This window comes from Vombatus ursinus, unplaced genomic scaffold (genome assembly GCF_900497805.2).
Source record: "Vombatus ursinus unplaced genomic scaffold, bare-nosed wombat genome assembly UNPS02014768.1, whole genome shotgun sequence".
In the NCBI taxonomy this organism is placed as follows: Eukaryota; Metazoa; Chordata; class Mammalia; order Diprotodontia; family Vombatidae; genus Vombatus; species Vombatus ursinus.
The window spans coordinates 26,784,681-26,854,029 of record NW_020954546.1 but is presented as its reverse complement, the minus strand read 5'-3'; the positions used below and the strand labels follow the sequence as shown (position 1 = coordinate 26,854,029).

The window sequence follows — 69,349 nt, the reverse complement described above, 5'->3', positions numbered from 1 at the left end:
CTCTCCCAGAGGGTGCTGGCCGCAGTGATTGTTGCCTCCGTGGTGGGTCTGGCTGAGCTCTACATCATGGTCCGGGCCATGGAAGGAGAACTTGGAGAGCTTTAACAAGTGCTCTGCCCCCACCCGAATCAAGTGTTTCCAGGAGTCCTGGGGTGGGGGGCTTTGCTCTCTCTTTTTTTCTTCCACCATACCTTGGCCCTCCGTGTCAGCAGACACTCCTCTGCACGTGGGCTTATATTAAGGTCCAGGGAAGAGGGCTGGGGCTGCTGCCTCATCCCTGCCCACGTCCCCAAGTCAGACACTGTCTTCGCCCTTAATACAAACCCAGCCACCTGCATCAGAACATCACAGGGCTGAGGTAACTGCCCACCCCAAAGTGGTGCCCATTTGGACTGAAAGAGGAACAGCAGAGAATACTGAAGCAGAAAAACCTTCGCATCCAGCCTCTAGCCAGGCTCTTGGAAAATAATTGCCTTTTGTCGATTTTAGTTTCTGCCTTTATGTTGACCTCAAGATTTCTTCTAGCTCTTCCTCTCCTTCATCTTTGTGTGTTTGTATATATGTTTCCCTCCCTTCAATGTCTGAGGCTTCCTGCCTTCAAAGCACTGTGTCCTCTGATTCCAAGAATGGGGAGAAAGGGGCGGTAAAACCTGTATGTTTATTGTTAACCACATAAATCCCTCCTCTGGCTCCTCTTGTGTCCAGGGAAAATGGCTTCTGTGAATCTTCTCTAGTCTGAAAAGAACATAGAGTCAGTTCTTCTATCATGCTTGTTTTGAAAAATGCGAATTTATTCCACTGGGATTGATATATTTGGGAACAATTTGAGCATAACACAAATTTTGTGTTTGCTTATGCACCATTTCATCTGACAGAAAACCGCGCCTCTTCACATAACTCGAGCGTCCACTGTTCCAGCACCCACTTCCACAAGCAAACTTCAGGTCTTTTTCAAGGTGAAGTGCCCTATATCTTACGGTGCATTGGGAGCTGTGGGCTGATGAGGGCTGGTCTGCATCTACCTTTTCCCCACCTTCCTCTGTGGGCAAGACCCACCCCCAGCCCCAGAGTAGGCATCCACTGAAACTACCCTCCCCCTAGGAGCAACTGGAGTTTGCCAGCCCAGGCCCCCAGAGCCTCAGCCTGAGGCTGCAGGCACCACTGCTATTTATTGTGTACTATTTATGTATTTCTCAACCATTTAATATGTGTAAAACTGTTACCATCTTTATTAGGTGCCCATCTCTTTTTAATGGGTCACCGGTGAAGTTTTTGAGTTTTATCCTCCTAACCTCATTTTCCCATAAGCTCTGGTTTTGATTGCAAAATTTTTGTATTGCACTGTGGTTTTTAGGCACACGTGTCAAAGAGAAAATCTTCAGATTTTATGTATACTGTATCTAATGTAGCCTATGTGGTAGCTTAATGGATAAGAAAAGGTATGTGTGTATATACAGACAGACTTAGGCACGTGTATACAAAGGGTGTTTCTGTATATAGAGGATTTGCATAAAGTTCTCAAAGAATTCTTTTTCAGACCCTGTCACCCAAAAAGCCTCCCCTCAAGAGGAAGGCACTTAAACTGTTCTGCTGCTCACAGAGTTGAGCTTGAAGAAAGAATTTCTGTCCTTAAATGCTGTTTTCAGTTTGTTTTGTCATGTGCCGATAGGATTTATACAACTATTAAAGTTTAAACATTTAAATAAAAATGCCCAGAAGACTTGATTGCATCCACAGATGTTTGGGCATTTAGCTAATCTGAACACCCATGCTGTCCTGGGGTCCTACAGGATGCCACAGGGTGTTCTGAGGTCCTCCAGCCTTTGTTCCTGTTCTGTGGGACCTTGTCCTTTGGGTATCTAATGATGTCTTTTGTTGCAGACTTCCGTTTCCGAATATATCCTTCTTGCCTCCCATCCCCAGCAAGGCTTCTCTAAACAACTCTTCCCTGGTTTTGTCCCCACCATCTGCCACCTCTTGGAGAGGGGGGGAGGTTCTTATTTTCACTGGAAGAGTGCCTCATCCCAAGGGGGGAAATCAAGGAGAGAAGGGAGGTCTGTCGGCCTGACTTAGGAAGGTCACATCATGAGGGCTAGTCCTCCTTCTCCTGGACTCTTGCTAGGTAGCCAGTTGGCCCATGTTTCACCATCCCAATCCAAGATCCCCATGGGAAAGAGATCAGAGGAATGTACTTCCTTTGGCTTAAGCTGAAGGTAGCCAAGGCAGTTTTTATGTGCCCACACTGTGGGGTGTACCTGGGGCTCACAGGGAATAGGGGAGGTTATTATGGGAAAAGAAGCCCCTATTTTTTCTTAGTGTCCATCAACCTGAGCCCTGGCCTCTCTGATTAAACATCCTCCTAAGTCCCTTCTGATATTAGGGGATCTGTGTTGTAACCTGGTCCTATTAAGGGATTTGGCAATGGAGATGAACTCCCAGGAGGCCCCATCTCCACCACCACACCACCCCCCAGCCACTCATTTACAAAACAGCTCCAGATTAAGGTAGAGGGGTTTGGTTTTATTTGGGAGATTAGTTGGTATTACAGCTGATGGATGGGCAGAAACACACTGCCCTCCCTTTCCCACACCCCATTATGTACAGGATCCTCCGGCTGGTGCAGGTGGGCCTTGGAACTCGGGGTCAGAGCAGTTCTAAATCAAATCCAGATAAGCTCAGAGCCCTGAATTTCTCGTTATTACTTTAATAATATTCCGTCTGCAGGAAAAATGATATTTCTCCCTCTGGTCACAGAGGTGCCATGGTCCAGATTAATTTGTCCATTGGGGAGAGGGGGTGGGGATGTGGGAAGGGAAGGTTAACCCTCTGTGAACTGGGCCACAGCATCCATGGACCAGCTGCTATCTCCACCAGCTGGAAGGCAGAGAGATGGGGAGAGCATTCTAATTGCCCAGCTCTCTCTGCTTTACATTTGGATTTTAATTAAGTAATGTTGGGGAGGGGGTGAGAGGGAAGTGGACATCTGCCTTCAGAGAGAGGAAATGTGACTGGATGGGGATGGGGGGTCACCAGCAAGGGTTAGCCTGGCTGGAGAGTTGAGGAAATTGGGAATTACAAAGGACCACCTACTCACCCAATCCGTCCCAAAGGGATCTCTCAACCATGGTCATCCAGCTGCAGGGGACAATAGTCATGAGATATAGTGTGTGATATGTAGTATGTGATACTGGGGATTCCTAGGTTGTACTAGTTGGCTGCTAGATCCCTGGGTGATTCTGATGAAGCGCAGTGTCACTGACGTCTATGCTCCCAGGTCCAGGACGGTGCATTGAGAAGTCTTGGCCTCCTAGGGATAGGCCTGGCCTGTTTGCAAAAGACCATTCCATCCTTAAGGGATTAGCCCTGGGCCTACGCATGCAGGCGCCTTTAGCTGATTCCAGGCCCTTGGACTTCCCCATATATATTCTCCGCCCAGCTCTCCTTACTGGGTCTTGGAAATGATCGGAAAAGGAGAAAGGAAACCCAAGTCAGACTTTTCTCCCTCAAGTAACTCTTATCTAAGGAAGTGGCCTGAGCCAGGAATTGGCAACTGATGTGGAGGGTTTCCAGAGTCAAGGAAAAAAGAGTTCATCCTAGGATGAGAAGAGGGAAGATCTCCATGTCCGAGATTAGGGGTCATCCAAGTTGGTGACGATGGCCGCATTATAGATAAGGTCAGAGAGGCTTCCCAGAGAGGTCTGGGTGGCACCACGTTCCCATCGGTGGAGTGGCCCTGGAGACTTGGACACCGCCCCAGGTGGACCTACCCCCCCAGGGCCCAATACCTTGACCCTCATACCACTGTGCCCCGGGGCCAGGCCAGGAGTGGGACAGAAGGGCAGCTGGCCTGAGTTGGGGTCACTGTCATGTGGTGAGGAGTGTCCCCAGCTCTCAGGGTCCTGGGGATGCAGAGGGTTATTGGCCGGAGGAAGGGTTCCCCTAGGGTCTTTGGTCCAGGCACTCAACCCTTCTGGCTTCCTGCTCTTGATTCTTCGGGCCCGGCGGTTCTGAAACCAAACCTGGGAATGAGGAAGGAGAATCAATTCCAGCTTCTAACTCCATTTCCAGAAAGAAAGAGAAAAAAACCTCATAAAACAGAGTCTGAGGTTAGGGTGGCCCAGACACAGAGAAAGGGAGTCCTGCTTCCCAGCTCTTTGAAGGAGACCAGAGGAGGGCAGGAAGAAAGGGCAGGGCAGGCAGTTTCACCTGGATCTTGGCCTCAGGAAGACGGGTGAGCCGTGCCAACCGCTCTCGGGTGCCAATATCTGGGTAAGGCCGGGCTGCAAACACCCTCTCCAGCTCGAGCAGCTGCCCCCGGCTGAATGTGGTGCGTTTCCGACGTCTGGTCCTTGGCACAGGGGCGCAACCTGCAAAGGGAATGGCCTACAGGTAAGGTCAGGACTGCTGTAGACATTCACCTCTACACTGGCCCCCGGCCAGCACCCCTCCCTCTTGTCCATGTCCCTTCTTTTCTCTCTTTTCCCTTCCCCCAACTTTCCTTTTAATGTCAAAAGCCTCCCCTAAAGTTCTCCCAATTTTCCCTCTAGCTTTCTCCCCATCGTTCCTCTCCAGCCACCCAAACTCTCACCCCGTCTTTCAATACCCAATCTCCCTTAACCTTTCCCCTTTGATCCCCTCCCAGTCCCAGTACCTCAACCCTCATTTCCAACCTCACACTCTCCCTGCCATCCTCCTGTGCATTCTTCAAATGTCTCCCCATCCCTCCCCTTCAAGCCCCATCTCCCGTCCGTCCTCTCTATTCAGCCTGTTGATCTCTCCCCATCTTCTCTTCAACCAATTCCCCCTTTCTCACTGAACTCAACAGCCGCTCCATCCTTTCCTAAATCTCCAAAATTCCTCACCATCCCTCCTCCCAACTCTATGTTCCCTGACTCTCTCCTTAATTTATCCACAAAAGCTTTTTTATCTCTGCCTTCCTCCCTTCTTCATGGGGTTACCCCCTTCTTATTCCTCACACACTCCAACCTCCATCAACCTCCCTCTTCTCTCTGATCCCCTTCAGCCCCACCTGCGTCTGAGGCATCCATCGGAGGATGGGAGATTGATTCCCCTCCTGGGGAGTCGAGCATTGAGTGGAGGAGTCGGGCCATGACTAGGGTCTGCCTTGAGCTCCTTTCGGGGCCCTATCTTCCCCTGGCCCAGCAGAGCTCCCAGAAGTTCTCCTCCTCCTCTACTCTCCCTTAGCCCTGGACAACTGAGCTACCTCCTCCCCCCACCTTGCCTTTTATCCTGCTCAGCCTAACCCTGCCCCGCCTCTGGAATGAGAAGAGTGGCAATGCCTGGGATCCTCTGTAGATCCGGCCCCTTTCTGGGAGGGAGGCAGAGATCTCCAATGGGTGGGAGGCCCCAGGGTTCTGAATCCAAAAGACTGGAGAGCAGAAGAGAGGAAGGAGACTGGGGTAGGGGGAGGGATAGAGGTGATGAAGGAGCTTAGAGGGAAGGGGGACTCCTCCCTCTTCTGCCTTGCACCCCAACCTTCTACATGATCTCTGCCTAATTGCTTCACTACCCCCTCTCTCTTCAATAATAATAATTAGCATTGATGTAGCACGCTAAGGTTTGCAAGCACTTTACAGATATTATCCTATTGAATCCTCGCAACAACCCTGTGAGGAGGTGCTGCTTTTATCCTCATTCTGCAGATGGGGTCCCCAGGGTCACCCAGCTAAGGAGGTAACAGAAGCAGGTCCTAACTCGTTTTTCTGACTCCTAGCCCAACAGTCAATATATCTCCCCTCTGCACTACCTAGCTGCCTAATAGCTAACACTCATAATAGCACTTTGAAGTTTGCAAAGCAGCATGTGTGTGTGTGTGTGTGTAGTGTCTCATCTGATCTTCACAATAACTCAGTGAGGTAAGTGCTATTATGATCCCTCTTTTAGAGGTAAATGTTCATTGACTGACTCACTGATATAAGAACTCAACACCCCCACCAGCTACAAGCTGGCTTCAATTGGTGCCACTCTACTGAAGCTGCCCTTTCTCAGCTCCCCAGGGACCACTCGATCCCCATCTCATCTTCTTTGATCTTGGAGCATTCTACACTGTTGCCCACCCACTCCTCCCTTGGTTTCTGTGCGACTGCTCTCTTCTGGCTCTTCCTATTTCTCTGATGGCCCCTCCTTTCTTCTTCCATGTCTCCTTTTCCTTCTTTTTTTTTTTGGTTGGGCAATGGGGGTTAAGTGACTTGCCCAGGGTCACACAGTTAGTAAGTGTTATGTGTCTGAGGCCGGATTTGAACTCAGGTCCTCCTGAATCCAGGGCCAGTGCTCTATCCGCTGCGCCACCTAGCTGCCTCCCATGTCTCCTTTTCCTACTGACCCCTAGATTACTAGGAGTTCTGTTGGGTTAGTTCTGTTCTTTCCTTTCTTCTCTTCTCTTACCACCTGCTCATCCTCTTTGGTCTCGTGAAGTCCCATAACTTTGATTATCATCCCTGATTATTGTCCCTGCTCTTCCCAGTGCTCCCAAATCTACATTGACCCAACCAATATTTATGGAGGCCCTATCCTCTCTAGAGAGCTCCAATCCCTCCTCGTCAATTGCCTGCACTACCAATGACCTCCTCCTGGCGGTGCCCTCTTCATCCCAAATTCAGCACGCCCGAAGTAGAACTCGTGGTTTTCCCCTCAAAAAACCTGCTTGATTCTAAACTTCCCTATTTCCATCCATGACAATACCATCCGCTCTGCCACCCAGCTCAAACCCTGGTTGTCCTCTCTGACTCCTTCCTCTTCTTTACTTCCCATATCTATTTGAAGAGTGGTCAAGTGACTTGCTCATGACCACACAAATAATGTAAGCCAGATGGAGGTTTGAACTCTGATTTAATGTACAGCACTCTTTCCATTGTGTTTTTCTATTTTCCACTTTTTCCTTGATCAATAGTACACAGTAAGAGCTTAATAAGTGTTTGTTGACTATAGCAGTAGTTACTCATTGTGATGCGGCTTAGGGGTTCAGAGGTCCTGGAACCCCAAGATCGTGATATGTGGGTCCTGCCCAAAAGAATTCGACCCAAGCCTTCTTTCAACCAAAGACAAGGTCTATTAGAACATCCATCATATTGGGCAGCCTCTTAAGGAGTGCGAACATGAGTAAGCAGTGGCTAGATTCTAAGAATCTAAGCATCTTTAATGGAGACAAGGTGGACCTTACATACAGAAAACCTGTGGGAGGGACCTAGGAGTGGCCAGTAAGCTGGGGTGAACAGAACTCCTGGGACCTGGACCTTGTGGCCAAGGCAGAATGGAGCCTAGCTGGGATTAAGGGTGGGAAATGGCCGGGGGCCATACATAGCAAGGTAAGACAAAGGAAGGCCAGGCTGGGTTAACAGAATTGGGAGAGTGGGTGTAGTAGCCACAAGGAAAGGCCAATTGATGGGATTATAGCCTCAGGCTAATGCCAGAGATTTGGCCATGTGGGAAAGTCGAGGGTTTTTCCTTTGGGGGCCCAAATCTCAACCCCATCAATTGGTCTCCTTAGACATATAGATTTATGACTGGAAAGGACCTTAGAAGTCAACTAATCCAACCAACTCATTTTTTAAATAAACATTTATTTATTTATTTATTTTGCTAGGCAATGGGGTTATGTGACTTGCCCAGGGTCACACAGCTAGTAAGTGTTATGTGTCTGAGGCTGGATTTGTACTCAGGTCCTCCTGACTCCAGGGCCTGTGCTCTATCCACTGCACCACCTAGCTGCCCCCAACCAACTCATTGTACAGAGGAGGAAGTTGAGGCCCTGGGGGGGGGGGAAGCCCTAGACCACAAAGTTGCCTGGGGGTACTGAGAAGTTGAGGAACTTGTCCAGGGTAACACAGCCAGGTTGGGTCATCTAGAACCCAGGTCTTTCTAGCTTCAAGGGGCAGTCTTTATCCCATATGCCATACTCCATGTCCTTTCCTTATGGCATTATTTTTGCTTAATGGAGCAGCTAGAGATGCTCAGCATCATTTTTAGTGGTGGGGAGCAGATGAATTTGGGGTTCCTGCCCCTGCCCATTTCCCAGAGATAGATGCCTCAGCCTAGGAATAGAAAGGATAGAATCTGACCAAGACCAAAGGAATAGACTAGGTCAGCTCATGAAAGGTTATCTCCCTAGAGAATGGAAGTACCAAGAGATTAAAGTTATTAGGGGGCTGGGGAGAAGGGGACCAGGGATCAGAGGATGACCTCAGGTAGGGGATGCCCACATTCCCTAAGCTCTGCCAGGCACAGACCTCTATACTCCTCTCTCCCTCTATTCATACAGCCACACTGACAAGGATTCCAGATAGATGAGGAACATTGCCATAGTCAGTGCATTTACACGCTCCCATAACCGCCACATACCATGGTCACCGATCCTAGTACCCCTCATGGATATCCCCAGATGCCTTTACCGAGACAGATCCGTCACCTTCACATAATTCATAAAATCCCAGGTCTGGAAGGAACTTCAAAGTCCATCTTGTCCAAACTATGGCCAAACAAAAAATCCCTCTATTGTATTCTCAGTAAGTGGTCTTCCAACCTCTACGTGAAGATCTCAGATGAGACAAGTGGATCCCACTGCTTGCTGACACCACCCATCCCACTCTGGTACAGCTCTCTTTGTTAGGACTTGATATACCTCAGCCACTTAGACCCCTTCATTCTCTCTGGGTTCAAAAGTGAACAGATCAGGATTCCTCTCATTCATGGCATAATCATCATCATCATAGCTAACATTTATATAGCACCTCCTATGTGCCAGTCACTGTGCTAAGAGCTTTACAATTATTTGATCCTCCCAGCATTATTATTATCCCCATTTTACAGGTGAGGAAGCTGAGACAGACAGAAGTGAAGTGAAGCCCAGGGTCACACAGCTAAATGCCTGAGGCTAGATTTGAACTTAAGTCTTCCTGACTCCTACCCCACCTCTCTCTCTACTGTATTACCTAACTAACCCATCACAGTATTTTGAATGCTTTAAAACAGGTACTGTGTCTCCCTAAGTCTCCTCTAAAGGAAACAAACATCCCCAGTTCCTTCCAGGCATGGTCTCAAAGCCCCTCCCCATCCCCGGTATAGGCACTCCACTAAATGTTCTCTAACTTGGCAGATTCTTCATAAAATGTCCCACCCAGGTTTAAAGACAATGTTCCTAATACCTTTCTTCCCATCCTTCTCACCCCTTCTCCTCTACCACCAGGACAGAGGTTACCTCAGAATATAGATGCTAACCCCAAGAAGAAAAGAGAAAATGGGTCTCCCTCCCTGCTTTGTTGATGTGGGGGGGGTTATGGGTATGGAATGTTGCATATACTGTCAGACTCAGTTGAGGTTTTGATCAGTTTGAACTGGTGTTCCCTTGCCTCCTCTTTCTTTTGTATTCTTTACTAAACAAGGGAAAACTTTTTGGGGAGTGTCAGTGGGATGGATATATGTGAGGGTGATTGTAAAACTAAGATAGGAAGGGCATGATAGTACACATCTGTGATCCCTGTTACATCGAAGGCTGAAGCTGACAGATTGCTTGAATTTCTGAATTCTGAGCTACATTGGGCTAAGGTGATCTTGGGGTCCCTGGGCTAAGCCGATTCTGGGGTCCCCGGTGTGTTCAGTATTGGGATAGTGAAGATACCAGGATGAAGGTTTTGTCTAAGGAGGAGTGAACTGACCCAGGACAGAAACAGAGCAGATCAAAGCTCCCATACTGATCAGACTGGGACTGGCCCGTGAGTAGTAGCCCCTGCACTTCCTGTATGAGCATATGTATTAGCTTAACATAAAAAACCCCAAAAACTAAGATCATGGCAACTGGTCCCATCACTTCCTGGCAAATAGAAGGAAAAGAAATGGAAGCAGTGTCAGATTTTATATTCTTGGGCTCAAAGATCACTGCGGCCATGAAATTAAAAGTTGCTTGCTTCTTGGAAGGAAAGCTATGGCAAATCTGGACAGCTACTAAAAAACAGAGACACCATCTTGCTGACAAAGGTCTGTAGAGTCAAAGCTATGGTTTTTCCAGTAGCAATGTATGGTGGTGAGTTGGACTTTAAGGAAAGCTGAGTGTGCAGAATCATCTCTTTTGAATTGTGGTGTTGGAGAAAAGTTTTGAGAATTCCTTGGACAGTAAGGAGATCAAATCAGTCAATACTTAGAGAAATTCATTCAGACTATGAGCTGGAATGACAAATATTGAAGCTGAAGCTTTAATACTTTGGCCACATAACGAGAAAAGGCTCTGATGTCGGGAAAGATTGAAAGCAAAAGGAGAAGGGGATGGTAGAGGAAGAGATGAATGGATAGTGTCATAGAAGCAACAAACACGAGCTTGGATAGACTTTGGGAGATAGCACGACCAGGGACATAGGGCCTGGTGTGCTATGTCCATAAGGTCATGAAGAGTCAGACATGACTAAACAACTGAACAATAACACACACATGCATATATACATACATGTGTATGTGTATGTGCATGTGTAACCCCTGTCCCAAAGCCCACTGACATATGACTCTTCTTATCTGTGGAGGCCAATGCCCTGTCCTGCAGAAGGGGTAAGGCCAAGTAGCTGAGAGAGCTTCAGTTCTCAGCCAGTCCCCTCTGAGTCTCTTTTGGGGCTCTTCTGGGTAAGTCTTTTTTGGGGGACTCATCAAATTTAAATCTTTGGGACTCTTCAAGTGTCCAATTGCTCTGGGAGCTTCTGGCTCCCAGCTTCGAGAGAAAAGACGGAAGAGGCTGACCGGTTGCTGAAGGAAATGACTGAGAAACATGAGGGGAGCTGGCCGTCTCCATCACGTCCCTATTCCCAGCTTGCTACTCTAGAGACGTCGGGGAATTTCCCCTGGGGTGAGAACCAGGACCCTTTCTCAGCTAAGCTGAGTTATCTTATTTCCAATGGGTGAGCTCCTTCACTCTGTATTGTCTGGTAGATACTCTCCTATATATACCTTCTGCGATTTCTGTTTTGCTGTGATTTGGGTAAATGGGTTTATTTGCTATGTCTATTCATTGAGAAACTGCTATTTGATGGGAAAGCAGTCAAGCCTTAGATATAGAATTTGGGATCCCTCTTCCACCTAGAAATGACAAAGTGATCAAGTGTTAGCTCAAACCCTATCATATCCCCTAGACTAATAATATTTAAGGGCACAGATAGATATACTTCTAGCTCAGTACCCCCTCTCTCTGAGGAGAGCAGAAAGCAGCCTCTGGCCCCAACTTTTGGGCAGGAATGAAAGGATCCCTTGGAGAAGGATGGGGGGGAGAAGAGGCTAGAGATGTCTATGCTGCCCCCTTTGGAACCACATGACAGGCCTAACCACATGTGGGTCCCTATCTACACATGCGGTCCTCCCTCTCTTTCATATTCACATATACAGTGAGGTATAATAACAGCATTTCTGTAAGTGTTTTACATGTTATCACATTTGATGATCTCAAAGACCTAGTAAACACTATTATCACCATTTTATAGATAAGAAAACTGAGACTGAAAGAGGTTTGTTATGTGACTTGCCCAAGGTCACACACATAAATTGATGTCTGAGGCAGGATTTGAACATGTGTCCACCTGACTCCAAGTTCAGTATCCCATCCACTAGCAACTGTATGGTTCAGGGACTAGAGTACTGGCCTCAGAGCCAAAAAGTCCTGAGTTCAAATCTTGCTTCAGACAGACACTTATTAGTTGTGTAACTCTAGGCAAATCACTTAACCTCTTAGTGCCTCATGTTCCTCATCTGCAAAATGGGCAGAGGGAGCCAGACTCAGTGGCCCCCAAGGTTTCCTTTCAGCTCTGAATTGATGATCAATAACAATTTTAGAAAGTACTACATAGGCCAAAAGGACTTTATTAAAAGCACACACAATGATGGGGACCATTTTTCTTTTGGTCTTCATATGCCTCGCACAGTTCCCTGGACATAGTATATATCCTTAATCTATCTTTGCTAGATTGGATCGGGTCTGAGGGGCCCCCCAGAGGTGCTTGGGCTGTGGCAGTTCAGTTCATTTCTCAAAAGCACTCGGAGCTGGACAGCCCAGCCAGTACCGAGCAATGGAGCGTGGGTACGGAGGAGTCACATCGTCCACCCTCTTGGTTCGAAGGTTAACCCGGTAATACTTGTCTGAAAGAGAGAACGGGGTGTTTGTGTAGTGAGGCTTTGATTCCTGTCTGCAGCCCAGACCCTTCCTGGCCCCAGCTCGCCTCCAGAGCCCTCTCCCACCCCTTCTCCAAGGGAGAAGGCTGTTCTTCCCTGGGAGGGGAGAGGGATTTGGAGGGAGAGGGGCAGGCCAGAGCTCCCGCACCCTTGGCCCCATGGTCATGCCTCCTTCGGAATGAGATGGTTACTGGGAGTAGGATGCAGACTGGGCTCTGGGATTGGGGGAGGGAGAGAAAGAGAGGAAAGGATGGAGGGGAAAGGAAGAAAAGGGGAAGGGAAAGGAAGAAGGGGAGGGAGGGAAAGAGAGGAAGGGAGGGAGGGGGAAGGAAGAGAAGGGGAAGGGAGAAGGGAGAAGGAGGGGAAAGACAGAAAGCCTAGAAAGGGAGAGGGGAGAGGGGAGAGGGGAGCGCACCTCCTACGAAGAAATAGATGCTCTGGATGGGTTCACACTGGGATGGTTGGAACCATTCAAGGTTGAAGTCCAGGTCATAGTCTGCCCCATATTCTTCTGAAGATGGCCAACCCCAGATGTCCCGGGAGCGGCGGGAGTGGCGACTCCGTGACCCGTAGCGTTTACGCTTACGAAGGCGCTTGGCCTTAGCCTTGGCCTTGGCCTTGGCCTTGGCCTTGCGCTTCCGAACCAAATCAGAGTGAGTAGAAGTTGTGGAGGAGAAGTAAATGCGGCCCGCCATGGCAGCATCTACCCTACTGGGCATCCCGTGCCAGTGCTCACTGATGAGCCAAGGGCCACTTGTTCCTTCTGGGGGGGCCAAGCAAAGAATGGGTCATTGTGAAACATAGCCCACAGAACTCTCTACACACAGCCCCAGTTCCAACTCTGACACTCTTGTACCCACTTCCCTGATGCCCAAGGAGAAACACGCTCAGAACCATCTAGACCAACCCTCTCATTTTACAGAGAGTGACCGAGGTCCAGAAAAGGGAAGTGACTTTCCTATGTTCATACAACTGGTAACTGGATCATAGGAGCACATATCTAGAGCTGGAAAGGACCTTATAATCCAACCCCTTTGATTTACAGATGAGGAAACTGAGGCCCAGAGGGTTAAATGTCTTTCCCAAAGTCACACAGGTAGTAAGTGGCAGAGCTGAGATTTGAGCCTAGTTCTTCTGGCTCAAAATCCAGTATTCTTTTCCAGCATACCATGAGTTGGTACAGACCCCAGCCCTCCTGCCTTCCGCCACACCAGACACTCTACTGCTTTTTGCCCCATCCTCCAGAAGATCACCTCTGGGGAAACCCTTTGCTTGTCCCCCAACCTTGGGGTTTGGAGGAAGGGACTCTCCCTATTCCAATCCTCTGAGCCCCCCCCCCCCCTCTTTCCCCGCCCAGAACTCCCCCCCCCCCCCCCCCAGACTATGCCTCCTGGACCACGCCAGACAAAGTCCGAAGTGTGGGGTCTGAGCTGAGCCAAGTTGGGCTTGGGTCAATAGCAGCAAAGTCTAGGGCTAAGCAAATAGAAATCGTAAGGTCATAAACTCTGTGGGCTCCCACTGGGGCCTCCTCCCACTCTCAAGTCCTCCTATACCCTATCAGCATCCCAGCCACCACCTACACCGAATGGGAACGGGGAAAAGAAGGGAGGGGTTAACCATGCCCAGGGCTGACGACTCAGGTGAAGGAGGTGGAGGGAACACCGGAGGCCCTGCTGCTCCCCTGTTGGGTTGCAAGGTCCTCGAGGTCAGGCATTGTCTTTTGTTTCTTGATTAATTCCTCAGCGCTTAGGACAGTGCCTGGCCCACGTGACTATCCTGGAAGCAGAGAGGGCGTAGGATACCTGATTCACCATCCCAGAAGAGGACTGCAAAGATGGTCCGCCAGCTATCTCGCTGCAGGACGGCAAAGTGTTCGAACGCTGTGGACACTGTGCTCCCTTCACACTCCTCCTGGCTGGGCTGCTGTTGGAACTCATATTCCCAGAACTGATTTCCTAAGAGATGGGGAAGGGCAAACACGAAATGGAAGTGACTATCTGACCTTTACCCTTAACCAGGTCACTCCCCCTCCCTAGGCGGTGGGTCCCTCATCTGTATAGTAAGAGCATTGATCTAGATAATCGTTAAGATCTCCCAATTCTACTTCTACAATCCTATAAAGAGCAGGATTAAGGGTTAGAAATAGACAACTACCAATAGTCTTATTCATTTAACTAGGTGGCACAGGGAACAGAGTGCTGGGCCTGGAGTCAGGAAGACCTGAGTTCAAATCCAGCCTCAGACACTTTCTAGTGACCCTAGGCAAGTCATTTACCAATGTCTGCCTCAATTTCCTCACCTGTAAAAGGGGGTCATAATAGCACCTGCCTCCCAGCTAGGGAGGTTAGAGTTATTGTGAGGATCAAATGACACTATTTGGAAATGGCCTAGCACAGTACCTGGCACATTTATTCAGTCATTCAGACATTTCTGACTCTTCACAACCTCATCAACCATAACATGCCAAAGCTGTCTACGGGATTTTCTTGGCACGGATACTGAAGTGATTTGCCATTTCCTTCTCCAGTGAATTAAGGCAAACAGAGGTTAAGCGACCTGCCCAGGGTCCCACAGCTAGTGTCTGAGGTTGTATTTGGACTCAGGTCTTCCTGACTCTAGGTCCAGTGCTCTATCTACCAAGCCACCTAGCTGCCTGGCACACAGCAGGGGCTTAATTAATTCATGTTCCCTTTCCTCAACCTGAAAAGCCTTGGGGCACATGGGCTTCTTCCTGACTCCAGAACCACCCTAGAGATGGAGTGCAAAGGACACTGGTCTGGGACTCCGGGCAGATTCTAGACCCATTTTTCTAAGTCACTTCAGCTAGCCCAGCCTGTTTTCTCCTCTGTGGAAAATGAGGGGATTGGATCAGATGGTCTTAGGGTCCTTGATAACAATTGTTGAGATTTCTCTAGGGTTTACAAAACAGTTTCATATAGTCTCCCATTTGATCCAACTGAGGCTTATAAAGGCTAAACTGGCACAGGGTCACACAGCTAATAAGTCTCGTTAATGATATTCAAACTCAGGCCTTTCTTCATTCGGGTGTGGTTCCCTTGCCAAACTGCCTCTCTGCTGTTCCTATTGCTTTTGATGAAGGCCACTAGGGTATTTGACGAAACAGGAAAAATCAGTGCTGATTTTCAATACTGTCCTAGCATGGGGATGCAGGTAGAGGCTTTGGCACAAACAATTACAAAGGGATCTCTGGCGTAAGTGGCCAGATATCCACTGTATAGGGGATCAGGCCTAGAAAATGGAGCAAATATACTCCTAAGGTCACTCTGGATGACTGTGCTATGGGGTCAGGGGAGCTGATTACATGGCTAGGATCCTCCCTCTCCTTTTCCCTCCTCCCTCACTACACCCTCAAACCTTTGAAGAAGTAGGCACGCTCTTGGCCATTGTAGCTGTGGGCAGGGAGGGCCACAGCAGCGTCAAGATTGTCTGGAATATTCCTGAAGCCATCTGAGATGTTTTTTGGGAAACCCGGGTCCAGGATGCCATCCTCAAAGCGCCAATACAAGCTGCCCTGTGGGAAACGAGGCTGGGATCATAGATCTTAACTGCAAGGGATCTCTGAGGTCATCTAATCCAATCCCTTCACTTTACAGAGATCCAGAGATGTGAAGTGACTTACCCAAAATCACACAGGTAGAGAGTAGCAGTCAGAATTCAAACCCAAATTCTCCCACTTCAGATCTGATGCTCTTTCCTCTGTATCACACTGCCTGCCCAAGGAAGATGCCTCTCCCCACCCCCAAAGGCTGCGTATCTCCTGCCCTTGGAATTCCAGCGGTGCCCTCAGCCTCAGAGTTGGTGTCAAAGGACCCAGTGTTCCAAGCTAACCCATCTTCCTTTACAAATCATACTGTATCCTTTGTGCTTGGCATTTCTCAAAAGGAATATTTAGCCCTTCTCCCCTCCTGAGACATTCCCCAGAAATTCCTTCCCCTGGGGCCTTCTCTCATCAGACCACTCTATTTTCACTCCCACCTTGAAGAAGTAGGTTTTCCCCTGGCAGTTGATCCGGGTAAAGGCAGCATCAATGGGCCCTTCAATGCCCCAGACATCCAGTATCCTTTTGGGGTACCCAGGAAGTACACTTTTTTCATCCATCTCATAGAAATACTTCCCTGGAATTTCCAAGGGGAAGAAAGGGAGAGCAGCAGACCCTGAGTAGATGGTTTTCCCAAACCTAGGACTTCCCTCACCTCCTTTTACCCCACCCCCATCCCCTCCAGCTCCTCTGGCTCAGTACCCCCTCAGCTCTCTGCCCCCCCACCCCAGGCACCTCGGAAAGCAAAAAGGGAGCCATTTTTGAGGTCAGTGAAGGCATCAAAAGGTTTCCCACTGCACACTTCTTCCTTTTGCTCTTCTTCTTCTTCAGGTTCTATAAAAGGGCTTTCAGTGGTGGTTTCCGGATCTTGGTACACATTGAAGTCAGCATCCTGGGAGGTTTCCTGTCCAGTGTTGGTGAAGGAATCTGTCGTGGTGAACTGGGCACTACTTGCAGCGGTGATGCTGTCAGGTAACTGGATGCTGACTGGCGCACTGGTGCCCTGGATGCCATACTCAATGTATGAGTAGTCATCCTCAGGCATGGTAAACACATCTCCACGATTCACTAGGGAAAGAAAGAGTCTTGAACCTCCAACACCGTCATTGGAGAAAAGTAAGTTGTATAAGAGACACATACCTCAGGAGGGGGAGGGGTGAGATCGGCGCTGCCCCCCCCCCAGCATTGGTCCTAGCTGGGAAGAAATACTACTATTCTCCCCCCTTAGAATGTAAGCTCCTTAAGGGTAGAGACTGGTTTTGCCTATCCCTAATGATTTGCATGGTGCCTAGCATAGAGTAGGTGCTTAATAAATGCTTATTGATCGGTTTATTGACTACTACTGTATTGACTACCATCACTAACAATAATGACAATAATAACAATTGACATGTTTATACCATTGTAGGATTTACAAAGCACTTAGCATATTATCACAGCTCTCCCAGCAGCCCTGTGGGGTATTACAGGTATGATTATTCTCATTTTACAGATGAAGACCCTGAGACTTGGAGAGGCCATATTACTTACCCATGATTAGACAGCTAGAAACTTGCCAGGATAGCTCGAGATGATCCCCTTCCCACCCTAAACAGGGAGCCCAGACCCCTTCCTAAATTGATCTCCCAGCAGCCCTGCAAATATGTGGTGCCCCAGTCACATGGGCAAGGAGGCAGGCACCATACCTTGGGGTTTGCAGACTTCAACATAATCGGCACAACAGCTTTGATAGTAGTAGCAGAGTTCATCACACTGACACTTCTTTTTGGAATTGAAGCCTTCTGTGCAGCGACCTTGGCATGACTCTGGATTGGGTGGGGAGGGGGACCAGGGGAGAAGAGGGGGGATCAGACTTGTCTCAGCTGGTCCTACTGCTAGGCAGGCGCCCCCAAGCACCCAAGACCCTTCTTGCTTATGTCTGCCCATGAGCAGAGAAGTGAATGGGCATAAGAGTTGGTGTCCCTCTCCAACCCTCACTGGGACTTGTTACCTTGATCAGCTGAAGCAGCACAGACAAGGAGGACCACTAGGAGGGAGGTGGGGGACATGTCCCTCCGTATTGGGACTCAGACTGGTGCTGAACTACTGTGAGCTCTGAGTGAGGAACTCTGAAAAGAAGTGGGGAGGGAAGGAAGGAGGAGGTACCCTCACTTTGTTTGCCCAACCTCTCCCCTCCCTGCCTGCCCAATGACCAGAAGGTCAAATGCATCTGCCAGAGATGTCCTAGCTAAGAAGGAATACTACTACTCTCCCTCTTTAAAAATTCTGCAAGCACTAAGTGGGTATGGGAAAATTTGGAGGAAAATGGAATTCAGTGTAGTACTTGTTTTAAGGGCATTTTAAAGCTCAAACCTCCATGTTAGTCCAGTGATGGAAAATAGATCACATTCATTACATTTTATCACAAAATTGTAGTGTTTCGAATATTCAGGAATTGTAGGCTCAGAATCAGATGGGAACTTTGATCAGCAATGTTGCATAGTAAATAGAGCATTGGACTAGGAGTCAGGAAGACCCAGGTTCAAATTCTGCTTCAAATGTTGTGTGAAACTGGGCAAGCCACTGTAACTTTTCTAGCTGTAAAATGGGTTTAAAAGTAAGCACCTCCCCCAGAAGATTATGGTGAGGCTCAAATGTCCTTGTGTATATAAAATGCTTTGCAAACTTTAAAAGAACTGTAGAAATGTGAGCTATAATCATTATTATCTTGTCCTATCCCATGGAGAAGTCCCCTATAAAGCACACAGACTATGCTTGCATAGTTCCCAATAAGGAGAGCTTACCACCTTCCATTGCCAGACAGCTCTGATTATTAATTCCTTCCAAATATTAAAAAGCAATCTAATTCCTTCTTGCAATGGGTGCTACAAAGTTTTACTCTCTGGAAAGACACAACATTAGTCTAATCTCTCCTCCACCTCTTCAGATATTTGAAGACAACTCTCATGCCCTTCCCAAACCTTCTCTTCTCTGCTAACATCCCCTATTTCTTCAACTATTCCTCTTTTTCTCAAAGGACATGGTTTTGAGTCTCACTCACCCATTCTGGTTGGAATAGGTGGTTAAAAAAAAAAAAAAAGGAAAAGCCCATAGAGGAGGAGGGAATCTGAAAAAATCAGGGGCATGTCAGAATTTCGACCCTGACCTTTTGCTCCTCTCCTGCTGGTTACTGGTTAACAGACCTCTGGGCTCTGAGTGAGGGAGTAGGAAAGAACAACATTTTCATCCTCTTTATTGAATGACCTGGAGAGAGGTGGAAATAAGGAAGTGGGAAAGGACTTTTGATCTGCAAAGGTCTGTCCTCCTCTTTTCATTTTTTTCATTTTCATTTTTTCTGCTCCTCTTTATGGGGTCTTGGGTGGGATAGAGTTGGGAGAGAAACTTTATGCCACAACGGCTATCACGACCCCAGGCACCATGGGATCATAAGATTTAGAAGAGAAAGGGACCTTAGCTCAACGAGCATTTTGCAGGAAAATAAAACCAAACCAAACCCTGACACACAGAGAAGGGAAGTAATTCACCAAAGGTAACACATTTAGTGCAAAGCAGAACCAGAGTTAGTACCCTGAACCTCTGATTCTAAATCCAATCTTTCCACTAAACCTTTCTGAAGGGGGAGGGACAACAAAGCTTGAAGCAGACTAAAGCTTTCCTCTCCCTGAGGGCCCCAAAGAGAGAGCAGATTTGAATTTCACCAAGGGGTAAACTGAGGCAAGGGGGGACAATAGGGGCCCCACAGCCCTCAGCCCATTCATGAGAACAAAAGATTAGAGAGAGGATAAGAAAATGCAGCTCGAGGCCTGGGGGCCAAATGTGACTGCTTTTTTTGGGGTAGCATTTTGTGTTTGTTTTTGTTTTTTAATTCTGAGGATGGAACTTTTCTGGTCACCTAGCCCAAATCACTCATTTTACAATTGGGAACACTGAGACCCTGACAAGGAAAGTAACTTGCCCACGTAGAGCAGAGCTGAAATTTAAATCCGGGTCCTCTGATTCCAAACCTGGGAATTCTTTTCTACACCTTCATGAGTCTTAAAAAAACAAAAATGTCTTCTTGATATCTTTTCTTCTCATACCATGGTCATTTCCTGACATTCCCCCTCTAACTAGAGAATCCTCCATTGGGACAGATGAAAACAAGCAAAACTGATACAGAAACTGTCTCTTTCAGTGTATTTAACACTTTGTACCCACAATCCCTCAACTCTCTCCCAAGTGGAAAGAAGTTTCACCATTTTTTTTTTTGCTGGTACAAAGCTTGGAAACAACAAATAATCACAGTCTGACCACCTGTTAGAATCATTTTCTTTTGTTACTGTAGTCACTGTGTGTATTATTCTCCTAGTTTGACTTTTTTTTGATTTGCATCAGGCCATATGAATCTTACCATACTTCTCTGATTTCCTCCTTTTCCTCATTTCTTATATGGCAATAATTCTGTTACATTCACATGCCACCATGGGTGCCACCATTCTCCAAGGCAATTCGTGAATATTCATTTCGTTTCCATCTTACTTCTATCCACTGCACCACCTAGTGACCAGACAATGAATTGTACATGAAACAAATGAATTGTAGATACTTTGTATAACTTGCTTTTTTTTTAAAGTATGTAATAAATTCAACATGTAACTTTCAAAATTGTCCTGCTTGTCTGTGTTTCCTTCCGTTCTTCTCGTGTATTTGTTCATGACCTTTGACTCAGTGATCCTACTACCGGGTGAATTCCTTCCCCACTCCCCCCAGCCCCTAATCCCACCCTCCCCAGTCCCCCCACCCCCTCGCAAAGAGATCAAAGACAGAAAGAAGTTCCCAAATATAACAAAATATTCATAGCACTTTAATGGTAGGGGAAAAAATGGAAACTGCATCAATGTTCCTGGATCCAGTTGGATAATGGTTTAACAAACTGTAGCACATGAATTATTGCATTTGACTTTTTTTAATCTCCTCTCTCCTTTGTTTGCTTATAGACCAAACCTTTAACCATAGTTCTTTTAAAAAATATATTTATTTTTAGTTTTCAACATTCACTTCCTTAAGATTTTGAATTCTAAATTTTCTTCCTCTCCCTCCCCTCCCCTTCCCCAAGATGGCATGCTATCTGATATAGGCTCTACAGATACATTCACATCAAGCATATTTTCTCACTAGTCATTCTAACCATAGTTCTGAAAAGTTCTTTCGTTCTCTTCTAATTTTTAATATTATATGCTCTTTTACATTGAGGTTGCTTATCCATTTGGAGCTTATTGTGGTATGTGGTGTGAAATGTTGGTTTAAACTCATTTTTTTACTCAACTACTTCCCAGTTTTTCAAGCAATTCTTGATAAAGTATGAGTTCTTTCCCCAGTAGTTTCTCTCCTTGGGTTTATTAAACTCAGTTTTATTGTACCAAGTCTGTTCTATTGATCTACTTTTATGGTTTTTAACCAGTATCAATCAGATTTGATGCTTCTCACCTAATCTTGAACAATGGGTATGGCTTCAATTATTTCAATACACCTTACTAATTCTAGACACCTCAGAACCTTTCTAGCTGTGTGATCCTGGGCAAGTTACTTAACTTAAAGCATATAATATAAATATCATCTAATATGGAATCGCTCATATTATTTGCTGGTTGCTAAGTTCTTTTTCTTTGTGAGGCAATTGGGGTTAAGTGACTTGCCCAGAGTCACACAGCTAGTAAGTTAGGTCAGATTTGAACTCAGGTCCTCCTGACTCCAGGGCCAGTGCTCTATCCACTCAGCAACCTAGCTGCTGTTTGTTAAGTTCTGAATAAAAATAGGTTAAATAGGTTAAAATAGGTAGATTAAATTCTGATATTTTATGCATTTTGTAATTATTCTGAACAGAATTATTTCTTTTTATAATTTCTTCCTGGTTTTGATTATTTCTGATTTGATTTTTTTTTGCATTCTGTAATTTGTAGTTATTAATCACCTTGTCTTATCATAAGCTATAGCTAGTATTTCTAGTATTTGGTCAAATAATAAAAGGGAGAAGGGATGTCATTGCTTTACTGAGAGTGTTTACAATATTTCCCCACTGCAACAATACTAGCTCTTGGATTTACACACACACACACACACACACACACACACACACATATGTATGTATATGTATGTATGTATTTTTACTTTTGGGGGTGGGTAAGTTTTAACATAAATGAATGCTGTATTTTGCTCTAGGCTTTTTTTCATTTATTGATCTAATTCTGAGCAGCCTGGCGTATAATACATAAGGAATTTTGTATTATAATACGTAATTGAAAGGATGCTCATAAATCGGAGAATGTCTGAATAAGTTGTGGTATATGATTGTGATGGAATACTATTGTGCTATAGGAAATGACAAGCAGGATGGTTTCAGAAAAACCTGGGAAGACTTACATGAGCTGATGCAAAGTGAAGTGAGCAGAGCCAGGAGATCATTGTACACAGTAACAGCAATATTGTATGATGATCAACTGTGAATGACTTAGCTGTTCCCAGCAATACAATAATTCAAGACAATTCCAGAGGATTTATGATGGAAAATGCTGTCTTCCAGAGAAAGAACCAACCGAGTCAGAACACAGATCAAAGCATAGTGTTTTTTAAACTTTCTTTATTTTTCTGTTTTTGGTCTGTGTTCTCTTTGCAATATCACTAATATGGATATATATTTTGCATGACTTCACATTTATAATTTATATCAAAGCGCTTACCTTCCCAAGAAGGGGGGGAGGGAAAAGAAGGAGGGAATTTTGAACTCAAAAATTATATAAAATGAATGTTAAAAATAATTTTACATGTAATTGAGAAAAATAACATTCTTTTAAAAAAGGATAGGGTGCCTTTTTTCTCCAATGTTTAGCAAAATTTTTGTAGTATAAGGTTTAATCTTTAAAGCTTTTATAGAAGTCATTTGTAAATTCATCTGGATAAATCTTTTATGAATAGCTAGGAGACACTAGTGGTTCCTAGAGAGCCACCAGGCATTCCTGGGGTGCCCTGAGGAGGGATGCACCCCCTTTTTAAGGGGAGCTCTCCCAAGGGGTGGGCCAGCAGGAAGCAGCTCCTCCCTAGACCTTAAGTTTGGGGTGGCTGCAGAGGAGAGGAGGGGCGGGGCCTGAGCCAGAGCTAAGCTAGGCCGGGCTGGGCGGGCTCTCCGTTCTCCAGCTGTCCCTCAGTGGCAGAGGCGGGGTCTTTGCTAAGCACTCCGAGGCTCCCAGTGAAGTGGCTTTGTTCGGCCTCCTCTGAGCCCTGCCTTGGCCTGGCGAGCACCGCGGACAGAGCCAACCGCCAGCTCCATCAGCAGCCTGAAACCACAGCGCCTCATTCTTGGGCACCTCCCTCCCCCTCCCGCTCTCCATCTCCGCATCCTCCATCCCTGCCCCCAAACCTCTTTATCTCATCATTGGGACTGTCGTCACCTTCCCTGCTTATCCCCAATCGCATCTGCAAACCTCTCCCCACCCCCTCCCCGCTCCATTCCCAGCCTAGCTTGCCTCCCACAACAGCTGACCCATCTCGCTCCTTCCATCTCCTCTCCCAGTCCCCGACCCCTCACCTCCTTTCCAGTTCTCACTCTCCATCCCTCTTCCATTTCCTCTCTCCCTCCAACTCCTTCCATCAGTCTCCACCCGCCCCCCACCTCCGCTCCATTTCCGGCTCCAACCTCCATCCCTCCTCCCAACTCCCCCCTGCCGACCCCCCGAAGACCACCTCTCGCGGTCCTGTCCCTCCGAGCCCATGCCCTGATCCTCAGGGATGTTCGCCTGACCACTCGGCCTCTATGGTCTTGACGTTGCTCTTCTCCGCCTACAAACTCTGCCGCTTCTTCACCATGTCAGGCCCCGAGCGGCTGTCAGTGCCCGTACCCAGGAGCACAGGAGGCAGCTGGTGGGCAGTGGGTGGTGGGATTGCCCGGGAGGTGTCGCCGGGGGCCAGTGTAGAGGTGCAGGGGGCTCTGGAGCGGGTGCTGCCCGAGCTGCAGCTGGCGCTGTCGGGGCTCAAGCAGGCGGGCAGCCCGGAGGCGGTGGGCACCGGCCTGTCCGAAGTGTTCCAGCTGGTGGAGGAGGCGTGGGTCATCCCCACTGTGGGTCGTGAGGTGGCCAAGGGGCTGTGTGAGGCCATCCGCCTGGAAGGAGGCCTCGACCTTCTGCTACAGCTGCTGCAGGCACCCGAGCTGGACACCCGAGTGCTGGCGGCTCAGCTGCTGGAGCAGATCCTGGTGGCTGAAAATAGGTAAGGGGGCCTAGAGATCCCTGGGGCTCTGGGTCCCTGGGATTGGAAGAAGGTGCTTGGATGTCCCAAGGGGGATAGTACATGGGAACTGAGATGGACAGCTATTGGACAGAGTCCAGAGAGTTATTGGAAAGTCTCCACCTCAATTTCCCCATCTGTAAAGTGAGGCGTTTGGGCTTTCATCTCAAGAGAAAGCAACAGCTCCTTTGCTTTAAGGTGTTACAGTTTTACCCCATCCCTCACCCCTTGGATTCTACATATGAATCAAGGATTCTGTTATTAAGGTGGATCCAGCCTCAGTTTACCAATGTAACTACTTATGCATGTAAATGTTCTCTGGCAAGTATCATCAACTCATTTACCGCCAAGAAAGAAGGGCGGCATTTACAGAAGTTGGCAAAAATCCTAAATGGCAAATATCCTCATATATTATTGACCAGGCTACAGAACTAGAAAAATTTGGAAAATATTACAGAGTTAAAAGTTTGGTTGGTCCTTCCGTAGCAGTACAGGAGCCGAAGGTGGTACAGTTCCTGGGAAGTGCCTAGGTCTCACTTTCCCTATCTGTAAAATGGGGAGTTGCATTAAATTTAGCAAAGTTTTGTAGTATAGGATTTGTAGTATAGTATAGGATTTTTGTAGTATAGTATAATTAATCTCCCTGGTCCAGTGAAGGGTACTAGGGGAAGCAGGACAAATTCCCTCCTATGTTCCCTTAGTTGTGTAAATGTGCTGGAATCCTCCCTTTCGCTCTCCTTCCCATGTGCCCAGAGGAGTTGTGTCTATGCTGGGGGGTGAGGGTGGGGGAGTAAACCCCTCCATACACACAAATCCTACTACTTTCATGTTTCATGACAACCCTTCTGGTTATTTCTACCAGCCGGGGGTGGGGTTCTAGAGCCAGATCTAGGCCTCTGAATGGAAGGAGAAGAGCCTGGGGCTCCCAGGTGATTGGAAAGGGAGGCAGAGGAACAGAGGGATGGTTACAGGAATGGAGTCAGAGACAAGCTGCCTGAGAAAAGGCACAGATCCTTCTATCAATGAGTGCTCACGTATATAACACAGAGATGACACTGACCTAACCTCTTTCCCTCTTAAATCATCCTTCCCTTCTCAACTTCCTCCTCCTAAGGGCCCTACCATCTTTCCCACTCATCCATCAGTACCCCAGTATTGAGACCCTGGGGCTGAGGGGGTGAGGGGTGGGAAGGGGGTCCTAACATCACCATGGTTCTCTCTGGATCCCATGACAAGGTGGGCAGGAGCAGGCCCCAGAGGAGAATTCGAACTGGAGAAGGCTTTCCTTGCCTACCCTCCTCTGACTCCCCTCACTCTCCTGGCTCCTTCTCAGAGTTCTGATCCATATATAGATATGATCTCATCCTGCCTCTTGGTACTGGGGATGGAGGATTCTGGACAGGATGTGGGGGTGGGGGTGGGGGTGGGCAGCGAGAACCTGACGCATAGAGTCAAATAAGGGAGTCAGTCAGGAGGAGACCAGGTTGGAGACCTGTCTGTTTCTGTCTCTTAGGCTTCCCTGAATCTGGGGTCAAGAGGTCACAGATTAGCTGGCCTGGAGATCTGGAGTTCAAGGTCACAAAATATTGTCTCATCTTCCACTCTTGGCCCTACCTCCCTCTTTATTCTACAGGAATCTCTCACAGGCAATGGTATTGCCTGCTCCTTCCCCATGCTGTAGGCTGCTCAGGTCCAGGCTTCTCAGACCAGGTTATCTGGTCCTCCAGGGCTGATTTTGGAAATCGCAAACTCCACAGGCTGTGTCATGAAGAGTGCCGGGTTTAGAGTCTGAACAACGGGGTTCAAATCCTGACTCGGCCACTTACTACCTGGATGACCCTGGGCAAATCATTTAACTTCTCTGGGCCTCAGTTTCCTCATCTGTAAAATGAGGGGATTGGGCTAGATAATCTCTGAGATAATCTCCTTGTAGCTCTTTATCTATAATTATCTGACTCTGAAATGGGCTACTTCAAGCAAATTAAACCAATTCTAAAAATGTAGATTAAGCACCTACTATTCACTAGGTGGGATACAGAGTTTGGCTGAGAAATTACCTCTATTGGCATGGAGCTTCCAGTCTAGTGGGAGGACATGACACGCACTCAGATGACAGCATTACAAAATAATACACAATATGTCTGTTACTGAGATCAGTGAATATGAGACAGTGGATAAAGGGCTAGCCTTGGAGTTAAGAAGACCGGAGTTCAAATCCTGTCTCTGACACATGCGTTGCTGATCTATATTGGTACCTTACCGGTATTTTGTACATACTCATACTTGGGACAGCTAGGTGGTGCAGTGGATAGAGCACCGGCTCTGGAGTCAGGAGGATCTGGGTTCAAATGCAGCCTGACACAAAACACTTACTAGCTGTGTGACCCTGGGAAAGTTGCTTAACCTCATTTCCTAGACAAAAAACAACATACTTAGGACCATAAATGGATTTAGTGATAGAAGAGACCTTTGAAATTATTGAGTTCGATCCCCTCATTTTACAATTGAGAAAACTGACCCTCAGAGAGGATCACTTGCCTTAGAATATATGAGTAGCAAGTGGAAAAACCAGAATTTGAACCCGGTGCTCTGACTCAGTTCTTTCCACTGTATCAGGCTGCCAACTTATATGTATACATGCTGTCTCCCCTGGAAGAATGTACTCTTTGAGAACAACGACTATTCCTTTTTTTTTTTTTTTTTTGGTCTTTGTGTTCTCAGTACCTAACCTAGCTCCTGGCACATAGTAGGTGCTTAAGAAATACTTGAACAGAATTGGATAGAGTAGCAAATTTAGAGAGAAAGATTGTTGTTTAGTCATGGCTGACTCTTCGTGATCACACTGGGGTTTTCTTAGCAAAGATATTGCAGTGTTTTGCTATTTCCTTCTCCAACTCATTTTACAGACTAGGACCTAAGACAAACAGGGCTAAGTGACTTGTCCAGGGTTACAAAGCTGGTAAGTGTCTGAGGCCAGATTTTAACTCAGATCTTCCTGACTCCAGGCCCAGAGCTCTCTCCACTTCACCACTTGGCTACCCCATAGAAGGAAAGATAGCTTTGAGCAACGAAGCAAAAATACCCCAGAAAGAAACTGACAGTTAAATTTAATTTAATTTAATTTAATCTAATATTTTGTCCTTTTAATCCTCTGACTTCTACTATGGAGAATATGTTTTTGTACCTTTTCTCTGGGATCTTCATTGATTTTCCCATTACTCACAATTTAATTTAATGATCTTTTTGCTTATATTGTTGTAGGTATTTCAACGGTCCATACAAATCTTTCTGTTTCCCTGAATTCCTCTTATTCATTATTTATTCTTGCACAATAGTATTTATATACCATAGTTTGTCTTTTTTTTTTTTAGCCATTCCCCAATTTATTTTATTTCCATTTCATTGGTACCACAAAAAAAGTGCTGATAGGAATAGTTTTTAAAATATATTACACCACGGTTTTTTGTCTTTGATTTCTTTGGGCTACGTGCTCAATAGTAGTATCAGTGATCAAAGGGTGTAGGCAGACCACTTACTCACTTTTCCAGCATAATGATGCTGAATGGTTGGGCCACTTTACAACTCCACTAACAGTGTATCAACTGTGCCTAACTTTCCACAGTCCCACCAGCATAGTCAGTTACCAATTTTGTTTTCAGTGGATGGAGTGGGATACGACCTTAGTGCAAGTAAGCCTTGTCCCTTCAATCTGTGATCTTAGACCCCACAGGTCACCTCTCTAGGCCTCAGTTTCTTCATGTGTAAAATGAAAGTGTTGGGCTCTATGGCCTCTAAGATATTTTCCAACTTTAGATCTCTGAACCAGTCAGTTACCAAGCTTCTGATTTTAAGGATGAAGAACGTGTTTAAGGCAGCACAGCTATGAAGTCTGAACTGAAATCTCAACCTCCTCAATTCTGATCTCAACTCGAGTTATGTTCCCCCTAGACTTGCGAAGGTCACCCCCATGGAGTCAGCGGCTGAGCCCCGAGGGTCCTCTGCCGGCCTCTTGGCTCTGCCACCCTCCTCCAACATCTCCCACCCCCCCCCCATCTCCCTTCAGGGACCGGGTGGCCCGCATCGGGCTGGGTGTCATCCTGAACCTGGCCAAGGAGCGGGAGCCGCTGGAGCTTGCGCGCAGCACCGCGGGCATTTTGGAGCACATGTTCAAGCACTCGGAGGAGACGTGCCAGCGGCTGATAGCAGCCGGAGGCCTGGACGCGGTACTCTTCTGGTGCCGCCGCACAGACTCCGCGCTCCTGCGCCACTGCGCCCTAGCGCTGGCCAACTGCGCCCTGCACGGCGGCCAGGCGGCACAGAGGTGCATGGTGGAAAAGCGTGCAGCCGAGTGGCTCTTCCCGTTGGCCTTCTCCAAGGAGGACGAGCTGCTCCGGCTTCATGCCTGCCTGGCCGTGGCCGTGCTGGCCACCAACAAGGAGATCGAGCGCGAGGTGGAGCGTTCGGGCACCCTGGCCCTCGTGGAGCCTCTCGTGGCTTCCCTGGACCCCGGGGGCTTCGCTCGCTGCTTGGTGGACGCCAGCGACACGAGCCAGGGTCGGGCGGCCGATGACCTGCAGCGCCTCGTGCCCCTGCTCGACTCCTCGCGCCTGGAGGCGCAGTGCATAGGGGCCTTCTACCTCTGCGCCGAGGCGGCCATAAAGAGTCTCCAGGGCAAGAGTAAGGTGTGTAGGGGTGCGGGGTGAGGGGTGAACGGATCGGGGTAGAGGCGAGATGAGGAGTCCAGGAGAGGAAAGAAAAGAGAAGAGGCAGGAGGAGGATGGAATGGATGAGGGAAGGACTTTGGGAGCATAGAGAGAGGGAGGATAGATGGATGGATGGATGGATGGATGGATGGATGGATGGATGGATGGATGGATGGATGGATGGATGGATGGATGGATGGGTGGATGGATGGATGGATGGATGGATGGATGGATGGGTGGATGGATGGATGGATGGGTGGATGGATGGATGGATGGGTGGATGGATGGATGGGTGGATGGGTGGATGGATGGATGGATGGGTGGATGGATGGATGGATGGATGGATGGATGGATGGGTGGATGGGTGGATGGATGGATGGATGGATGGATGGATGGATGGATGGGTGGAGCATTTATTAAGCTCTCACCTGGTGCCATATATAGCAGATGGATGAGAAGGAGGGAAATGACAGGGATTGGGAAAAGAGAAGGGGAATGGGGGGGGAGAATGGAGGACAGGAATGATAATTCAATGGAGGATGAGGAGGAGAATGATGGGAGGAGAGGAGGACATGATGAGAAGACATGAGGATGGAGAGGGGGGGTGGTGAAGGATGGTGAAGGAGGAGGGGAATGATAGGGATAGAGGAGGGAGGAAATTATGGGGGATGGATAGGAGATAAGAATGATAGACATAGTGACCACAAATGGGAATGGAATGGAAGATGAAGAGAAAAGTGGCAGGAGGAGGGAGGAGAAACAGAAAAGAGGGCCACCCAGGGACAGTGAGGGAAGAGAGGAATGATGGGATTGTGGAAAGGGATAACAGAGACTTAGAGGATAAATAGGGGATGACAAGGCCTAGAAGTGGAGATAACAGGGGAAGTGAAGAGAAAAAGAATAGTGAGAAAGTTAAAAGTGGCAGAAGGCAGCTAGGTAGCACAGAACTGAGTTCAAATCCAGCCTCACACACTTACTAGCTGTGTGACCCTGGGCAAGTCACTTCATCCTTTTTGCCTCAGTTTTCTCATCTGTCAAATGAGCTGGAGTAGATAATGGCAAACCACTCCAGTATCTTTGCTTAGAAAACCCCAGATCGGGTCACCGAAGAGTCAGACGTGACTGAAGCCAGGCAGGACGCAGGGAATAGCAAGACGGACTGTAAGGAAAACAGCCAGACAAGACATTGATGCAAAATCCAGGACATTTGGCAACCTGAATGGCCCTAAATGTAGGACCTTGGTTTTCCTAGCTTTTGCCCTCATTGATTCTCTACTTCTGCCCTCTCTGCTCTTGATTAGGCTAAGAGAAGACTGTCTGGACCTGTTGAAAGAAAGTCAGGCTTGAAAAATCATAGGATCATAGGTCTAGACTAGAAGGGATCTTAGAGGAGGGGTTTGGGGATCATCAAGGATCTGGGGCATACTAGGCTGCGGTACCAGGGACCTAAAGTGGGTTCCTTGGGCCCTTGCAGGGCTATGCCTTCCTCTAATCTTCCTGGGCAGTACCACCTTCCGGTGTCCATCCTCTAGGTGTTTAGTGAGATTGGAGCCACACAGAGCCTGAAGCGTCTGGTTTCCTATTCCACCAACGGTACCATATCAGCATTGGCTAAGCGGGCTCTGCGCCTGGTGGGTGAGGAAGTGCCCCGACGTATCCTGCCTTGTGTACCCAGTTGGAAGGAGGTTGAGGTACAGACTTGGCTACAGCAGATTGGCTTCTCCAAGTACTGTGAGCGCTTCTGGGTAAGGACCTCCCTACCATCCCACACGGATACATTGGGCCCCTCACATCCTCTAGGTACTTCCTGCCCTCACATGGCTTCTCTGCCTCTTCACTTGGGGCCCCACATTGACGCACTGCCTTCTGGGAAACAGCAGTCTGGGCTCTGCGCCTTTCCTAATCCCAGATCTTTTTCCTAACCCTTCAAAATATATACATCCTATTTCTCATCCTTTCTGGCCTCGTTCTTCCCGGGGGGGGGGGGATAGTAGGAGGACCTGACATTGTTAGTGTGCTTCCATTCTCAGGCAACATCTGCATGTAAAGAGGGATCTTCTGGAAACAATGCCTTAACCCAATGTAGCAACTCTAATGGTGGGAATTCAGGCATCTGGAGGGAAGGCAGAGGGTGGCTTTTGGGTCAAAGTTAAATGACATTTTACCCATCTGAAGGGTCTGTTCCACCCCAGTCTACTCACTTCCTAAGGGACATCCCCAACACACATCCTGGGAAGCTTGTATTCTCTCTCATAGCTTTGATGCCTGAGAATGACTAGGGTGGACTGAGAGAGGAGAGCACTTCCGGAAGTGGAGAAACCAGCCCCAAGGGAGGGAAAGAGCCTGTGAGTGCCCCACACACACCCCACCCCCGACACACCAACAAATACACACCTTCCAACTCTCCCCTCTTGCTCACCTCCAGGAGCATCAGATAGATGGAGATCTGTTGCTGCGTCTGACAGAGGAAGAGCTTCGAGATGACCTAGGAATGAAATCTGCCATCACCCGCAAGAGGTATGGAGGCTGTAGGGTGAGCTCTACCCCTCCCATACCTAACAGCCCCCTTTTTATGCCCACTCTGCCCCATGGCAGGCATGACTTTTCCATATGTGCTGAGTCCCTTCCTGTGCATGCTAATTGTCCAACCCACCTTCACTCATGGTTTATCCCTATACTACTCCTGATCCCAGGGTCCACTTGCCACTTTAACCCTATGCCTCCCCCCGGGGCCGCAGGTTCTTTCGGGAGCTCATAGAACTGAAGACCTTTGCGAACTATGCGACATGTGATCGCAGCAACCTTGCAGACTGGCTGGGGAGCCTGGACCCCCGATTCCGCCAGTATACCTACGGGCTGGTGAGCTGTGGTGTGGACCGCACGCTCCTACATCGAGTCTCTGAGCAGCAGCTCCAGGAGGACTGTGGCATCAGCATCGGTTTCCACAGGGTTCGGATCCTCACTGCTGCCCGTGGTGAGATGTCCCTATCCTACTCTGTGCCTCAGGCCATAGAATCTCAGAGTAGGTAGGGACCTCAGATGGGACCCTCTGCAAATGGTCGTCTGCTTGAATACCTCCAAGTGATGGGGAGCTCACTACCTATGGAGGCAACTCATGGCAGGCAGAGCACAAGGCTAGGACTGAGGAGGTACAGATACTAGTCCCAATTCAGCCACTGACTTTCTATGTGACTTTGGGCAAGTCACTGTCCCTCTCTGGGTCTTAGTTTTACCATCTATAGTCTCTAAGGTATTTTGGTCTTAACATTTTATGTTCTAAGGTTCTTCTTTGTCCTCCTAGGTCTGGATGGACCCTCTTCCCCGCCCCCCACCAAAGCCAGGGTTTATTTTTAAAGTTGATCCTCTTGACACATTGATTTGTTCAGCAAACATGTATTTCTAACAGCTCCCTCCTTCCCAAAGGCAGGAGGAATGACGGCTAGGTGTTGCAATAGACAGAGGATGGGGTGAGTCAGGCAGATCTGAGAAGGAATCTTGCCTCAGACTCTTTTTAGGCTGTGTAATCCTGGGCAAGTCCCTTGCCCTTTCTCAGCCTCAGTTTCCTCAAACCTGAAATGGAGATGACAGTGGCACTTACTTTACAGAGCCTTTGTGCAGCTAGATAAATTACATGTGCTACATAAATACTAGCTATTAATAAGAAGAGTCATAACAAATGATAATAATAACTGATATGTGCCATTTTGCAAAACATTGTACATACTTAACCTCATCCAATCCTCACAATAATCCTGTGAATTCAATACTTCAGGTATGATTTTCCCCCCTTTTCAGAAAGGTCTCCCAGTGGGGTGGTCACACAGCTCCCATCATAGAGATGGGATTTCAGCCCAAGTTTCCTCAGACTCTTTGGAGTCCAGTGAGATTTTTCCTAAAGAGACTGAGACAGTGAGCCAGGAAATCTGAAAGCTAGGCTTGGCTCTGTCCCTGACTTGCTAAGTGACAGGCAAGTCACCACCACCCCAGCACCCCAGGACTAGGCTTCCTCAGCTTAATACAACAGGATTAGATGAGGTGATCGCAAAGATCCCTTGCAGCTCTGCAGCTCTATGATCCTCATTCTGGGTCACTCTTGGTTTTCCCCAGATAGTTGTGTGTGTGTGTGTGTGTGTGTGTGTGTGTGTGCTCATACACAGAGTTGTAGGCACAGAGGTCGTCCTTTTACCAACAGTCTGGGAAGGAAGAAACTCCGCATCCATGCCAACCTCCTTGCAACGTTATCCCATCAGTAGCCAGATTTCCTTGTGTCTTAGAAATTCCATGGAAGGGAAATGACAGGAGGGACAGGAGATTGTTTGTCAATGAGGGTGGGAGGGGAAGAGGGGGAGAGGAATGACGCTGCCTTCAATGTCTGTCTTCCCTGGCCCTTCCTTCCTTCCCCTCATGCGCCATCAGAGATGCTGCACTCACCCCTGCCTTGCAGCGGCTGCAAGTCCAGCTGTGAGAACCCAGATGTGTTTATCAGCTACCGCCGGAGCTCAGGCTCCCAGCTTGCCAGGTGAGGGTTTGGGGGTAGGGGCAGGGTGGTGGGAGCCCTGTCCTGAAGGCTCCAGAAGGACCCAACCTGGCTAAGCCCAAGCCAGTCGGTGGGGAGGGTTGAGCATGTGTAGATGAGGGCCCCTCTTCCCAGTCTTCTGAAGGTACACCTGCAGCTACACGGCTTCAGCGTCTTCATCGACGTGGAAAAGCTGGAGGCTGGCAAGTTTGAAGACAAGCTGATCCAGAGCGTCATGGGAGCCCGGAACTTTGTGCTGGTACTGTCCTCTGGAGCACTGGACAAATGCATGCAGGATCATGACTGCAAGGATTGGGTACATAAGGTAAGCTCCCCCAGCCCCCAACAAGCCTGGGGACACAATTGTTCATCATTAGCAGGGTCATTTTTGTTTCAAAGGACCCAAAATGAGCCTTCTTATCTCAAGTCCTAGTGGTTAAGTCAAATCAACAAGCCTACTATGTACCAGGCACAATGTGTGCTAAGCTCTGGTGGCTAAGTTAGGTGGTACAGTCTGAGTTCAGATCCAGCCTCAATCACTTACTAGCTGTGTGACCCTGGGCAAGTCACTACTGTCTGCCTCAGTTTTTTCATCTGCAAAATAAGAATACTAATAGCACCTGGGTGATTGTGAGGATCAAATGAGATATTTGTAAAGTACTTAGTACCATGCCTGGCACCTAGTAGGCACTTAATAAATACTCGTTCTCTTCCCTCCATGGGCAGAATGGACAGAGGGCTGGACTGGGAATTTAGCAACCTGGGTTCTAGGCTGGGTTGCTCATAGTGTGAGCAGTCAAAGCAGTTCAAAAATTCAGTGGGTTTCCTCAGGAGGTAATGAGTTTTCCATCATTGGAGGTCTCCAAGCCGAGGCTGAATAACCACTTATAGGTGATGACATCGAGGGGATTCCTGATTTCTGTTCTAATACCCATCAAATCGGGCAGCCTCCGAGGTCCTCACCATCTCTGAGGTTCTTTGAGTGTGGGCAAGTTACTTTATTTCCATGGATTCTCTCAACAGCAAAATGGCAACCTTAGAGCCTTCCCTGTCTTGCCTCTACCTTTCATGGAACTTCCGCCATGTTAGAAAACACAGTGGTAAGGAGTGTCCAAACATACAAACGCAAGAGATAATTTATTGACCAATTATCCCACAGCCCTTGGGTGCCTGTTGTGTTCTGAACATTATTACACTATGGGGAATACTGTTGGGTTTTTATTGTTAGACCTGGGATTTCATTGATGCAGACATCTCCCAGTGAGGAAATCCCTTCTACCAATGCAGGTCAGCACTGGTTTGTAACTTAGTCTCTCTTTTTTTTTTTTTTTGTGAGGCAATTGGGGTTAAGTGACTTGCCCAGAGTCACACAGCTAGTAAGTGTTATGTGTCTGAGGCCAGATTTGAACTCAGGTCCTCCTGACTCCAAGGCTGGTGCTCTATCCACTGTGCCACCTAGCTGCCCCTGTAACTTAGTCTTAACGAGGTGCCTGACAGGCTAATGGTGTTCCCCAGGGTCCCACAGCCAGCACAAGACTTGAACCTGGGTCTTCCTGACAGAGGCTGGCTCTAGATCTGTGTGGTCCACTGCATTTTGAGTGATACTTACAAACTCAGTTACTCAATGCAATTTAGCAATTATTTATTCCAAGGGGATACAAGGTATTAACTTAGTGCATAGAGAACAAAGCCTTGGAGTCAGGAAGACGGAAGTCCCAGCTCTGCTTCTGATACATACTGTCTGGGTGACTCTGAGCCATTCATCCAAACTCTCAACGTCAGGGCAGCTCACTGTATGTTACAAATGAGGTGCTGATCTGGTTTGGTGGAAGAGATTTACTTCTTACTGAGAGTTCCCCATGATGATGAAAAAAAGAGCTGGGCATAAAATGTTTAGCATTTTCTGGGCATCTGTTCTAGGCAGTGGGCATACAAAGACAAAAAACAAAACAGTCCCTGCCTTCAAGGAGCTGATATTCTGTTTTGGGGATGACTCCAAGGTTCTAGCTGAGGTTTCTGGGAAGATTCCATGAACCAAATCAAGCATGTTTCCCTCGAGGCTGCCAGGTGGTGCAGTGGATTGAGCACTGGACTTGGAGACTGAAAAACCTGGGTTGGAAATTCTGTCTCCTAGACCCTTACTAGCTGTGTGACCCTGAGCAAGTCACAGACTCTCTGGGCTTCAGTCTCCTCACCTGTAGAAGGAGGGGGTTAGATCTGACGGCCTCATAGGTCCCTTTAATCTCTCTCTTATCACACGATAAGCCTTCAAACAGTTAAAATTCAGCAGAATGAGCAAGGGATTCATCATGATCCTGGCCGTGGGAGGGAGTCAAGATCTCTGCTCCTACGGGCTGGCCAGAGAAATACAAACTTGTCTCAGAAAAGCTTCCTGAAAGGTAGGGCAGTACTGTGCCACTTCCCCTGCTCAAGAACCATCAATGGCTCTCCAGTATTGTTGTTATTCAGTCCTTTTTCAGTCATGTCCCACTCTTCATGACCCTATTTGGGGTTTTCTTGGTGGAGGTATTTGAATGGTTTGCTATTTCCTTCTCTAGCTTATACAGAGGAGGAACTGAGGCAAATAGGGTTAAGTGACTTGACCAAGGTCACAGAGCTTGTAAGTGTCTGGGACTGGATTACTAGGATTAGATTCTTAGGATAGGATAGGATAGGATAAAATACTCTTTCCTCAGTTTGGCATTTAAGTCTCTTGACAGTATAGCTCCAACCTATCTTTCTAAACTTAGCACACACTATTTCCCTTCATCTGCTCCCTGTTCCATCTAAACCAACCTAATTACAATTTCTCAGACTCTGAATTTTATTTCCTGCCTCTGTGACTTTGCCTGGGTATTGAACCCCCACCCCTATCCACACATGTGCAATGTGCTCCCTCCTCACTTTTGCTTCCTAGAGTCCTGAGAATCAAGGTTCTGTGTTCATGGGACATCTCTGATGGTAACCTTTCCTGATCTCTTTATTATTAATTTCTCCCTCCTCAGGTGAATGTCTATATGTTTATAGAGGTAGAGTGACACAGTGGCTAAGGAGCTGGCCTTGAAGTCAGCTGCATTCAAACTTGGCCTCTGACATATATCAGCAATGTGACCACGAGCCTCTCAACTCTCATAGACGATAAATTGCAGAGAAAGTCCCTGCCTGTAATGGTAGAGGGAGGCTCTTCACCTGGAAACCCCCTGTGCCAGCAGAATCACCAGTCCAGTCCCCATCTCTGTCCTCATGCTTCCATATCTCCCCCCTCTACTTTTTAGCTTCTTCTTGTGCACTGTCTTCCCCCATTAAACTGTAAGTTCCTTGAGGATGAGGACTATCTTTTTTGTATTTGTATCTCCAGCTCTTAGCATCAGTGCCTGACACATAGTAGGTGCTTAAGAAATGTTTATTGACTGACTGACATGCCAGGAGAATATTAGCAGTGGATTTCATTGCTGGCTGCTTATGTCTCTTTGTCTGTCTCTCCCTCTCCCTCTGTCTTTGTCTGTGTGTGTGTATGTGTGTGTGTGTGTGTCTTTCTGTTTCTCGGTGTCCCTTTCTGTCTCTGTGTCCCTGTCTGTTTCTCTCTTACTCTGTCTTTGTCTCTCTTTCCCTCTGTCTCTTTTAATCTCTTGTCTGTCTCTGCTCCTCTCTGTTCCTCTCTGTCTCTCTATCTCTATCTTATTCTGTCTCTATCTCTCTGTTTCTCTCTTACTGTCTTTGTCTCTCTCTTTCTCGCTATCTGTTTTAATTCTCTTGTCTATCTCTCTACCCCTCTGTGTGTCTCTCTGTTTCTGTCTCAGTCTCTCTCTGTGTGTCTCTCTGTTCCCCTCTCTGTCTCTCCATCTCTCTCTTTCTGTCTCTATCTCTCTCTGTCTCTCTGTTACTGTCTTTTACTTTCTTGTCTATCTCTTTGCCTCTTTATGTCTGTCTGTCTGTCTCTCTCTCTATGTGTCTCTGTTTCTCTGTCTCTCTCTCTGTGTCTCTGCCTTTCTCTCTCTCTCACTCACTCTCACTCTCTTCTCCACCCCACCCTACTCCACTTTCCTTTTGTCTTTCTGTCTTCAGCACCTAGCACAGTGCCTTGGCATAGGGCAGAGACACAGAAAGTGTTATAGGGTTGGTGGCAAGGCAGTTCACAATCATGGTCAGGGCAGGTCTGGCTCCCTCCAAGGCAGCCCTTCCCCAGGTCCCAAGAGCCATTTGGGGCCATTCTGGTCTTGCTTTAATTGGGCTTTGATGTTTAAAAGTGCTTCAGCAAAACCACAAATGTGCATGCTCTCCATCTAGGGAGGGAACAGATGAATTGCACTTACAAATACCCCCAGATTACAGCCCCGGCCCTTGGTTGGATTGGCCTGGCCCCTGCCCAGAAAAAGCAACCTCAACTGTTATCTGTTTTTCAATTCAGTTCTGTTCAGCAAACATTTATTAGGTACCTACTGTGTGCATGGAACTTGTGCTAAGCCCTAGGAACTTAAAGATGAAAAGTAACCACTGCCTGCAAGGGAGTTACCTTCTTCTTGGGAGGTAGAGAAAAGAAATGAAGAGATAGATAGGAACCTACAATATGTACATAGAAGACAATCACTACCCTTTCACTTCTGTGGTTTCATTTGATCCTCACGACAACCTTGGGGAGTATTATTATCATCCTCATTTTACAGATGAGGAAACTGAGGCACAAAGAGATTAAGTCACTTGCCACAGGGTCAGGCAGCCAGCATGTGGCAGGTCTTCCTGATTCCAGCACTCTAGCCCCTGTACCACCTAGGTAAGTACAATACAAGGTAGGGAGTGTGGAGGAGACCTGGGAGGCCAAGGAGCTATTTTACAGATAAGGAAATCTGGGTCTAATGCAATGCAACAGCTTCCTTAAGGCAAAGGAGAGCTCTAGACAGAGATCTGGGAGAAATTTGTCTATTGCCTTCTATTTGCCTGCCCCATGATAGGTGCTTAGTAAATTCTAGTTGACTGACCAAACCCGAGATGAACAGGCCACGTCACATTGTGGAAGGAATCCCGGATCTGTGGTCAGAGATCCTGGGTTTGACTCCTCGTTCAGCTATTTCCTTCCTATGTGACTTTGAGCAGTTCACTTCACTTCTCTGGGCCTCGGTTTCCCACTCGGTAAAATGAGGAGGTGGGGCTGGATGATCTAAAGCAGTTATTGAGTGCTGGCCTTGGAGTCAGAAAGACCCAGGTTCAAATCCTGCCTCAGATACTGACTAGGCTGGGTGACCCGAGGCATAAAGCATTTAGCCTTTCAGTCTGTTTCTTCATCCATAAAATGGGGGTAATAATAGCACCTACCTGGCAGGATTGTTGTGGGGCTCAGAGGAGATAACAGGAAAACCTTAAATCACTATGTAAATGTTAGCTATGAGCATTCTTCCAATCAATGATCTTATGATCTTTGAAACCCTCCTTTCTGTCATGAGGCACTCAGGCTAAGACAACATGGTTTCTTGACCACTGACTTTGCTTATTACTTGTGTGACCTTGGGGGAAATGATCTAACTCTTCTGGGTCTCAGTTTCCCTCTCTGTAAAATGAGAAGGTTGAACAAGATGGCCCCTGGGGTCTCTTTCAGCTCTATAACCTCTCTGAGCCTCAGTTTCCTTTGCTGTAAAAGGAGGGGGTGGGCTGCAAGGGCCCTCTTGGCTTGATGGCCTGTGATTCCATGACATCTCTTTCTTTCTCCTGGGAGGGGACTGGAAGATAAGCATCTCCAATGGGGCTCACACTCCCTCCTCTCTCCCCATCTCGATCTGGCCTCCAGGAGATTGTGACTGCGTTAAACTGTGGGAAGAACATAGTGCCTGTGATGGATGGCTTTGTGTGGCCGGAGCCTCAGTCACTGCCTGAGGATATGCAGGCTGTTCTCAAGTTCAATGGCATCATGTAAGTAAAAGGATGGGGGGTGAAGCATCATGGGAACTCCTGGGGAGAGCTGCCCTTGTCCTTCCCCCCCCATTCAGTAGCCCTAACATGCCCCAAGAGAACCCCAAGAAGCCTGAGCTCCACCCCTCACCCAGGGGACACGAACCTCAGGTCCCTTTGAGTTCCACTGGCCCACCACCTCCATCCCCGGGAAGCTCTGCAGTCTGGGTTGCTCAGTACCCACGGGGAGGCTCTCAGGACAGCCTTGACCCTCAGCTTTGCTCTGTCCACAGGTGGTCCCACGAATACCAGGAGGCCACTATTGAGAAGATCATTCGCTTCCTTCAGGGCCGCTCATCCCGGGATTCTTCTGCTGGCTCTGACAACAGCCTAGAGTGTGCCACCCCATTGGGTCAGACATAGACACCCCTTTCCCCCTGGCTTTGTTCCTGTTGCCCTCTGCCCTCCACTAGTCCCTGGTTCTCCTAACCCCTCCCCCATTTGAAAGAGATGGCAAAGACAGACCCACCTTAACTCTTGGGGTGGGTGTGGGGGTGTCCCCAATGATGGAGCCACATCTTGGGGAGGATGGTCTACTCTTCCTCTACTCCACTATGCCCTTTTTAGCAATGACCTCTGAATGGGGACGAGCCAACAGGAAAAGTGATAGGGAAGATGAGGCTGGATTCCCCTCCCTTCCACAACTGAGAGAATAGGAGAGGTGGGGGAGATATATGGGGCTCTACCTAGGTCTCCATTAATTGCTGATAATGGACCATCACACCCTGGGGGAAAGGGCTGGGAGGACCTTAGTGGCTCCCAGGTGAACTTTCTGTTCTTGGGTCTCAATAGGCTTAGCTCAGCTCATTTAGGAGCGTGGGGCATCATCAGAAGCCATCACCCCACCCTGACTCCAGGGGCGCCAGCGGCCACCAAGCTCTGGGCACCCATGAGATCTCACCAGGTGGCTTCTGGTGCCCTCTAGTGGGAGAGTGAGGAAAGGCAGCTACACCTCGGCTTGTATTTGTTTCTATCCTTTAAGGTTACCAGAGACATAGGTAGCGTACCTTTTTTTCAAAGGAGGAAAGTGCAATCCTGAGAATTTTGGTGACTTGCCCCGGGTCAAAGCTAGGAATCAACCACACTTAAGCAAAGCCTTAAAGGAGACCCTTGAATGTGTCTCAGTAACTTTTCTTCACCCACTGAGGCCCAACCTGTCTCTGATGCTTCCTCTCCCCTACCCCCTCTTCCAGTACTGTAATGGGCACCTCACCTCCCTATCCTGTGGCCTTCTTTTATAACCACTCTGTGCTCTTAATGCTCCTCCCCTTCTTCTGGGCCCCTAGTACACTCCCAGCTGGCTATCTTGGTGAGATGTAGCCCAATTTCTAGTTACAGAGCATCAGGCTGGGGTATGTGAGGCCACTCCCTGACTAGGCCTTAATTCCCAGTTCTCAGGAAGGGGAGTTTGAGAAGGAAACCCCAGCACCCCTAGGAGCAGAGGAGGCTCAGGGGCTACCTGCCATCGCCCCAGCTGGGGCAGGGGACAGCAAAGGGTAGTACCCTCCAGGAGGGCAGAGGAGCCCAAGGACACGGCCTACTATGTTTATTAGGACCTCTTTGCCTGGAAGGGCCAGCTCTAAGCCAACCAATCATCTAGCATTTATCCAGTGCCTGGTACTATGCTAGACATTGTGGATGCCAAGACAAGCTTAGAGATCTCTGACCACCTCTTCCTCATCATGGGTCATAACATAGTTGGGATAGAAGAATCCTGAAAGATCTAGTTCAGCCCCTTAACTTTATTTTTAAATTAATTTTGTTTTCATGAAAAAGCATTTGTTTTTTCCCTCCTACTCCCACCCCGCACTGGAAAAAAACAAAACAAAGCAAAACAAAACAAAAAAGAAAACAACACCAAATCCTTGTAACAAATATACATACTCAAGTAAAATAAATCCCCAAATTCCCTTCATTTTATAGATAAGGAAACTGGACCCTAAAGAGGGGTATAAGATCCCACATTTGGCGAGTGGCTGAGGCTAGAAGGTTGGCCTTGTTTTTGCTGTTTTTTGTATCCTCAGTGCTTGGCACAGTGCCTAGAACATAGTAAGCACTTAATAAATACCCATTGACTGGCTGACCCCAAAACCTAGGCTCTTTCCATTCAACCAATCTGTCTCTGCCAGCTTTGGACATCTGGATTCTTGATAGCCATTACCGCAGTCAGCATTGCTTCTCCACATTTAATTGAATAACACAGGCTGCTTTGAGCTCCTTTCTCCCTCCTACCCCCCAGTACATCCCTTCAGGCCAGGTCTCTCCACACCCAGATCTGGCCATCTGTACCAGGAAGGGGAGGGAAGTCTTCCCAGCAGCAAGTAGCCCCAAACCTCTTGCTGATGCTGGGAAGAGGCAGTGACTCATTCTTGGTCAAGAGCAGGGCCCTAAAGCTGGGACTCAGTGTGTATGAGATGGGCCTCTGGTGGAGCGGGCTGTGATTTCTCAGGGCCAGCAAGAGACAGGTGGTTATCATGTGTTAATGCTCTATTTTACCAGTTCTGATTCTTGAATGAAATTGAACAGTTTGCCATGACCCTTGCCTTGCCAATTACAAATTGCTACTTGCCAACTAGGCAGTTGAGATCCCCAATCTCCTCTGCACCCTTAATCTTTGTTTTATTTTCAAACAACCAAAGAAAGTTGGGAAAACTTGGTTCAGTTGAGCAGGAAATAAGATCTGGACAGCATCTGAGTTGGGGGGGTGGCTGCTCTATAGGTCCCTATAAAAGTTCTAGCGCCATAGGCCTAACGGGGTGATGAAGGCAGGTGATATGTGCACACAGAACTAGGAGTCCACGAGCAAACACCTAACCTGAACCTTACCGTGAAGCACTCTGGCAGCTTGCTGAAATTGTCTTGAATTCCTCATCTAGTCACAAGTGTTCTCGACCTCTGACCTGGCCCAAGAGCATTGGGATCATCACTCCGGTTTTAGCTACCTCAAGATCCACTGGAGACTAGGGTGGCCCTGCTGTTGTTGTTGTTGAATGCTTTCAGCCGTGTACGATTCTTCGTGACCCCATTTGGGGTTTTCTTGGCAAAGATACTGGAGTGGTTTGCCATTTCTTTCTCTAGCTCATTTTGCAGATGAGGAAACTGAGGCAAACAGGATTAAGTGACTTGCCCAGGGTCACACAGCTAGCAAGTATCTGAGGCTGGATTTGAACTCAGGAAGAGGAGTCTTCCTGACTGCAGATCCAGTGCTCTATCCACTACAGGGACCCTGGAATCCTTGTTTTCCCGTCTGTCAGGCATGCTTGCCCAAGGCTGCACCAGTAATTTGGGGACTCAAAAAGGATCCTGGGGAAGGATTCCCTCTGGCCTGAGAGACATCAACGAAAGCAGCCGCTCCTCCCAAGATTGTAGAATTGCAAGCATGGCCACATCTTGGAGCTTTTACAAACCTCTACCTCGTCTCACTAATGAAAAACTATTCAAAAACCATTTTATCATTTCCTCCAGACAACACTGTTTTCCTAATCTGCAGCCCCTGCAATATTCACTTCTCCTATTCAAGTCATTTAGTCACTGTCCAGATTCCCTTTTCTTCTCTGGGCCTCACTTCCCCACCCCCCCAGCTCTTTCCCTGGAAAATCGAGATCAAGGTAAAGTCAACTGGTCCACTGAGGGCCAGGTGAACTTCTGCTACTGGAGAGGTAATAGTCATATCCACGGTCAGTGAGGCTGGAGAGAATGAGAGATGGGGCTCAAGTCCACATGCCAGACCTATCTGGATCCATTGGCAATGGGTACAGCCAGTGAACTGGTCCTTCTCATCTGACCCCAACCCCTGCTGGGAGTAAACTGCTGATCTGGGCCACTGCTGGCAAAAAGAGAACTTTGATCTGCTCACCTTCGGACCAGGGACCAGCATGGGAGGCATCCATCCCTGAGAGGCCCAGCTCCAGAACTGGCCTTTACTCTCTTCACAAGCCTCAAGTGCCTGGTGTTGGGCGTTGGGTCCCTGCTGAGATGACACTGGTGGGAATCCTGGATCATCATGGCAACCCCAGCTTGAGACCATGAGTCAGCAGAGCAAACTGATGAAATACAGCAGAGAGCCCAAGGAGGTTCCACCCAAAAGTAGAATTGTTTCAAGTTCCCTGTCTTTTCTCGAGTCATCCCCAAACAAGGGTTAGAGCCAAGGAAAGTCCTTACTGCTGCCTAGCCGAGGATGACCTATGGCCTTGAGGCCACATGTGGCCTTCTAGGTCCTTAGGTGCGGCCTTTTGACTGAGTCCAAGTTTTACAATTCTCTAAGTTTTACTGTTCTCAGTCCAACAAGGACCTAGAAGGCCACATGTGGCCTTGAGGCTGCAGGTTCCCCAGCCCTAGATTATCTCTCAGACTCTTAGAGCTCAGTGCTATGGTCAGAATTCCAGGAATAAAGGGGCCGGAGCAGGAGCACATAGCAGAGAGGAGAGAGCTCATCTGTCCTGGATCTTATCAATACTAGGCTTTCATATGATTCTTAGATTAGGTGGAGACTGAAGAATGCTGGGTGTGGGGAGGGGCAGTGCACGGACAATGACAGGATGAAAGAACAGCAGCAGAAACCTCCTATGTGTATGAGGACGCTTCCCACCCATCAGGAGGTCATGAAGTCCTGTTGTCTCCCTCCACGTTTCTGTGTATATGCGGCTGAGGATGGAAGCCCCTTGCATTTAGAGGGTGAGATTGTTATATTGCCTGGCTCTTAGCCAGGGCCAACGTTCTTTCATCTTGAATCAGTCGGTTCTTTTAAGTTCATTCTTTGATAAGTCTTCCACAAACCATGAAGTAGGAATCCCTTTCCAAGAGGGGCAAATCAAATTTCAGAGAAAGCAGGGAAACTCAGGTTCTTGCCTCTCCCTTGAGAGGTTGAGGGGAGATGTGTAGAAGACAGGGTGTCGGACTTGAAGTTGGGAAACCTTGGGTTCAAATCCTGACTCTGATGCTTAGTAGAGGTGTGACTCTGAACAAGTCCCTTCAACTCTCCAGGCCTCAGTTTCCTCATCTATAAAATGGAGTTTGACACCTTTTGCGGTCCCTTTTAGCTCTAAATTTATGATTCTCCCAGGCATACTTAGCCCACTACTAACCTGGGACCCCCAGCAGCCATGGAGAAAGGAGGAGTGGAAGGCCAGGTGCCTTTTTTTTTTTTTTAATGAGGCCATTGGGGTTAAGTGACTTGCCCAGAGTCACACAGCTAGTGAGTGTTATGTGTCTGAGGCCGGATTTGAACTCAGGTCGTCCTGACTCCAGGGCCGGTGCTCTCTCCACTGCACCATCTAGCTGTCCTGGGTGTCTCTTTTGATGTTAATTCCGGCTTGACAGACAGATGCCCATCTGTAGCCCATAGTAATTCAAGGGCCTGGATCTATACAAGGACCCCAAAGAGTAATAGCACAGAGATACAAATGACTCTGTCCTTTCTGTACCAAAAGGAAGACTCCCGTCATTGGAGAGGCCTTAGTGCGGGGCCTAGAGGACCCCAGGTCTGGGATATTGTAGAGAGACTGCTGTTCACATAGGGATTGGGTGAAGGAGAACCTCCACAGTAGCCCTGAGATGCCCAAGAGACAAAGAAGGGAGCTGGTAGGAAAAGAGGATTGGCTTCATGGCAACTCACTTGAGCATGTGGGCTCACACTTTCCCTAGCAGCTGCTACCTGATTTCTGAAGAAACATTTACATTAGTGACTGGGCACCCATCCTTGGGGGTCCCACTCTGGGTTGGCAATGGTACACTCAGGCCTGGTCACTGGAGAGACCTCAGGTCAAGCAAATGATAATAAATCAGTGATTTATTGGTTGGCCAGGAGCGTGCAAAGCCCTGGGTAGTACCCACAGAGCACATCTAAGAATCAGGTATCCATTCGGGCAGCTTCGTTCTCCATCCAAAGTCACTGCCCTCCCTACTCGAGGTCCCTGTCCAACTGGTCACCATCCTCAGCATTAAACATTGACTGAATACCCACAGAGCACAAGGTCCTGGACTGGGCACAGTATGGCCTAGACAGGGTTCTGGTTAGACATGGTCTCTGCCTGTTGAGAGGTCAACAGAACCAGCAGCATGCAGAGAAATTTCAGAATTCCAAGGAGGCAACCAGCCCTAGAGTTCCTGAAGATTCTCCCCATTCAGGTTCCTTTCCTTCACCGGCCCTAGCGTCCAGGGATCTTAGAAAGGTTCAGTAAAAACACCAAAGAGTCATCGAAGGACACTCCCAGCTATTCACAGGATACTCCTGCGCTAACCCTAAATATTTCCCCTAACAGCCTATCGTGGTGAATGAACAAAAAACATGTTAGACACTACTGCGCCAAGCACTGGGGGTACAGAACCCAGGGGTAGGGCAGGGGATTAGAACCTGAGGCTTCTGACCCCCACTCCAGCGGTCTTTCCACTGCACACTGGACCCCAACCTCTTTTAGCCTTCCATAGACCTCTGATCCAACTATGTGAGTGCACCCCCTGGTGGTGTATAAAGTGGCCCATCCACATTCATCCTCCCTGACTCCTGTCCATGTCCTCTCACCAGCCACCCACGGAGAATCTACCAACGTGTCGGAGGCCTTCCACTAGGGCTATCCATCGTCTATGGGCACCCGCGTAGTCCTGGGCCTGTCCTGTCATCTCTCGCTCTTGCCACACTTTCTTTCCCAACCACACATTTCATGGATATGTTGTGCAAGTCCCTGCCCACAAGCCATTACCAATAAATACAAGTTGATTGATTCATCAATTGGTGAACGTCTATGGCCTATTCATTCCATCCCTACCCCCCCACCCCCATACACACACACACACTTGCCTCTCCACTGCCTTTTGGTTCACAGCAAGTCCAGTGATTCTGAGACTAGAGAGTGCCATGATTCAAGGCCAGAAGGTTACTGGCATTGTACCAATGTTTACAAAACAAAACTCAGGTTTTTGTATATGTGACAGGGGCAAAAAACTTTGTGGAGCCTGTCTCTCTGTTCTAGGCCTCGATTAATATTAATATTCAGAGTGTTCTCTCTTGTCTGTCAAAATGCAAATATGATGAGGAGAGGGGAGGAAGTAAGAACAAATAATAAGAATTAAGATATAGTTTCTCAGAGAGCTGGGAAGGCTGAGATAGGAAACTGCTATTGGAGACCCGGGCGCTAGGTGGCGCAGTGGGTAGAGCGCCAGGCCTGGAGTCAGGAAGACCTGAGTTCAAATTCAGTATCAGACACTAGCTGTGTGATCTTGGGCAAGTCACCTAATCCTGCTTACCTCAGTTTCCTCATCTGGAAAATGAGCTGGAGAAGGAAATAATGACAAAACCCTCCAGTATCTTTGCCAAGAAAACCCCAAATGGAGTCGCGAAGAGTTGGACACAACTGAACAGCAAATTGGAGACGTATGGTAGCACAAAGGTATTGGGCGCCCGGGTGAGAGGAGAGACAACACACGGGGTGGTGAGGAAAAAATGAGCCGTGCAAAGTGCTTTTCAAACCTTAAAATGTTACATAAATGTTAGTTATTACTATTTATGATTAAAAGAGGTCCTCATACAGGAGGAAGAGAAGGCTACAAAATGGTGGGGGCCAGACTGGTTAGCTTCTAACGGACCGTCCGGCTCTCAGTCTCTGATTGTCTGATAGGAGAGGTTCGGGAGAGGGAGGAAGCACTCATCGTCGAAGAAAAAAATTAAGACTACGATTACGCTTTTGTATATCAACTCTGCTAGAAAAATTTTATTTAATCTAACACAAATCTCATATCCAAGCACTCCTAGCTTGGAGAGAAAGCTGTCCAAACCGGCATAGTATCCTACGCGCTCTGACGTGACTCCGGCCCAAAATGATTTCAGCTAACATTGAAAGGAATCTTGAAGTAGAAAATCACAATATGCAAAAATAGAGTTTGGGTAAAAATTCCAGAATAGTTAGATAAGCAAGTCAAAATGCCAATGTTATCGCCTCCTTGGCCTACTCCCTTCAAGGAATCCATGGGTCTCCTCTCAGAGATCCACAGGGAGAATCTCACCAGAATGTGAGGAGAAAGGTCTCTCTTCTTTCAGAGGAGTTGAAAGCATTTCCCTATGGTGAGTCTTATACCTTCAGGGATAGGGAAGGCAATGATTGTAGATAAGAGTTGTTTGGCTATGGTCCTGGGGCAACTAGGCACCAGCAATGGATACAGCAGCGAGACAGGAGTCAGGAAGACCTGAGTTCAAATCCAGACTCAGACACTTACTATCTGCATGACTTTGGTCACTTAAACCCTATTTGCCTCAGTTTCCACATCTGTAAAATGAGCTGGAGAAGGAAATGGCAAACCATTCCAGTATCTTTGCCAAGAAAACCCCCAGTGGGGTCACAAAGAGACAGACGCAACAACGGTCCTGAATCTGGATCCATTTCCCTCAGAAAGGCTTTTGTTCTACCCATTTCCCTAAAGAGACAAGTTTGCAGAGGATTTTTAGGTCAGAGAAATGTTATTTCTTAATATTTCCAGTTTTGCTTTAAAAAAAAAAAAGGAGGTTTGTCCCCCACACCATTTTGCCCAAGGCCAGTCTGACTCTACCTAACCAACTAGTCTGACTTTGTCTCTTCTGAGGACAGAAAGGCCTGGGGTAAAGCCCTCTGGGGTAGAAGTCCACACTTGTCCAGCTGCCAAGCCCCGTCTTGCCCTCTGTTCTCATTTGCTGAAGCAGCGATCAGAATCTGCTCCACCTCTTCTCCTGCTGGGTCTCAGAGGGTGGGTTAGGGGGCTTCAGTGGAGTGTTTGCTGGTATTCAGGTCGAGGGTCAAAGATTTCCAGCACCCTGTGAAAACAGAAGGAAGTGGTTCAGGCCTGATCTGGGCAACCCGAACTACCCTCTGGGAGAAGTTACACAACCCTGGGGCTGCCCTGTCTAAGGCCCACCCCTGTGGACAAGGGGAACAGTGCCCAGGCAGAGAAGGAAATCAACAAAGCCAGTCTGCTCAAAATAAGAAGGCTGGCAAAAGTAAAGAGTTTCAGGGCTCTGAACCCCTGGCATTCCCCCTGCCCGTTCTCTCCATCTCTCTAGCTGTGAAGCAGGGGGAGGGAGGGAGGAGGGGAAGTAACCAAAACAGGAAGAAGCAATTTCTTCCCATTATTTCACCGGTCTGGGAAGTCCCTTCACTGAAGCTGATCACAACCCTTTGTGAGAGGAACAAGCTTAGGTCATCTGAAAACTCAGGCAACAGACACATAGTTCATGGCTGAGTCTATACTGCAAAGCTCTTCCAGCTCAGAAAGATGTGCGACCTTGGACTCTCCCGGCAAGGCTTTCAAGAACCCAGGGTCAGGGCAGCTAGGTGGCACAGTGGGTAGAGCACCAGCCCTGAAGTCAGAAGGACCCGAGTTCAAATCTGGCCTCAGACACTTGACACTTACTAGCTGTGTCACCTTGGGCAAGTCACTTAACCCCAATTGCCTAAAAATTAAAAAAAAGAAAAGAAAAGAAAACTAAAAATAAATTAATTAAAAAAATAGCTCACAAAATCCTTTATTTAAAAAAAAAAAAGAATCCAGGGCATCTCCACACCACCATGAGGCATCAGAACAGGCTCAGAAACTTGTGCAAGTAACACCTACTAGCTGTGTGACCCTGGGCAAGTCACTTAACCCCAACTGCCTCACAAAAAAAAAAACGAAAAAACAAAAAAACAACCAGAAACTCGTGCAAGCAGAGAGAACCATCAGCCTCCACTCCTGGCCTGTCAGTGGGCATTGCCCCCAGAGGTGCCCAACCTTCGCTGGCCAGGGAAGAGGCACAAGGTGACCTTTGGAGTACAAAGGTGCCCAAACAGTAGGGAATCCTCGATCACAGTATCAAACATTCAGAGTGGGAAGGGCCCTGAGAGGCCATCAAGGCAGCTCACTTTACAGATAAGGAAGTTACCTGAAGCCCAGAGAGGGAAAGTGACTTGCCTGGAGTCACACAATTATTAAGTATATGTCGTGGGATTTGAACTCAGGTCTTCCTGACTCAAAATCCAGTGCTCTGGGACCTCAGGGAGGTCAGAGAGACACTGGTTTGGTGAGTCAGGGCCAAGCAGATTTCCTGTTCCAGCTGAAGGCGATGTAAGAAAAGACCTAAAATACACCTCTCTTCACACCAGTCAAATCCATAGAATGGGTACACGACTGGGAAAACTGCTTTACCCAATCAGAATGGCCGGGATGAGAAGAACAAACGCTCCCAGGAGAAAGGGAAAGCCCTTCATGAAGTTGAGGGTGGCTGGATAGAGGGAGTTGAAGATTCCCGTTGCTGATAGCATGGAGATCCCACTCACACAGGCGATGGACGAGAAAAGAGCTCCTGGGGTGAGGAGGAAAAAGAATCAAAGAATTACAGCATCCAAGGATACCGGAGGCGGATGCTGAAGGCGGGAATTCTCTCTATCGCGTTCCCGACGGACGGTCCTCTAGCTTCCAGCTGAACGCTTCCAACAACAGGGAGCGCGTTCCCACTGGCGGCAGCCCATTCTGTTACTGGTCAGCTCTGCTCTGGAGTCCTTTCTCAGCTCAGCTAAAATCTACCCCTTTCTGATATCCAACCACCGGCCAAAGCCTGCCTTTAAAGCAACCCCAAATGAATCTACTCTCTCTCTTGCCGTGATCTGAGGCCAATGACCACCCACGGGGAATGTCACTCCCCACCATCTGCCCCTGGGAACCAAAAGAAAGGCCCGGAAGGAGACTCATCCTCTCTCCTCCCCCAGCATCACACGGCAGCCCAGGAAGTGCCGCTTAGAAGTGCTACTTCTTCAGACCAGGATTCTCTCCTGGAGATGGCTTAGGGTCAGTCGCCTGGGGGCCGCCCGCCAGGACAAAGCATCTCTGCGCCGCCCGCCCACGAGCAGAGAGCCACTAGTAGGTCAGTTCAGTTGTGGCAACAATAAGCTAGAAGTAGCCTGTCGGTCCAATGACAAGGGAATGGATGAGTATCACCCCTGATGCATTCACGTAATGAGATGTATTTTTGAATATTTTTTTTTACCCAATTACAAGCAAAAACAATTTGTAACATTTGTTTTTAAAAATTTTGAGTTCCAAATTACCTTCCTCCCCTACCCCTCCCTGAGACAGTAAGCAATTTGGAGATGTGTAGGTATATACATATATATATATATATATATATATATATATATATACATAGATAGATAGATAGATAGATGTATTATATATATATGTATATATACTTTCTTAATGATAAATATGAAGACAAGGACATATGGAAAGTTCTATCCAGGGTGTTCCAAAAGTCTTAGTTTAGTTTGGAGCTATTAAAGCTTAAGCGAAGACTTTAGGGACACCCAGGACTAAGTGACAGAATGAGAGAAGAGAGGAACTTAAACCATATGCATGAGCACACGTGTGTGCATGTGTGTGCACATATATGCACGCATGCAAACACAAATTCTTTCTCACACAGGTGCACACACACATGCACGCACACACACTTTCTCACACACACATTCTTTAGCACTCACACACACTTTTTCTCACACACGCACACACACACACACACACACACACTACAACTAAACAAAAAAAGACTTGGAAGGAAACACAAAACACACTCCAATATCTTTGTCAGAAAACCCCAAATGGGGCTGACCAACACAACTGAATAACAATAACTCTAGGTTATTATTTCCTGTTGCTGTGAGAGGGGATAGACAGGCCCCCTGCCCAGCTCACAGGACATAGGGGGCCCACACGAATCAGGAAGAGCCCAGATTCCTTACCCTGTTCTGTCTTGTTCACCAGCTTGGAGAGCTTGGCTCGGATCACTGGCGTAACCACCAACGAGAAAGAGAGGATCCCATACCCTGTGGGGAGATGAAAACCAAACACGTCAGCCACAGGTACATCAGGGAATGGCAGCCTAGCTCCCAGATGTCCAACATAAGGACTGAGCTGAGAGACAAGGCAGAAGAGAGGGAGGTGAACCAGCCTGGAAGCCCAAAGACCCGGGTTCTGGTCCTGCCTCTGACCCACTCTGGCTGTGTGACCCTGATCAGTCTCGGTACCTCTCTGTACTCTGGACAACTCCTAAAGACTCTAAGATATGGGCAGACAGAGTTTCCTCACTCAGAAATTCGCTAGGGCAATGAAATGTTGGCTCTAGTCCTTAACCTAAATATCCCTGCCCTCCTCCTCCTCATTCCTGGGAGCTTTCTTGTCAGTCCAAGGTCTCTACTATAGGACCCATATGCCCTTCAGTAAAACTGCACGAGTTCTCTTGGTGGGGGCAGGATTCTGAAAGGAACCACTAGGCCCTGGCGGGCTCCCCCGGGGACGTGGTAGTGAGCCCTCCAGTAGTGTCCACGTGGGCTCACCTGTAAACATCAGTGCCGTGGTTTTGGCCAGAGAAAACACCACCATTCCCACAATGTTGAAGGCGAGGCTGATCTCTGCCACCCAGCTGTCCTTTAGGCATAGCTGGAAGACCCACAGCTGCACCAGGCCGACGAGGTAGGAGAGATGCTGGGCAGCTGAGCCGTAGCCAATCAGATCGGAGCCCCAGCAGAGAGGCCAGCTTAGCTCATACAGGACCACAATGTCCCAGGTTCCATAATGAATGGTGAGCACCAGGAAGAGGGCCAGCAGGTAGAGAGCCAAATGCTTCCTGGATTTCCCCGGGAAAGGGGATGCAAAGAGCCGGAATATCAAGCGGTAATGCTGGAGAGTGAAGAGAGAAGCCTTCTGCGGATTAGGCACTGACTCTCGGAACACAAACGCCGAGTAGAGCGTGGTGGTGATCAGCATGGCCAGCGCCAGCCAGAAAGGGTTGGTGTAGCCCTGGGCCTTGATCCAGTGGCCCCCTGCTATGCTGGCCAACATGCCGGATATCCCCAGGCAGGCCTCCAACACGGCTATGCGTAAGGTACGGGTGCGAGGGGTGCTGTCATCGGCCACGGAGGCAAAGCCGGTGCCCAGCAGGGCATTGTAGTCCCCCAGGAAGGCACTCAGCAGGCGACCCAGCACGAGGAAGCCGACGTGGAGCTCCAGGGACACGACGAGGATGGACACGATGACCTGAAGGAGCAGGCCGAAGGAGGCCAGCACCAGCAGCGGGCGCCGCCCAACGCGGTCACTCCACGGGCCCAGGAGGGTGGCCGAGAAAAGCCCCACGAAGAAGCCGCTCAGATCAATGTAGAGATTCCAGTGGGAGGTCAGGGTCTCCACTTCCTGCACAGACACAGGCCTACTCAGTCCAGTAACCGCGACCCTCCCACCCCCGGACACTCATATGCTGAAGGCCGAGGCTGCAGAGCTCAGTCCTTCCCCGGGACACAGGTAGGGAGAGAATTATCAGCCGGAAGGTGGAAAGTGGCTTCATCCATTACTGAGCCCACTCCCCCCATTTTACGGAGGAGGAAAGTGAGGTCCAACTAGGAAAAGTGACTTACCTGAGATCAAGGAGATCTCAAGAGCAGAGGATGGGCAAGGAATTCTCCCTTCCAAATCCTTCCCTACGTTCCTCTGAGTTATTCTTCGTCTCCCTAATTTATATGTCTGACCCCCTTCAAACCTCAACTCCAAGGCTTCCCATACCATAGTTCTGCCTCTTAGCCCTCCTTCTTCTTAGGCCCTACCCCGGCCATATGCCTCAATAATTCTCTATTAGTACAAGTCCCAAGCCTGACCCTCTGTGGGTACCATCCACCCACCCATCCCCCAAAGCCAGGACCCTTAAGAGTCATTCTAACGGCCATTTTCCTCTCTCAGTTCCCTCAGTCCAGAGCCGACTCCTGACCACACCCCACAAAAGTACAGATAAACAGTAGTTTGTCTGAAAAAAAAAATCTAGGGATTATGGTGGACCACAATCTAAATATGAGCAGCCAGTGTGATGTGGCATCTAAAAAAGGAATTTGATCTTGGGTCACATTAAGACGCTAAGTTTCCTGACCTAAGAACTGAAAGGCACCTTCTAGGTCATGAAGTCTAGCCTGGTCATTTTACAGATAAGGTAAACAAGGAGCAGAGGTAAAGTCCCAAGGTCTAGGTCACCCAGGTAGGAATTGTGAGAGGGGGGATTCAAACCCAAGGCCTCTGACTCCATCCCTGAGCCCTCTCCACCGTGCAGTTTCACAGAGCAGAGCTTCCACAAATAAAAGGTGGCAGTCCCTCTGAAGCCTGCCCTAGCCCACAAGCCAGATGTGGAATAAAGTGCTCAGTTCCGTGGGCCACAGCTTCAAAATGATCCCAACAAAACGAAGAAGCGTGATCAGCATGGTGAAGGTTCTAGAGCCCATTTGGCATGGACGATGGCTAAGAGAACAGGGAGGGGTGTCTGCAAAAGAGAAAATTCAGAGGAAAGGAGAGAAGTCTTCAAGTACTCAAAGGACTATTATGTGAAAGAAGGACCAGGCTTGCTCTCTTTATCCTCAGAGGGCAGAACCAGGTGATGATGGGTGATGATGGGTGTACAGGAGGGCAGTTAGGTGGCTCAGTGGATAGAGCAACGTGGCTGAATTCAGGAAGACCTAAGTCGGACATTTACTAGATGTTTGACCCTGGGCAAGTCACTTAACCTCAGTTTCCTCAACTGTAAAAATGTTGATATGTAAAATGATGATAGTACCTACTTCCCAGGGTTATTGGAGAATCAAAGTGCTATATAAATGCTCATTATCATTACTATTATTAATTATAGCAGAAGTCAGAGCACCATTTGTTGGGGGGGGTGTGTATATATATATACATATATATACACACATATATATTTAATACACATACACACACATATATATCAATCATAGGGGAGATTCCTTTCTATATAGAGGTTGGAATAGATGTCTGCTGAGGTGGGCCCCTTCCAACTCTCAAATTCTGTGACCGTGAAACTTCACTCCAGAGGAGAAACTTGTTCAGAGGCACCCAGGCAGGGATTCAAAGCAGGCCTTCTTTCTACTAGGCCAATGGCGCCTCTTGGTACTATCAACCTCATTTTACAAATAATGAAGAGGAAACAGGTTCAGACAGATGAAGTCACTTGCCCATGATCAAATAACTAATGAGTGTCAGGCAAGATTAGAATTCAGGTCTCCTGACTCCAAATACAGCCACTTACTACAACAGAAAGCATTCTGGATTTGGCGTCAGAGGATAGGGGTTCGAAGACTGACCTACCTGACCCCTGCCCCTCTCTCTGTCTGCCTCAGTTTCTTTCTTTCTTTCTTTCTTTCTTTTTTTTAGGCAACTGGGGTTAAGTGACTTGCCCAGGGTCACACAGTCAGTGTCTGACACCAGATTTGAACTCAGGTCCTCCTGATTCCAAGGCCATCTAGCCGCTCCCTTGGCCTCAGTTTCTTTAACTGTAAAATGAGACAGACCAGATGACCTTAAGGCACCTTCCAGTTCCAAATCTGATCCTAGGTGTCTTTCCTTTTCCAGTTCTACCCAGCAGCAGGGTACTCAGTGGTTCTCCAGACCCCTGACCGTTCCCCCTAACCGTACCCACTAAGTCATTCTCTCCCCTCAGACTAAAACCTAGTTCAAGACTTCTCTGGCAGGCTCAGTCTCCCAGGCAGAGCCCCGTCGAGGTCTCCTAAGACCACGGCTGCCGCTCTCTTAAGCTCCACCTCTTAAATGCTTTCTCCAGGCCCTGACTCCCTTAGGCCACTCCTCCACGGTTCACTCCTAGACCCTCTCCTCAGATCCAACACTCTCCTGCCTTGGTGGAAGAAGACTAGGAGGATGAAGGCGGGGTAGGTTCTTCTTACAAAGCACCCCCTCCTCTTCCATCCAGTGATACCGGCCTCCATGCTGCTGCTAACACAAGCGACTCCATCTCTTGGCTTTGGCCATTTTCTCTGGCTGTTTCCCATACCTGGAGAGTTCCCCCTCCTCATCCTGGCCTCCTGGCTTCCTTCAAGTGCCAACTAAAGCCCCATCTTCTACAGTAAGTTTTTCCAACGCTTCTTAATTCTACTGCCTGCCTTTCCTCTGTTATCTCCTATTTATCCCTTCCATGGCTTACTTGTTCATAGTAATTTGTATATTGTCTTCCCCATTAGACTGCGAGCTCCTTGAGGGCAGGGGCTTTTTGCCTTATTGTCATCTCCAGCTCTTAGCTGACACGTAGCAAGTCCTCAATGAATGCTTATTAACTGACAGATCAGGCCCCTTCCCCTTTGGCTCCATCCTCGCCCCCTCTGCACGGATCACTCGCTCTGCTCAGGCCCCGCCTTTGTCACTTTCCCTGCTCAAGGCTCCGCCCCCTCGGTAGCTCTCCCAGCCTGGGCCCCGCCCCCTCTGCCCAGGCCCCGTCCCCCGACCCTCCCAGCTCCCCACTTCCAAGCCAGCGGCGTCCGGCCGGTACCTGCTGCTTGGGGTCCGCGCTGTCGTTGCAGCCGCCCCCCCGGCTGGTGCCGTTGTAGCCCACCTCGGCGCCCAGGCGGTGCCACAGGTACTGGGTGGTGAGCGGCCGCTGCAAGGCCAGCGAGAAGTTGGCTAAGAAGAGGACTAGCTCCACGGGGCCCCACCCCCGCCAGAGTCGGGCCCCGCTCCCCGCGGGCTCTTTGGGGGCCTTGGCCGCGCGCTCCCCGAGGCTCGGTGCGTCCATGGTGCTCACGCGCCCGCGCTCCTGGTCCCGGACCGTGGAGACCTGGGTGCGCGCGCTTAGCTGCCCGGGACCGGAGTGAGCCGCGCGTCCAGCTGCGCTCCGTCCCCTCCGGAACGGTTAAAGCCCCGGGCCCGCCTGGTTGTGCGCATGTCTCCGGGGGCGGGGCCCTCCCCTGGCTTTTTGGAGGAAGGAGATTTAAAAAAACAAACAAGCAAACGTTTTATTCGCCCCATTTCGCAGATGAGAAGCCCAGGCCCAGGCAAGTTAGCGGTCTGCATGCCCACAGTACAGAATAGTGGAAAAAGATGTGAATTCTAATTCTGCCTGTTAGTGCCTTCTGTCAGTTTCCTTCTCTGCAAAAGGAAGGAATACCTTCCAGCTCTGGATCTATGATTCCCCAGGTCATTTTTTAAAAATTCTGAATTTAAAAACCTCAAATAAAATGAGCATTTGTACAGCAGAAGTTGAGAGATATTGAAATGGCAGATTGCTTTTTAAAAAGTGTGTCATAAATTAAACAAGTAACTTTCAAAGCTGCCAGTGATTCCTTCTAGCCCTTCTTATATTCTTTTCTCATTATTTTTGGGGGGAAAAGGGGGGCTTTCCCCAACCCTACCACTTCCAACTTCCCCCATAGGATTTTGAGCTTAAAGATACATTAATTAGAGACAGAAGAAGGCCTCTGCAGTGTAAAAAAAAAAGAAACTGATTGGAATATAAGGCCTTGGGGTCCAAATATTGCCCTTGATGCACATTACCTGTATGACCCGGGGCAAGTCCCTTAACCTCTCTGGGCCTCAGTTTCCTCATCTGTAAAAGGAAGGAGTTGGATTAGATAACTTCTGAGGTCCCTTCCGGCTCTAGAAATATGATCTTATAACCAGTGAGGCAGCTGGGACACATAGAAATGTCAAAGCTACAGGAACAGGGAATTCTGGGTAAGGTCTATCAGCCCACTAGTAGACCCTAAGTCAGGAGGTTGTTGTATGTCCGACTCTCCGTGACCCCATTAGGGTTTTCTTGGTAAAGATACTGGAGCGATTTGCCATTTCCTTCTCCAGCTCATTTGATGGATGAGGAAACTGAGGCAAACAGGGTGAAGTGACTTGTCCAGGGCCACTCAGCTAGTAAATTTCTGAGGCCAAATTTGAACTCAGGGAGATGAGCTCTATACATTGCACCCCTAGCTACCCATAGTGCAAATCTCCCTTCAGATAACTATGTCACTCCAGGCATGTCAGCCTCCCTCTACCTTAATTTCCTCCTCTCTAAAATGGAGATAATTATAGCAGAGTTGTTGTGAGGACCAAAGGAGATTTTATATGTGTGTGTGTGTGTGTGTGTGTGTGTGTGTGTGTGTGCGTGTGTATACATATATACATACATATATATATAAATATGAGAAGAGCTTTCTCAAAGAGACAGCATCGAAGTATTACAAAGGGTACTTAAGTGACAGTCAGGAGACCGAGGGTCTTCCTGGCTCCACCACTGACAGTACTGTGTGACCCTGAACAACTTGCTTCTCCTATCGAAGCCACCATTCCCTCTACCCTAAAATGAGGAGGCCAGATTGGATGACCTAAGTGCCTTTAAACGATTAACATTCTATGGTCCTATGCTCTTAGAGGACGTCAGTAAACAAGATAGAATGATAACATGACCATAGGAGAACTTGCGCTTCCGTCATCATCTAGTCTTATCATAATAATTATATTTATATAGCCTACTTGAGGCTTACAAAGCACTCTCCTCCCAACAGTACTATGAGGTAGGTAGTTCACTGAGGCAGCCTGACGTCCATCGTGCAAGGAACTCTGGATTAGGAGGAAAGAGATGGAGTTCTAGACCTGGCTTTGCTAGTAAATATCTAGACGACCCTAGATGTATCCCTTCAATGCAGTTCAACAAACATTAAGCACCTACTCTTCAAGAAACCACTAGGCAGGCCTGTTAATGCATGACTATAAAAGAGTATTATTGCACCGTAAGAAATGATGACTATGAATGATACAGAGAAACATGGGAACATTTGCATGAACTGATGCAAAGTGAAGTCAGCAGAACCAAGAAAACAATAGACATGATGACTGCAATAATGTAAATGGAAAGAAGAACAATGAGGAAAAAATGAATTCAGTGAAATTATAACAATCCAGCTTGGCCCCCCCCACGAAGAGAGATTAGAACACAGTCTCTTTGCACAGACATTTTCAGCTGGATGTCTTATAAACATCTTTAACGCAATGTGTTCAAAACTGAATTCATTTTCTTTCTCCCTAACCCCTCCCTCCTTTCTAACTTCTCTGGTACTGTCAAGGTACCACTATACTCTGAGTCACATAGGCTCCAAACCTAGATGTCATGCTTAATTCTTCACTATCTGTTGTCGATTCGTGTCTTTTTCACCTCCACAACACCTCTCCTGTATGTCAATAATAAACATTTATTAAGCGTGCACTGTGTACCAGGCACCACATTAAACTCCATGCCCTTTCCTCTCCTGTGACACAGCCTCCATCCTGGCTCAGGCCTTCACTTCCTCACACCTGGACTGTTGCAATAGCCTGTTGGGTGGGCTCTCCCCACTCCAGCCCATCTTCCTTTTGGTTGCCAAAGCGATCCTCCGTGTACTCCGAGGTGTGACCGTGTCACCCATCCCTAACTCAATCAATTCCTATTATTACTGTTCAATCATTTCAATCATGTCCAATTGTTCATGACCCCATTTGGGGTTTTCTTGGCAAAGCTACTGGAATGGTTTGCCATTTCTTTCTCCAGCTCATCTGACAGATGGCAAAACTGAGGCAAACAGGGTTAAGTGACTTGCCCAGGGTCACACAACTAAGTGTATGAGGTCATATTTGAATTGAGGAAGATGAGTCTTTCTGACTCCAGGGGCAGTGCTCTATCCATTGAGCCACCTAGCTGCCCCATCAGTTCCAGGGACTCCCAACACCTCCACTATGTCATATGTAAGATCCTCTGTTCAGCTTTTAAAGCTTTTTACAACCCACGCTTTTCCTACCTTCCCACACTTCTTACATTTTCCTTCCTACCACCGACTCTACAGTCCAACAATACTTGTCCTCCTGCTCTTCTCCCCACATGACTTTCTATCTCTCGACTCGACTCTGTTTGCCTCTTCACTGGCTGTCCCTCCCCCTTGCCTGAACCTTTCCTAAATCCCCTCAGTGCAGGTGCCTTCCCTCGGTGATCATTTCTCATTTATTCTGGATATATCTTGTAAGTAAATAGTTGTTTGCATGTTGCCTCCTCCCTTAGAATGTTAGCTCCCTGAGGACATTTGCCTTTCTTTGTTTCTTCAGCACATTGCTGACTAAATGCTTTTTGGTAGGTTGGTTTTTGTAGGCTGGTTTTGGTATGTTGATTTCACTCATCGTAGAGGTGATAGGGAACCACCTTAATCAGGGCAGTGACTTGCTTTAGGAATATCAGCTCTGTAGCTGGGTAGAGGATGGCTTAGATTGCAAGACAACAAAAGAGTCCAGATAAGAGATGACAGAGGCCTGAGTCAAGGTTATCGTGTGAGTGGTGAGGGAGGAAAGAAAAGAGAAACATTGTAGAAATGGAGTCCTCAAAACCTCACAGCTGACTGGCTCCTAGGCTGCAAATGCAGGTGACTGGGATAATGGTGGTGCCTTTGACAGAATAAGGAAGTTAGGAGAAAGGGTAGGTTTAGGAGGGCAGATGATGAGTTGGTTCAGTATGGTCCCAGTTTAAGAGGTTCATGGAACGATGAGAAGGCAATTTCTAATAGGCAGTTGGAGGCTAGTCCAGTCAAAATGGGAAACAGCCATTCTCAGCCATTCGGTCACAGAGCAAAATTCACAAAGAGTATATATGAAAGACAGGAAAGGTAGGTTCTGGTAGAGCCAGATTGTGGAGGGCTTTAAAAGCCAAGCCAAGATAGGCCTATCTTATCCTAGAGATGTTAGTGAACCACCCAAGATTTCAAAGCAGGAGAGTGACTTGTGTCTTAGCAAGATTATTTAGGCAGCTTTGTGGAGGATGGCTGAGAAGAGAGAAAGTGAAATCAAGGAGCTTAATTAGCAGTCTACTGCAGTAGTACAGCAAAGAGGTGATGAGCTTCTAGGGTCATGCCTGTATAATTGGAGAGAAGGGGAGAAATGGAAGAGATGTTGTGTGGGTAGAATAGATAAGACTTGGCAACCGATTGCATATAGGGTCTGTGTGGAGTGAAAGAGAATGAGGAGTCAAGGATGACTCCAAGGATTACTGTGTTGAAGTTTAGGGGTGCTGGGACCCCAAAATATCGAGAGCAAGAGACACGGATCCTGCCCGAATGTATTCAACCCAAGCCTTCTTTCAGCCAAAGACAAGGTTTATTGAAGATCTGCCATATTGGCCAGACTCTTAAGGAATCTAAACATTTGTGCTCCCATCGACAAGCAGGCTAGAGTATCGGCCATTGGCTAGATTTTAAGGATCTGAGCATCTTAATGGAGACAAGACGGGCCTTATATACACAAAGACTGTGGGAGGAATCTAGGAATGGCCAAGTAGTTTGGGGAGACTGGAGGAGGGGTCTAGGAGAAAGGGTCTAGGGAGGATCTTGATGGAAGTAGCCCAGTAGGCTGAAATGGCTGGAGGAAGAGTCTAGGGAGGATCTAGGGTGGGAAGTAGCTGGGGGCCATCGGGAGGTAATAGTGGAGGGCTGGGCTAGGTTCTGGATAACAGAGAATTGGGAGCTTGAGTGTAGGTGATAATGAAAGGCCAGTTGATAGGGTTATAGCCTCAGGCAATAGAGACTTCCTTGATCAAGTGGGAGTGATCAAGGAGAGTCCAAGGTGGGGTGTTCTAGGGCCAGTAAACAAATGGGACCCAAATTCTTTTTGGTGTAAGGGGCAAAGGTCTCAGCTTGGGCCCGGACCCCGTCAACTGGAGACCTAGAAAGGGTGCTGCCATCTACAGAAATAGGGAGGTCTGGAGGGGACAAACAGGGGCTGCATCCTCAGCACTTAGCAAAGTGCCTGCTGAATAGTAAGTGCTAGTTGGCTCACTGACTCTGATTGATTGAAGGAAGGGTATATTTAGGGGGGAAGATAATGAACTCTGGTGTTGATGTGTTGAGTTTCAGATGACTGCAAGACACCTGGGCAGAGATACTCAGCAGACAGATGACTGTAGTGCAGATCAACAGAACTCATTCTATCACCTCTATTACTTCCATAATTTTGACATTTCCTTCTCTGATCACAATTTCCTGTCCTTCTATTTTCCTTCCTTCCTGACCTAACCCTTATTTTTCATCCTCACCACAGCTCTCATCCCTTCCTGTATTCTGCCAGTCACAGTCACAGACTGAAATTTCCTACTATAAGGGGCTGGGAAAAGGTTGAAGGGGAAGATTGTGAGCCAGGTACAGAACTCTTTGAGAAAGGAGGAGATGTTCCCTAGTGTTCAGGAGACCAAGAGATGACTACACCACGGATCTGGACCAGTTGACATTAAAGAGAGTGAATTTCAAAGGATGCTGAGTGACCATGGCAAAGAAAGAGTCTAGATGTGGTCAGTGGGGTCAGGCTACATGAGAGAAGGAACAATTCATACTGGAAAGAGTGGCCTGTGGTCCTACAGACACTGTGGATAATGTCAACTCTGTTGTTAAGAAGGAATAAAATCTCTGAGAGACACTGTGTGAGGCTCCCCACCCCTGCCTGAGACACTGAATAAGTTTACAATATTATTGGAGAAAGTGAATGGAGAATTATTTCCTGAGAGAACTGAATTTAACGCTTACACTTTGAAAAATATGTATTGTGGAGATACCGTTTGAAGAATTATTGCGGTATTTCTTCTGCCTTCCTGAGAAGTCCAAGTTGCAGTTGTTATAATCCTTCTCACAGCTGATATATTGTCAAAATATTTAAGTATGTACTCCCTTTGATTGTTCTGCTGTTAATAATTTGTATAGCCAGTGACATTGATGTTTAGGTAAGCCTGTGAGACTAGGGAATTTGATGTTGAGAGAGAAATGAATGAAAGCCTGTGGGGAAAAAAGAGTTCTTTTAAACTAGGAGTTTACTTAATAAACAGAGGTACTTGATTAATGAGAAATACTTTGTATTTCTCTTAATTGTTGAGGAAATATCAGAACATGCTCTTGATTGCCTAAGGACCTGAAGAGAGATTTAATATGGAAATGAGCCAGTAACAACAGTTGGAGAGGAGTGATAAACCAAAATCTGGGATTATTAGTTCCTTGGAATTATTGCTCCAACACCTGTTACATGTGGGATTTTATATCTGGGGTTTTAAAATTTTTTTTTTTTAATTTCTCAAAGCTATTTTCTTTCTCGTTATAAACCCACTGTAATTCATGGAAACAAAGTGCCTGACAGTGGCCCTAGTGATTAACGACATTTGCCTGTTTTAGTTGACACATTAATTGCATATAACTAGTATTTCATTGCTTATTACTGAATATGTTGCACATTTAATGATTGCTTTAATATTAATGGTTTGATAAATACAATTTTATATTACAACGCCTTGAAAAAATGGAATCTGACATGTTTAATAAGTATTGTGAGTTAATGGGTATAAAAACAGGTCTTTTGATGTTAGGAGTAAATTCTGAGTATAAAACATTGTAAGTTGTGTTGAGTAGGACTGCGATTTAAGAATAACTCAAAGGACCAGAATGTATGAATTGTCATAATATGTTTGCACATACTAGAGATGGTAGAATGAAAATATTTATTTCCAAGTAAAAATTAAAATATCTGCTTGTACTTAAAGTACATTTGTATAGTTGGAGAAAATTATAAAAAAATTATTTTAAAATTCTTGGGTTAATTAATGTAATCAATGACACATCTAGTCCTTCTATAAAAAGAAGTGAGTAAGAGTTGGAAAAATGTAAGTTAATATTTAGCAGGATAAAACTGGGAAAAATTACCCAGCCAATTACAAAACCCAGTTAATCATTCAAAAATTCTTGATAAAGTTGGTAATAATACCTGCTATCGATCTCTAAACCACCATCTGAGGAGGAGGAGGGGGAATTAACTTAAAAATTAGAAGATGTCATGATTAGATGGTTGGTTGGTGGATTGTTTGTTGGCGTCAAGGTACAGTGTGTGCAACTGTGACTGATCAGACCATTTCGAGCTCAGAAGGCTCTACCATATGTCAGGCACAAATAGTCCATGTGAATATTTGGAGTGGAGAGGTCTCTAAATTTGCACATCTCACATATCTTTTGAGCGACTGCAATTCTGCTTTGTCATAGAGCATAGCACCTTCTTAGATGAGGGCACACACCATTCTGGGCAGTCCTTTGCCAATATCTCCCATGTCACACAATCAGTCCTTCAGAGAGACCTTAAAAGTGTCCTTGTATCACTTCTTCTGACCTCCATGTCAGCGTTTGCCTTGTGTGAATTCTCCATAAAATGGTCTTTTAGACAAACATACGTTTGGCATTTGAACAACGTGGCCAGCCCATCGGAGTTGTGCCTCCTACAATAGAGTTTGAATGTCTGGCAGTTTAACTTGAGAAAGAATCTCAACGTCCAGTACTTTATCTTGCCAGGTGATCTTCAGAATCTTCCTCAGACAATTCAGATAGAAGCGATTCAGTTTCCTGATATGGTACTGACATGTCCAGGTTTCACAGGCATACAACAAGGAGATCGGCACAACGCTTCTGTAGACCTTCAGTTTGGTAGTCAGTCTAATACCTCTTCTCTCCCACACTATCCTTTGGAGCCTCACAAACACTGAGCTAGCAGCAACCTGATCATCTCTGTGTACATTTCTGGAAAGCATACTGCCAAGATAAGTCAGTTTATCCATAGCATTCAATATTTCTTCATTTGTTGTAACTCTTGGTTCCACATATAGATGGTTCAGTGATGGCTGGTAGAGCAACTGTGTTTTCTTGGTGTTAATTGTTAGGCCAAAATTAGCACAAGCAGCAGAGAATGGATCCATACTCCGTTGCATCTCAGACTCAGAGGCTGCATTGAGTGCACAATCATCTGTGAACAAAAAATCACATACCATTCTCCACTTTAGTCTTAGCTTGTAGCCTTTTCAAGTTAAATAATTCGCCAGCAGTGCAGTGGCTGACCTTGATGCCATGTTCATCCCCACTGAAGATGTCTGACAACATCACTGAAAACATCATGCTAAAAAGCATGGGAGCAAGCACATTGATGCTTGGAAAATTGGTGACTGGGAAAGCACGAGAGCACTGTCCATTATCCAGAACCCAGGCAAGCATGCTGTCATGAAATTGATGTACAATGCTGATGAACTTCTCAGGGCACCCACATTTTGACATAATTTTCCATAAGCCTTCACAACTGACAGTATCAAAGGCCTTGGTCAGATCTACAAATGTTGTATACAGACCTCTGTTCTGCTCCTGGCATTTTCCTGGAGTTGTTGGGTAGCAAACATATCAATCCTTCCTCAGCCATTTCTGAAGCCACACTGACTCTCAGGTAGATGACCATCTCCTAGGTGAAAGATCAGCCTATTGAGAAGGACTCTGGCAATAATCTTGCCAGCAATGACTAAGAGAGAGACCCCTCTGTGATTGTCACAAGACAATCTATTTCCTTTACCTTTATAGAGATGGACAATGGAGACATCCTTGAACTTTTAGGGGGATAACCTCCTCTTTCCATATAACCCAGAAAATTTCAGTCAACTTTTGCAGGAGCAGTGGACTCTCTGCCTTATAAATCTCAGCTGGAATAGAATCAGCACCAGGCCCTTTGACACACAAGAGGAGCCTGATGGCATTGAAAACCTCTTCCTCAATTGGAAGTTCAGCTAGAAAGGGATTGACTTCCACCTGAGGTTTATCGTCTTTGGCTTCAGCATTGATTGATGACAGCCTATTGAGGACATTATGGAAGAATTTAGCTCACTTCTTCAAGATCATGTCCTTATCCCTAATCAACGTGGCTCCATCAGCACTGAATAGTTGAGATGCACCATAGGTTGTTGCCTTTAGGGCATCATAAAAGCACTTTGGATTGTTACTATCAGCATAAAACTGAATTTCATCCGCATTGTTACTGAGCCAAGAATCTAAGCTATGCTTGCACTTTATTCCCCCGCCCAAGCTAAACAATTTTTTATTTCTTTTTTTAAATAGTATTTTATTTTTTCCCACAGTTACATATCAAGAAAAATTTTAGCATTCATTTTTACAAGATTTTGAGTTCCAAATTTTTCTCCCTTCCTCCCTCCCCTCCTCTCTTCTGAAAATAGTAGGCAGGTTGATATAGTTTACACATATGCCATCATGTAAAACATATTTCCACATTCATCACAGTTGTGGAAGAAGAAACAGATTAAAAGGGGAAAAAAACCATAAGAAAAAATAAAGTGAGTGAAAAAAATATGCTTCGATCTACATTCAGAGTCCATCAGTTCTTTTTCTGGATGTGGATAGCATTTTCTTTTGTGAGTCCTTTATACTTCTCTTGGATCATTGTGTTGCTGAGAAAAACTGAGTCATTCATAGTTGGTCATCACGTGATGTTGTTGATACTGTGTGCAATGTTTTCCTGGTTCTGCTCATTTCACTTTGCATCATTTTGTACAAGTCTTTCCAGGTTTTTCTGAAATCTTCCCATTCATCATTTCTTATTTCATAATCATATTCCATTACATTCATATACCACAGCTTGTTCAGCCATTCCCCAATTGATGTGCATCCCCTCAATTTCTAATATTTTGCCACCATGAATAGGGCTGCTATAAATATTTTTGCAGAAGTAGGTCCTTTTCTCTTTTTTATGATCTTTTTGGGATATAGACCAAGAAGTGGTATTGTTGGATTAAATATACAGTTTGGTTGCCCTTTGGGCATAGTTCCAAATTGTTCTCCAGAATAGTTGGATCAGTTCTCAATTCCACCAATAGTGCATTAGTGTCCCAATTTTCCCACGTCCTCTCCAACATTTATCATTTTCCTTTTTTTGTCATATTAGCCACTCTGATTGGTGTGAGGTGGTATTTCAGAGTTGTTTTCATTTGTATTTCTCTAATCAAAAGTGATTTAGAGCACTTCTTCATATGCCTATAGATAGCTTTGATTTCTTCATCAGAAAACTGCCTGTTCATATCCTTTGACCATTTATCAATTGTGGAGTGGCTCGTATTCTCATAAATTTGACTTAGTTCTCTATATATTTGAGAAATGAGACCTTTATCAGAGACACTTGCTGTAAAGATTGCTTCCCAGCTGTCTGCTTTCCTTCTAATCTTGGTTGCATTGATCCTGTTTGTACAAAAACTTTTCAACTTAATATGATCAAAATTATCTATTCTGTACTTCATAATGTTCTCTGTCTCTTGTTTGGTCACGAATTCTTCCCCTCCCCATAGATCTGACAGGTAGATTATTCCTTACTCTTCTAATTTGATTGCTTCATTGTCTGTGGTACTTTTTAGCAAGATGTAATTTCCTTCCTTATCTCTTTTAATTACGTCTATTTTTTACTTTCACTTTGTCTGAGACCAGGATTGCTGCAGTTTACTTTTGTTTGTTTTTAGGCAATTGGGGTTAAATGACTTGCCCAGGGTCACGCAGCTAGTGTCAAGTGTTTGATCTGAGGCCGGATTTGAACTCAGGTCCTCCTGACTTCAGGGCTGGTGCTCTATCCACTGTGCCACCTAGCTACCCTGCAGTTTACTTTTGATGGAGTTAAATGCTATCTTCCTAGAGAAGGATGAACTATCCTGCTAGTAAACCCTGTGGAGTTCTTGTTTTTTGTTTAGCAGCTTCTGAATTTCCCCATTATTTTCATCAAACCAATCTTGATGTTTACAAGTGTTCTGGCCCAGATGAATAAATGCTGTACACCAAATCTCTGAAACCTGCCCACTCCTTTTCTGCTCCACTGTTGCCAACTATGTGTTGACTCATTTTTCCCTCCAAGTTAGCAATGAGCTGTTCCTGCTTGGAGAAACTCTTTAATCTCCTGACATTAAATCTTCTGGTAGTCTTGCCTTAAGGCTGCTTTTGTTGAATGCAGGTATTTAGCTTGGAGAGGATAAGTCTATGATCAGTCCAGCACTCTGTACCACACATTCATTGCCTTCATCAATCTCACATCCTGTCTGTCTCTTCTCCTTACAATGACATAATCTATTAAAGGTTAATGTTTGTTACAAGGGTGCATCCATGAAGTTTTATTGCATTTAGGTAAACAGAAGTCAGTGTTTTCGCATTTAGGTAAACAGAAGGTCATGAAATACACAAGTCCTCAGTAGCAAGTGACCATTCCTACTGCTGTTTCCAACTCTATTCCTTCCAAGAACTCCCTGCCATGTCTGGGTAGTCTGCGCTTGTCCTCTTTTGGTGACGAGAGTCTCCAGGTCTTCATAAAATTTTTCTTTGACCTCATCTGTGTTCATCAAGGTGGGAGCATATAACTGATGATGGTGGCATGGCACTTTCTTGCAAATGGCAGTTGAATTGTCATGAGCCTGTCATTCTTAAGTTGGAGAAAGATGCTTCACACATACATTGAGATTTCTTACACCACAGAAATATTACTAGAAAAAGTAAAAACAAATATTTGAGCAATAGACCAATTAACTGAATTCACTAAAATTGAATTTCAAGTTATTCCAAAACATTTTCTTGTGTATGGGCTAAAGAATCACAGCAGCAGAATCCCAAAAATACAGATCTGAAGATAGAAGTTTATTGAGAGCCTGTTGAAAGATGGAGCCACAAATAAAAATCATCTCATCTATGAAGATGAAAGACCAAGAGAGCATAGGTCCCATCAGTCTGAGGCAAAATCACCACCAGCACAGTATATGTAAAAAGCAGAATTATTTTCTGTTACAACTATTACTGGAAGAACACATGAACAATGAATGTCCACAAAAGAAAAATGCAGGGTTGACATGTAGAGTGATTGACTTCTAAAGAACTAGTATAAGAAAGGAGGGAATATACATTTATATAGTGCCTACTATGTGCCAGGCCTGTGCTAAGCACTTTTTACAAATGCTATCTCATTTGATCCTCCCAACAACCCTGTGAGGTAGGTGCTCTTATGATCTCCATTTTACAGTTGGGGAAACTGAGGCAAAAAGACATTAAGTGACTTCCCTAGCCAGTATGTATCTGCAGTCAGATTTGAACTCAGGCCTTCATGACTCTAGACCTAGTACTCTATCCAATGTGCCATGAGCTACATGGGGAAATCAAGATGGGGGTGGGGATAGAGGCCATCTCATACCCAGAAAACAGTGAACATGACCTCATCTTTGGTTACTTATTAGTTTAATCTATCTGGATCCCATACAGTAGTGATGTTGAAAATGAGAATGTGGCATTAATTGCTGGACTGGATAATAGATTCTAAATGATTATAATATTTTTATTATTTTATGATACATTTGAGACAAATACTTTAGAAATAAATTTGATATCTTCTGTTTTTACACAAACTAAATTTCCCCCTGTATTCCCCTCCCGAAGAGCTGTCCTTTATGGAGCTTAGTACAGGGCCTGGCACATACTAGGCATGTAGTAAATGCTAATTGACAGGAGTATGAAAGTACTAGAACTTGGATAACTCAGTGACAAAGTACAAGTATATAGGATACAACATAGTAACCTTGAAGTTTCCTATAGAAGTTTTTGGTGTCACCAAGAAGGAGCATAACACAGGCATGTTCAGAGCCACCAACTAATTATTACTGGAATGTGAGCATTAATTGGAACTAATTCCAGCTTATTTAAAGTAATGACAGGATATTGCAAGCCAAAAGCTTGGACCCAGTATCTGTATACTTTGGCCATCCATACAGCCTGAACAGAATATTGCAGAAAAATAGAAATGACTGGTAACAGTTAACATAATGAGAACAGTGGTACTTTATACTTAGATGTTGATCTTGAATAAATGGATATGAACAGGCAGTTTTCAGAAAAGAAATCAAATAGTCAATAGTCATATGAAATATTAATAGTCATATGAAAAAATGCTCTAAATTGCAATAGTTAGAGAAACGCAAATTAAAACAACTCTGAGATACCACCTCGTACCTATCAGATTGGTTAAGATTATAGAAAAGGAAAATGACAAAATGTTAGAGGGAACATGGAAAAATCAGGACACTAATGTACTGTTGGTTGAGCTGTGAATTGGTGCGACTATTCTGGAGAATGATTTGGAACTATGCCCAAAGGGCTGTAAAATTGTTCATACTCCTTGACCCAGCAATACTGCTACTAGGTCTGTATCCCAAAGAGAACAAAGAAAAAGAGAAAGGATATATTTGTACAAAAATATTTATAGCCATTCTTTTAGTGGTGACAAAGAATTGGTAATTGAGGGTATGCTCATCAAGTGGGGAATGGCTGAACAAGTTGTGATATGTGATTGTGATAGAATACTATTGTGCTATAAGAAATGATGGAGGAGATGGTTTCGGAAAAACCTGAGAAGACTTATGTGAGCTGATGCAAAATGGAGTGAGCAGGACCAAGATAACATTGTCCACTGGAATGGCAATATTGTAACAATTAACTGTGAAAGACTTACCTACTTTGATCAATATAATGATCCATGGCAATTCCAGAGGATTCATAATAAAAAATGCTATCTACCTCCAGAGAG

At 46.8% G+C, this 69,349-nt stretch overlaps 5 protein-coding genes and 1 long non-coding RNA gene across 6 annotated transcripts in view; 2 read left to right on the top strand and 4 right to left on the bottom strand.

The window, feature by feature from the left end:
- The window catches only part of TMEM199 (transmembrane protein 199), a 4,960-nt gene extending 3,251 nt beyond the window's left edge, over positions 1-1,709 (top strand). Inside the window, exon 6 of the mRNA XM_027862324.1 lies at positions 10-1,709. Coding sequence (XP_027718125.1) covers positions 10-105 — 96 coding nt within the window. The 3' untranslated portion in view covers positions 106-1,709. The remainder of the gene's footprint in view (positions 1-9) is intronic.
- Positions 1,710-2,499: 790 nt separating this feature from the next.
- Positions 2,500-5,286, bottom strand: SEBOX (SEBOX homeobox). The gene is made up of 3 exons (XM_027862323.1): positions 5,030-5,286; positions 4,207-4,367; positions 2,500-4,019 (listed from the first exon to the last, which is right to left on the bottom strand). Exons 1-3 carry the CDS (start codon positions 5,109-5,111, stop codon positions 3,630-3,632), a joined length of 633 nt encoding a protein of 210 aa, XP_027718124.1. The 5' UTR covers positions 5,112-5,286; the 3' UTR covers positions 2,500-3,629.
- Positions 5,287-11,827: 6,541 nt separating this feature from the next.
- On the bottom strand, positions 11,828-17,823 carry VTN (vitronectin). Its single transcript, XM_027861509.1, has 8 exons — positions 17,706-17,823; positions 17,401-17,520; positions 16,451-16,783; positions 16,153-16,292; positions 15,532-15,688; positions 13,959-14,111; positions 12,572-12,919; positions 11,828-12,123 (listed from the first exon to the last, which is right to left on the bottom strand). The coding sequence occupies exons 1-8, from the start codon at positions 17,761-17,763 to the stop codon at positions 12,005-12,007; spliced, it is 1,428 nt and encodes a 475-aa protein (XP_027717310.1). The 5' UTR covers positions 17,764-17,823; the 3' UTR covers positions 11,828-12,004.
- A 5,119-nt stretch (positions 17,824-22,942) lies between these two features.
- SARM1 (sterile alpha and TIR motif containing 1) lies at positions 22,943-40,938 on the top strand. Its single transcript, XM_027862376.1, has 9 exons — positions 22,943-23,953; positions 28,035-28,653; positions 30,207-30,419; positions 31,100-31,191; positions 31,413-31,648; positions 33,091-33,193; positions 33,326-33,515; positions 38,970-39,091; positions 39,364-40,938. The coding sequence occupies exons 1-9, from the start codon at positions 23,502-23,504 to the stop codon at positions 39,491-39,493; spliced, it is 2,157 nt and encodes a 718-aa protein (XP_027718177.1). The 5' UTR covers positions 22,943-23,501; the 3' UTR covers positions 39,494-40,938.
- On the bottom strand, positions 29,711-33,191 carry LOC114043297. The gene is made up of 3 exons (XR_003569079.1): positions 33,106-33,191; positions 31,094-31,159; positions 29,711-29,833 (listed from the first exon to the last, which is right to left on the bottom strand). It is a non-coding gene; the product is annotated as an uncharacterized LOC114043297 (long non-coding RNA).
- Positions 40,939-47,397: 6,459 nt separating the features above from the next.
- Positions 47,398-55,709, bottom strand: SLC46A1 (solute carrier family 46 member 1). The gene is made up of 5 exons (XM_027862415.1): positions 55,452-55,709; positions 51,460-52,312; positions 50,866-50,949; positions 49,277-49,433; positions 47,398-47,909 (listed from the first exon to the last, which is right to left on the bottom strand). Exons 1-5 carry the CDS (start codon positions 55,692-55,694, stop codon positions 47,858-47,860), a joined length of 1,389 nt encoding a protein of 462 aa, XP_027718216.1. The 5' UTR covers positions 55,695-55,709; the 3' UTR covers positions 47,398-47,857.
- Between the last annotated feature and the right edge of the window lie 13,640 nt (positions 55,710-69,349).

Excerpts from the sequence above, each read along its gene's own strand:
- VTN (XM_027861509.1), bottom strand. The coding sequence starts at position 17,763 with ATGTCCCCCACCTCCCTCCTAGTGGTCCTCCTTGTCTGTGCTGCTTCA. Across the intron at positions 16,293-16,450 it reads CTCCCTTTTTGCTTTCCGAG|GGAAGTATTTCTATGAGATG; the intron begins GTGCCTGGGGTG and ends TGGAAATTCCAG. Across the intron at positions 14,112-15,531 it reads GCGTGCCTACTTCTTCAAAG|GAAATCAGTTCTGGGAATAT; the intron begins GTTTGAGGGTGT and ends CCCATCTCTTAG.
- SLC46A1 (XM_027862415.1), bottom strand. The coding sequence starts at position 55,694 with ATGGACGCACCGAGCCTCGGGGAGCGCGCGGCCAAGGCCCCCAAAGAG. Across the intron at positions 50,950-51,459 it reads CACGGCACTGATGTTTACAG|GGTATGGGATCCTCTCTTTC; the intron begins GTGAGCCCACGT and ends ATCTCCCCACAG. Across the intron at positions 47,910-49,276 it reads ATCCCGGCCATTCTGATTGG|GGTGCTGGAAATCTTTGACC; the intron begins GTAAAGCAGTTT and ends CTGTTTTCACAG.
- SARM1 (XM_027862376.1), top strand. The coding sequence starts at position 23,502 with ATGGTCTTGACGTTGCTCTTCTCCGCCTACAAACTCTGCCGCTTCTTC. Across the intron at positions 30,420-31,099 it reads AGTACTGTGAGCGCTTCTGG|GAGCATCAGATAGATGGAGA; the intron begins GTAAGGACCTCC and ends GCTCACCTCCAG. Across the intron at positions 31,192-31,412 it reads TCTGCCATCACCCGCAAGAG|GTTCTTTCGGGAGCTCATAG; the intron begins GTATGGAGGCTG and ends CCGGGGCCGCAG.
- SEBOX (XM_027862323.1), bottom strand. The coding sequence starts at position 5,111 with ATGGCCCGACTCCTCCACTCAATGCTCGACTCCCCAGGAGGGGAATCA. Across the intron at positions 4,368-5,029 it reads GATGGATGCCTCAGACGCAG|GTTGCGCCCCTGTGCCAAGG; the intron begins GTGGGGCTGAAG and ends TTCCCTTTGCAG. Across the intron at positions 4,020-4,206 it reads TTCCTGAGGCCAAGATCCAG|GTTTGGTTTCAGAACCGCCG; the intron begins GTGAAACTGCCT and ends CCTCATTCCCAG.